The sequence below is a fragment of the Phyllobates terribilis genome, unplaced genomic scaffold (genome assembly GCF_046119375.1).
Source record: "Phyllobates terribilis strain yellow unplaced genomic scaffold, ASM4611937v1 Scaffold_2__4_contigs__length_985480577, whole genome shotgun sequence".
Classification (NCBI taxonomy): Eukaryota; Metazoa; Chordata; class Amphibia; order Anura; family Dendrobatidae; genus Phyllobates; species Phyllobates terribilis.
This window is the reverse complement of record NW_027362762.1, coordinates 1898867-1970955: the sequence shown is the minus strand read 5'-3', so window position 1 is coordinate 1970955 and position 72089 is coordinate 1898867.

Below are 72089 nucleotides of genomic sequence, written 5' to 3'. Positions count from 1 at the left end.
CCCTATGTACAAGAATATAACTACTATAATACTGCTCCTATATACAAGAATATAACTACTATAATACTGCTCTATGTACAAGAATATAACTATTATAATACTGCTCTATGTACAAGAATATAACTATTATAATACTGCCCCTATGTACAAGAATATAACTACTATAATACTGCCCCCTATGTACAAGAATATAACTACTATAAAACTGCCCCCTATGTACAAGAATATAACTACTATAATACTGCTCCCTATGTACAAGAATATAACTACTATAATACTGCTCCCTATGTACAAGAATATAGCTACTATAATACTGCCCCCTATGTACAAGAATATAACTACTATAATACTACTCCCTATGTACAAGAATATAACTACTATAATACTGCTCCCTATGTACAAGAATATAACTACTATAATACTGCCCCTATGTACAAGAATATAACTACTATAATACTGCCCCCTATGTACAAGAATATAACTACTATAATACTGCTCCTATGTACAAGAATATAACTACTACAATACTGCCCCCTATGTACAAGAATATAACTACTATAATACTGCCCATATGTACAAGAATATAACTACTATAATGCTGCTCTATGTACAAAAATATAACTATTATAATACTGCCCCTATGTACAAGAATATAACTACTATAATACTGCTCCTATGTACAAGAATATAACTACTATAATACTGCTCTATGTACAAGAATATAACTACTATAATATTGCCCCCTATGTACAAGAATATAACTACTATAATACTGCCCCCTATGTACAAGAATATAACTACTATAATACTGCCCCCTATGTACAAGAATATAACTACTATAATACTGCTCCTATGTACAAGAATATAACTACTACAATACTGCCCCCTATGTACAAGAATATAACTACTATAATACTACCCATATGTACAAGAATATAACTACTATAATGCTGCTCCTATGTACAAGAATATAACTACTATAATACTGCCCCCTATATACAAGAATATAACTACTATAATACTGCTCCTATGTACAAGAATATAACTACTATAATACTGCTCCCTATGTACAAGAATATAACTACTATAATACTGCTCCCTATGTACAAGAATATAGCTACTATAATACTGCCCCCTATGTACAAGAATATAACTACTATAATACTACTCCCTATGTACAAGAATATAACTACTATAATACTGCCCCTATGTACAAGAATATAACTACTATAATACTACCCCTATGTACAAGAATATAACTACTATAATACTACCCCCTATGTACAAGAATATAACTACTATAATACTGCCCCCTATGTACAAGAATATAACTACTATAATACTGCTCCTATGTACAAGAATATAACTACTATAATACTGCTCCCTATGTGCAAGAATATAACTACTATAATACTGCCCCTGTGTACAAGAATATAACTTCTATAATACTGCCCCCTATGTACAAGAATATAACTACTATAATACTGCTCCTATATACAAGAATATAACTACTATAATACTGCTCTATGTACAAAAATATAACTATTATAATACTGCCCCTATGTACAAGAATATAACTACTATAATACTGCTCCTATGTACAAGAATATAACTACTATAATACTGCTCTATGTACAAGAATATAACTACTATAATATTGCCCCCTATGTACAAGAATATAACTACTATAATACTGCCCCCTATGTACAAGAATATAACTACTATAATACTGCCCCCTATGTACAAGAATATAACTACTATAATACTGCTCCTATGTACAAGAATATAACTACTACAATACTGCCCCCTATGTACAAGAATATAACTACTATAATACTACCCATATGTACAAGAATATAACTACTATAATGCTGCTCCTATGTACAAGAATATAACTACTATAATACTGCCCCCTATATACAAGAATATAACTACTATAATACTTCTCCTATGTACAAGAATATAACTACTATAATACTGCTCCTATGTACAAGAATATAACTACTATAATACTGCTCCTATGTACCAGAATATAACTACTATAATACTGCTCCTATGTACAAGAATAAAACTACTATAATACTGCTCCTATGTACAAGAATATAACTACTATAATACTGCCCCCTATGTACAAGAATATGACTACTTTAATACTGCCCCCTATGTACAAGAATATAACTACTATAATACTGCCCCATATATACAAGAATATGACTACTTAATACTGCCCCCTATGTACAAGAATATAACTACTATAATACTGCCCCCTATGTACAAGAATATAACTACTATAATACTGCCCATATGTACAGGAATATAACTACTATAATGCTGCTTCTATGTACAAGAATATAACTACTATAATACTGCTCCCTATGTACAAGAATATAGCTACTATAATACTGCCCCCTATGTACAAGAATATAACTACTATAATACTGCTCCCTATGTACAAGAATATAACTACTATAATACTGCCCCCTATGTACAAGAATATAACTACTATAATACTGCCCCCTATGTACAAGAATATAACTACTATAATACTGCCCCCTATGTGTAAGAATATAACTACTATAATACTGCCCCTATGTACAAGAATATATCTACTATAATACTGCCCCTATGTACAAGAATATAACTACTATAATACTGCTCCTATGTACAAGAATATAACTACCATAATACTGCTCCTATGTACAAGAGTAGAGCTACTATAATACTGCTCCTATGTACAAGAATATAACTACTATAATACTGCCCCTATGTACAAGAATATAACTACTATAATACTGCCCCTATGTACAAGAATATAGCTACTATAATACTGCCCCCTATGTACAAGAATATAACTACTATAATACTGCTCCTATGTACAAGAGTAGAGCTACTATAATACTGCCTCCTATGTACAAGAATATAACTACTATAATACTGCCCCTATGTACAAGAATATAACTACTATAATACTGCCCCCTATGTACAAGAATATAACTGCTATAATACTACCCCCTATGTACAAGAATATAACTACTATAATACTGCTCCTATGTACAAGAATATAACTACTATAATACTGCTCCTATGTACAAGAATATAACTACTATAATACTGCTCCTATGTACAAGAATATAACTACTATAATACTGCCCCTATGTACAAGAATATAACTACTATAATACTGCCCCACTATGTACAAGAATATAAATACTATAATACTGCCCCTATGTACAAGAATATAACTACTATAATACTGGCCCCTATGTACAAGAATATAACTACTATAATACTGCTCCTATGTACAAGAGTAGAGCTACTATAACACTGCCTCCTATGTACAAGAATATAACTACTATAATACTGTCCCTATGTACAAGAATATAACTACTATAATACTGCCCCCTATGTACAAGAATATAACTACTATAATACTACCCCCTATGTACAAGAATATAACTACTATAATACTGCTCCTATGTACAAGAATATAACTACTATAATACTGCTCCTATGTACAAGAATATAACTACTATAATACTGCTCCTATGTACAAGAATATAACTACTATAATACTGCCCCTATGTACAAGAATATAACTACTATAATACTGCTCCTATGTACAAGAATATAACTACTATAATACTGCCCCTATGTACAAGAATATAACTACTATAAAACTGCCCCTATGTGCAAGAATGTAACTACTATAATACTGCCCCCTATGTACAAGAATATATCTACTATAATACTGCCCCTATGTACAAGAATATAACTACTATAATACTGATCCCTATGTACAAGAATATAACTACTATAATACTGCTCCTATGTACAAGAATATAACTACTATAATACTGCCCCCTATGTACAAGAATATAACTACTATAATACTGCCCCCTATGTACAAGAATATAACTACTATAATACTGCTCCTATGTACAAGAATATAACTACTATAATACTGCCCCCTATGTACAAGAATATAACTACTATAATACTGCTCCTATGTACAAGAATATAACTACTATAATACTGCCCCCTATGTACAAGAATATAACTACTATAATACTGCTCCTATGTACAAGAATATAACTACTATAATACTGCTCCCTATGTGCAAGAATATAACTACTATAATACTGCTCCTATGTACAAGAATATAACTACTATAATACTGATCCTATGTACAAGAATATAACTACTATAATACTGCCCCCTATGTACAAGAATATGACTACTTTAATACTGCCCCCTATGTACAAGAATATAACTACTATAATACTGCCCCCTATGTACAAGAATATGACTACTTTAATACTGCCCCCTATGTACAAGAATATAACTACTATAATACTGCTCCTATGTACAAGAATATAACTACTATAATACTGCCCCCTATGTACAAGAATATGACTACTTTAATACTGCCCCCTATGTACAAGAATATAACTACTATAATACTGCCCCATATATACAAGAATATGATTACTTAATACTGCCCCCTATGTACAAGAATATAACTACTATAATACTGCCCCCTATGTACAAGAATATAACTACTATAATACTGCTCCTATATACAAGAATATAACTACTATAATACTGCTCTATGTACAAGAATATAACTATTATAATACTGCCCCTATGTACAAGAATATAACTACTATAATACTGCTCCTATGTACAAGAATATAACTACTATAATACTGCTCTATGTACAAGAATATAACTACAGTAATACTGCCCCCTATGTACAAGAATATAACTACTATAATACTGCCCCCTATGTACAAGAATATAACTACTATAATACTGCTCCCTATGTACAAGAATATAACTACTATAATGCTGCTCCTATGTACAAGAATATAACTACTATAATACTGCCCCTATGTACAAGAATATAACTACTATAATACTGCTCCCTATGTACAAGAATATAGCTACTATAATACTGCCCCCTATGTACAAGAATATAACTACTATAATACTGCCCCCTATGTACAAGAATATAACTACTATAATACTGCCCCCTATGTACAAGAATATAACTACTATAATACTGCTCCTATGTACAAGAATATAACTACTACAATACTGCCCCCTATGTACAAGAATATAACTACTATAATACTGCTCCCTATGTACAAGAATATAACTACTATAATACTGCCCCCTATGTACAAGAATATAACTACTATAATACTGCCCCCTATGTACAAGAATATAACTACTATAATACTGCTCCTATGTACAAGAATATAACTACTACAATACTGCCCCCTATGTACAAGAATATAACTACTATAATACTGCTCCTATGTACAAGAATATAACTACTATAATACTGCTCCTATGTACAAGAATATAATTACTATAATACTGCTCCTATGTACAAGAATATAACTACTATAATACTGCCCCCTATGTACAAGAATATAACTACTATAATACTGCCCCCTGTGTACAAGAATATAACTACTATAATACTGCTCCTATGTACAAGAATATAACTACTACAATACTGCCCCCTATGTACAAGAATATAACTACTATAATACTGCTCCTATGTACAAGAATATAACTACTATAATGCTGCTCCTATGTACAAGAATATAATTACTATAATACTGCCCCCTATATACAAGAATATAACTACTATAATACTGCTCCTATGTACAAGAATATAACTACTATAATACTGCTCCTATGTACAAGAATATAACTACTATAATACTGCTTCTATGTACCAGAATATAACTACTATAATACTGCTCCTATGTACAAGAATATAACTACTATAATACTGCCCCCTATGCACAAGAATATGACTACTTTAATACTGCCCCCTATGTACAAGAATATAACTACTATAATACTGTCCCATATATACAAGAATATGACTACTTAATACTGCCCCCTATGTACAAGAATATAACTACTATAATACTGCCCCCTATGTACAAGAATATAACTACTATAATACTGCCCATATGTACAGGAATATAACTACTATAATGCTGCTCCTATGTACAAGAATATAACTACTATAATACTGCCCCCTATGTACAAGAATATAACTACTATAATACTGCTCCCTATGTACAAGAATATAGCTACTATAATACTGCCCCCTATGTACAAGAATATAAATACTATAATACTGCTCCCTATGTACAAGAATATAACTACTATAATACTGCCCCCTATGTACAAGAATATAACTACTATAATACTGCCCCCTATCCTATGTACAAGAATATAACTACTATAATACTGCCCCCTATGTGTAAGAATATAACTACTATAATACTGCCCCTATGTACAAGAATATATCTACTATAAAACTGCCCCTATGTGCAAGAATATAACTACTATAATACTGCCCCTATGTACAAGAATGTATCTACTATAATACTGCCCCTATGTACAAGAATATAACTACTATAATACTGCCCCCTATGTACAAGAATATAACTACTATAATACTGCCCCTATGTACAAGAATATAACTACTATAATACTGCCCCCTATGTACAAGAATATAACTACTATAATACTGCCCCCTATGTACAAGAATATAACTACTATAGTACTGCTCCTATGTACAAGAATATAACTACTATAATACTGCCCCCTATGTACAAGAATATATCTACTATAATACTGCCCCTATGTACAAGAATATAACTACTATAATACTGCTCCTATGTACAAGAATATAACTACTATAATACTGCTCCTATGTACAAGAGTAGAGCTACTATAATACTGCCTCCTATGTACAAGAATATAACTACTATAATACTGCCCCTATGTACAAGAATATAACTACTATAATACTGCCCCCTATGTACAAGAATATAACTACTATAATAGTGCTCCTTATGTACAAGAATATAACTACTATAATACTGCCCCCTATGTACAAGAATATAACTACTATAATACTGCTCCTATGTACAAGAATATAACTACTATAATACTGCCCCCTATGTACAAGAATATATCTACTATAATACTGCCCCTATGTACAAGAATATAACTACTATAATACTGCTCCTATGTACAAGAATATAACTACTATAATACTGCTCCTATGTACAAGAGTAGAGCTACTATAATACTGCCTCCTATGTACAAGAATATAACTACTATAATACTGCCCCTATGTACAAGAATATAACTACTATAATACTGCCCCCTATGTACAAGAATATAACTACTATAATACTGCTCCTATGTACAAGAGTAGAGCTAATATAATACTGCCTCCTATGTACAAGAATATAACTACTATAATACTGCCCCTATGTACAAGAATATAACTACTATAATACTGCCCCCTATGTACAAGAATATAACTACTATAATACTACCCCCTATGTACAAGAATATAACTACTATAATACTGCTCCTATGTACAAGAATATAACTACTATAATACTGCTCCTATGTACAAGAATATAACTACTATAATACTGCCCCTATGTACAAGAATATAACTACTATAATACTGCCCCACTATGTACAAGAATATAACTACTATAATACTGCCCCTATGTACAAGAATATAACTACTATAATACTGCCCCCTATGTACAAGAATATAACTACTATAATACTGCTCCTATGTACAAGAGTAGAGCTACTATAATACTGCCTCCTATGTACAAGAATATAACTACTATAATACTGCCCCTATGTACAAGAATATAACTACTATAATACTGCCCCCTATGCACAAGAATATAACTACTATAATACTACCCCCTATGTACAAGAATATAACTACTATAATACTGCTCCTATGTACAAGAATATAACTACTATAATAATGCTCCTATGTACAAGAATATAACTACTATAATACTGCTCCTATGTACAAGAATATAACTACTATAATACTGCACGTATGTACAAGAATATAACTACTATAATACTGCTCCTATGTACAAGAATATAACTACTATAATACTGCCCCTATGTACAAGAATATAACTACTATAATACTGTCCCCTATGTACAAGAATATAACTACTATAATACTGCCCCTATGTACAAGAATATAACTACTATAATACTGCCCCCTATGTACAAGAATATAACTACTATAATACTGCTCCTATGTACAAGAATATAACTACTATAATACTGCCCCCTATGTACAAGAATATAACTACTATAATACTGCTCCTATGTACAAGAATATAACTACTGTAATACTGCCCCCTATGTACAAGAATATAACTACTATAATACTGCTCCTATGTACAAGAATATTACTACTATAATACTGCTCCCTATGTGCAAGAATATAACTACTATAATACTGCCCCTGTGTACAAGAATATAACTACTATAATACTGCCCCCTAAGTACAAGAATATAACTACTATAATACTGCTCCTATGTACAAGAATATAACTACTATAATACTGCTCTATGTACAAGAATATAACTATTATAATACTGCCCCTATGTACACGAATATAACTACTATAATACTGCTCCTATGTACAAGAATATAACTACTATAATACTGCTCTATTTACAAGAATATAACTACTATAATACTGCCCCCTATGTACAAGAATATAACTACTATAATACTGCCCCCTATGTACAAGAATATAACTACTATATTACTGCTCCCTATGTACAAGAATATAACTACTATAATGCTGCTCCTATGTACAAGAATATAACTACTATAATGCTGCCCCCTATGTACAAGAATATAACTACTATAATACTGCTCCCTATGTACAAGAATATAGCTACTATAATACTGCCCCCTATGTACAAGAATATAACTACTATAATACTACTCCCTATGTACAAGAATATAACTACTATAATACTGCTCCCTATGTACAAGAATATAACTACTATAATACTGCCCCCTATGTACAAGAATATAACTACTATAATACTGCCCCCTATGTACAAGAATATAACTACTATAATACTGCTCCTATGTACAAGAATATAACTACTACAATACTGCCCCCTATGTACAAGAATATAACTACTATAATACTGCCCATATGTACAAGAATATAACTACTATAATGCTGCTCCTATGTACAAGAATATAACTACTATAATACTGCCCCCTATATACAAGAATATAACTACTATAATACTGCTCCTATGTACAAGAATATAACTACTATAATAATGTTCCTATGTACAAGAATATAACTACTATAATACTGCTCCTATGTACAAGAATATAACTACTATAATACTGCCCCCTATGTTCAAGAATATAACTACTATAATACTGCTCCTATGTACAAGAATTTAACTACTATAATACTGCTCCTATATACAAGAATATAACTACTATAATACTGCTCCTATGTACAAGAATATAACTACTATAATACTGCTCCTATGTACAAGAATATAACTACTATAATACTGCTCCTATGTACAAGAATATAACTACTATAATACTGCCCCTATGTACAAGAATATAACTACTATAATACTGCTCCTATGTACAAGAATATAACTACTATAATACTGCCCCTATGTATAAGAATATAACTACTATAATACTGCCCCCTATGTACAAGAATATAACTACTATAATACTGCCCCTATGTACAAGAATATAACTACTATAATACTGCCCCCTATGTACAAGAATATAACTACTATAATACTGCCCCCTATGTACAAGAATATAACAACTATAATACTGCTCCTATGTACAAGAATATAACTACTATAATACTGCCCCCTATGTACAAGAATATAACTACTATAATACTGCTCCTATGTACAAGAATATAACTACTATAATACTGCCCCCTATGTACAAGAATATAACTACTATAATACTGCTCCTATGTACAAGAATATAACTACTATAATACTGCTCCCTATGTGCAAGAATATAACTACTATAATACTGCCCCTGTGTACAAGAATATAACTACTATAATACTGCCCCCTATGTACAAGAATATAACTACTATAATACTGCTCCTATGTACAAGAATATAACTACTATAATACTGCCCCTGTGTACAAGAATATAACTACTATAATACTGCCCCCTATGTACAAGAATATAACTACTATAATACTGCCCCCTATGTACAAGAATATAACTACTATAATACTGCCCCCTATGTACAAGAATATAACTACTATAATACTGCTCCTATGTACAAGAATATAACTACTATAATACTGCCCCCTATGTACAAGAATATAACTACTATAATACTGCTCCTATGTACAAGAATATAACTACTATAATACTGCCCCCTATATACAAGAATATAACTACTATAATACTGCTCCTATGTACAAGAATATAACTACTATAATACTGCCCCTATGTACAAGAATATAACTACTATAATACTGCCCCTATGTACAAGAATATAACTACTATAATACTGCCCCCTATGTACAAGAATATAACTACTATAATACTGCTCCTATGTACAAGAGTAGAGCTACTATAATACTGCTCCTATGTACAAGAATATAACTACTATAATACTGCCCCTATGTACAAGAATATAACTACTATAATACTGCCCCTATGTACAAGAATATAACTACTATAATACTGCCCCCTATGTACAAGAATATAACTACTATAATACTGCTCCTATGTACAAGAGTAGAGCTACTATAATACTGCCTCCTATGTACAAGAATATAACTACTATAATACTGCCCCTATGTACAAGAATATAACTACTATAATACTGCCCCCTATGTACAAGAATATAACTACTATAATACTACCCCCTATGTACAAGAATATAACTACTATAATACTGCTCCTATGTACAAGAATATAACTACTATAATACTGCTCCTATGTACAAGAATATAACTACTATAATACTGCTCCTATGTACAAGAATATAACTACTATAATACTGCCCCTATGTACAAAAATATAACTACTATAATACTGCCCCACTATGTACAAGAATATAACTACTATAATACTGCCCCTATGTACAAGAATATAACTACTATAATACTGCCCCCTATGTACAAGAATATAACTACTATAATACTGCTCCTATGTACAAGAGTAGAGCTACTATAATACTGCCTCCTATGTACAAGAATATAACTACTATAATACTGCCCCTATGTACAAGAATATAACTACTATAATACTGCCCCCTATGTACAAGAATATAACTACTATAATACTACCCCCTATGTACAAGAATATAACTACTATAATACTGCCCCTATGTACAAGAATATAACTACTATAATACTGCTCCTATGTACAAGAATATAACTACTATAATACTGCTCCTATGTACAAGAATATAACTACTATAATACTGCCCCTATGTACAAGAATATAACTACTATAATACTGCTCCTATGTAGAAGAATATAACTACTATAATACTGCCCCTATGTATAAGAATATAACTACTATAATACTGCCCCCTATGTACAAGAATATAACTACTATAATACTGCTCCTATGTACAAGAATATAACTACTATAATACTGCCCCCTATGTACAAGAATATAACTACTATAATACTGCTCCTATGTACAAGAATATAACTACTATAATACTGCTCCCTATGTGCAAGAATATAACTACTATAATACTGCCCCTGTGTACAAGAATATAACAACTATAATACTGCTCCTATGTACAAGAATATAACTACTATAATACTGCCCCCTATGTACAAGAATATAACTACTATAATACTGCTCCTATGTACAAGAATATAACTACTATAATACTGCCCCCTATGTACAAGAATATAACTACTATAATACTGCTCCTATGTACAAGAATATAACTACTATAATACTGCTCCCTATGTGCAAGAATATAACTACTATAATACTGCCCCTGTGTACAAGAATATAACTACTATAATACTGCCCCCTATGTACAAGAATATAACTACTATAATACTGCTCCTATGTACAAGAATATAACTACTATAATACTGCCCCTGTGTACAAGAATATAACTACTATAATACTGCCCCCTATGTACAAGAATATAACTACTATAATACTGCCCCCTATGTACAAGAATATAACTACTATAATACTGCCCCCTATGTACAAGAATATAACTACTATAATACTGCTCCTATGTACAAGAATATAACTACTATAATACTGCCCCCTATGTACAAGAATATAACTACTATAATACTGCTCCTATGTACAAGAATATAACTACTATAATACTGCCCCCTATATACAAGAATATAACTACTATAATACTGCTCCTATGTACAAGAATATAACTACTATAATACTGCCCCTATGTACAAGAATATAACTACTATAATACTGCCCCTATGTACAAGAATATAACTACTATAATACTGCCCCCTATGTACAAGAATATAACTACTATAATACTGCTCCTATGTACAAGAGTAGAGCTACTATAATACTGCTCCTATGTACAAGAATATAACTACTATAATACTGCCCCTATGTACAAGAATATAACTACTATAATACTGCCCCTATGTACAAGAATATAACTACTATAATACTGCCCCCTATGTACAAGAATATAACTACTATAATACTGCTCCTATGTACAAGAGTAGAGCTACTATAATACTGCCTCCTATGTACAAGAATATAACTACTATAATACTGCCCCTATGTACAAGAATATAACTACTATAATACTGCCCCCTATGTACAAGAATATAACTACTATAATACTACCCCCTATGTACAAGAATATAACTACTATAATACTGCTCCTATGTACAAGAATATAACTACTATAATACTGCTCCTATGTACAAGAATATAACTACTATAATACTGCTCCTATGTACAAGAATATAACTACTATAATACTGCCCCTATGTACAAAAATATAACTACTATAATACTGCCCCACTATGTACAAGAATATAACTACTATAATACTGCCCCTATGTACAAGAATATAACTACTATAATACTGCCCCCTATGTACAAGAATATAACTACTATAATACTGCTCCTATGTACAAGAGTAGAGCTACTATAATACTGCCTCCTATGTACAAGAATATAACTACTATAATACTGCCCCTATGTACAAGAATATAACTACTATAATACTGCCCCCTATGTACAAGAATATAACTACTATAATACTACCCCCTATGTACAAGAATATAACTACTATAATACTGCCCCTATGTACAAGAATATAACTACTATAATACTGCTCCTATGTACAAGAATATAACTACTATAATACTGCTCCTATGTACAAGAATATAACTACTATAATACTGCCCCTATGTACAAGAATATAACTACTATAATACTGCTCCTATGTAGAAGAATATAACTACTATAATACTGCCCCTATGTATAAGAATATAACTACTATAATACTGCCCCCTATGTACAAGAATATAACTACTATAATACTGCCCCTATGTACAAGAATATAACTACTATAATACTGCCCCCTATGTACAAGAATATAACTACTATAATACTGCCCCCTATGTACAAGAATATAACAACTATAAAACTGCTCCTATGTACAAGAATATAACTACTATAATACTGCCCCCTATGTACAAGAATATAACTACTATAATACTGCTCCTATGTACAAGAATATAACTACTATAATACTGCCCCCTATGTACTAGAATATAACTACTATAATAATGCTCCTATGTACAAGAATATAACTACTATAATACTGCTCCCTATGTGCAAGAATATAACTACTATAATACTGCCCCTGTGTACAAGAATATAACTACTATAATACTGCCCCCTATGTACAAGAATATAACTACTATAATACTGCTCCTATGTACAAGAATATAACTACTATAATACTGCTCCCCATGTACAAGAATATAACTACTATAATACTGCCCCTGTGTACAAGAATATAACTACTATAATACTGCCCCCTATGTACAAGAATATAACTACTATAATACTGCCCCCTATGTACAAGAATATAACTACTATAATACTGCCCCCTATGTACAAGAATATAACTACTATAATACTGCTCCTATGTACAAGAATATAACCACTATAATACTGCCCCCTATGTACAAGAATATAACTACTATAATACTTCTATAATACTGCTCCTATGTACAAGAATATAACTACTATAATACTGCTCCCTATGTGCAAGAATATAACTACTATAATACTGCCCCTGTGTACAAGAATATAACTACTATAATACTTCCCCCTATGTACAAGAATATAACTACTATAATACTGCCCCTATGTACAAGAATATAACTACTATAATACTGCCCCTGTGTACAAGAATATAACTGCTATAATACTGCCCTCTATGTACAAGAATATAACTACTATAATACTGCCCCCTATGTACAAGAATATAACTACTATAATACTGCCCCCTATGTACAAGAATATAACTACTATAATACTGCTCCTATGTACAAGAATATAACTACTATAATACTGCCCCCTATGTACAAGAATATAACTACTATAATACTGCTCCTATGTACAAGAATATAACTACTATAATACTGCCCCCTATATACAACAATATAACTACTATAATACTGCTCCTATGTACAAGAATATAACTACTATAATACTGCCCCTATGTACAAGAATATAACTACTATAATACAACCTCCTATGTGCAAGAATATAACTACTATAATACTGCCCCCTATGTACAAGAATATATCTACTCTAATACTGCCCCTATGTACAAGAATATAACTACTATAATACTGCTCCTATGTACAAGAATATAACTACTATAATACTGCTCCTATGTACAAGAGTAGAACTACTATAATACTGCTCGTATGTACAAGAATATAACTACTATAATACTGCCCCTATGTACAAGAATATAACTACTATAATACTGCCCCTATGTACAAGAATATAACTACTATAATACTGCCCCCTATGTACAAGAATATAACTACTATAATACTGCTCCTACGTACAAGAGTAGAGCTACTATAATACTGCCTCCTGTGTACAAGAATATAACTACTATAATACTGCCCCTATGTACAAGAATATAACTACTATAATACTGCCCCCTATGTACAAGAATATAACTACTATAATACTACCCCCTATGTACAAGAATATAACTACTATAATACTGCTCCTATGTACAAGAATATAACTACTATAATACTGCTCCTATGTACAAGAATATAACTACTATAATACTGCTCCTATGTACAAGAATATAACTACTATAATACTGCCCCTATGTACAAGAATATAACTACTATAATACTGCCCCACTATGTACAAGAATATAACTACTATAATACTGCCCCTATGTACAAGAATATAACTACTATAATACTGCCCCCTATGTACAAGAATATAACTACTATAATACTGCTCCTATGTACAAGAGTAGAGCTACTATAATACTGCCTCCTATGTATAAGAATATAACTACTATAATACTGCCCCTATGTACAAGAATATAACTACTATAATACTGCCCCCTATGTACAAGAATATAACTACTATAATACTACCCCTTATGTACAAGAATATAACTACTATAATACTGCTCCTATGTACAAGAATATAACTACTATAATACTTCTCCTATGTACAAGAATATTTCTACTATAATACTGCTCCTATGTACAAGAATATAACTACTATAATACTGCCCCCTATGTACAAGAATATAACTACTATAATACTTCCCCCTATGTACAAGAATATAACTACTATAATACTGCTCCTATGTACAAGAATATAACTACTATAATACTGCCCCCTATGTACAAGAATATAACTACTATAATACTGCTCCAATGTACAAGAATATAACTACTATAATACTGCCCCCTATGTACAAGAATATAACTACTATAATACTGCTCCCTATGTGCAAGAATATAACTACTATAATACTGCCCCTGTGTACAAGAATATAACTACTATAATACTGCCCCTGTGTACAAGAATATAACTACTATAATACTGCTCCTATGTACAAGAATATAACTACTATAATACTGCTCTATGTACAAGAATATAACTATTATAATACTGCCCCTATGTACAAGAATATAACTACTATAATACTGCTCCTATGTACAAGAATATAACTACTATAATACTGCTCTATGTACAAGAATATAACTACTATAATACTGCCCCCTATGTACAAGAATATAACTACTATAATACTGCTCCCTATGTACAAGAATATAACTACTATAATGCTTCTCCTATGTACAAGAATATAACTACTATAATACTGCCCCCTATGTACAAGAATATAACTACTATAATACTGCTCCCTATGTACAAGAATATAGCTACTATAATACTGCCCCCTATGTACAAGAATATAATTACTATAATTCTACTCCCTATGTACAAGAATATAACTACTATAATACTGCTCCCTATGTACAAGAATATAACTACTATAATACTGCCCCCTATGTACAAGAATATAACTACTATAATACTGCCCCTGTGTACAAGAATATAACTACTATAATACTGCCCCTGTGTACAAGAATATAACTACTATAATACTGCTCCTATGTACAAGAATATAACTACTATAATACTGCTCTATGTACAAGAATATAACTATTATAATACTGCCCCTATGTACAAGAATATAACTACTATAATACTGCTCTTATGTACAAGAATATAACTACTATAATACTGCTCTATGTACAAGAATATAACTACTATAATACTGCCCCCTATGTACAAGAATATAACTACTATAATACTGCTCCCTATGTACAAGAATATAACTACTATAATGCTGCTCCTATGTACAAGAATATAACTACTATAATACTGCCCCCTATGTACAAGAATATAACTACTATAATACTGCTCCCTATGTACAAGAATATAGCTACTATAATACTGCCCCTATGTACAAGAATATAATTACTATAATTCTACTCCCTATGTACAAGAATATAACTACTATAATACTGCTCCCTATGTACAAGAATATAACTACTATAATACTGCCCCCTATGTACAAGAATATAACTACTATAATACTGCCCCCTATGTACAAGAATATAACTACTATAATACTGCTCCTATGTACAAGAATATAACTACTACAATACTGCCCCCTATGTACAAGAATATAACTACTATAATACTGCCCATATGTACAAGAATATAACTACTATAATGCTGCTCCTATGTTCAAGAATATAACCACTATAATACTGCCCCCTATATACAAGAATATAACTACTATAATACTGCTGCTATGTACAAGAATATAACTACTATAATACTGCTCCTATGTACAAGAATATAACTACTATAATACTGCTCCTATGTACAAGAATATAACTACTATAATACTGCCCCCTATGTACAAGAATATAACTACTATAATACTGCCCCCTATGTACAAGAATATAACTACTATAATATTGCTCCTATGTACAAGAATATAACTACTATAATACTGCCCCCAATGTACAAGAATATAACTACTATAATACTGCTCCTATGTACAAGAATATATCTACTATAATACTGCTCCCTATGTGCAAGAATATAACTACTATAATACTGCCCCTGTGTACAAGAATATAACTACTATAATACTGCCCCCTATGTACAAGAATATAACTACTATAATACTGCTCCTATGTACAAGAATATAACTACTATAATACTGCTCTATGTACAAGAATATAACTATTATAATACTGCCCCTATGTACAAGAATATAACTACTATAATACTGCTCTGTGTACAAGAATATAACTACTATAATACTGCTCCTATGTACAAGAATATAATTACTATAATACTGCTCCTATGTACAAGAATATAACTACTATAATACTGCTCCTATGTACAAGAATATAACTACTATAATACTGCCCCTATGTACAAGAATATAACTACTATAATACTGCCCCACTATGTACAAGAATATAACTACTATAATACTGTCCCTATGTACAAGAATATAACTACTATAATACTGCCCCCTATGTACAAGAATATAACTACTATAATACTGCTCCTATGTACAAGAGTAGAGCTACTATAATACTGCCTCCTATGTATAAGAATATAACTACTATAATACTGCCCCTATGTACAAGAATATAACTACTATAATACTGCCCCCTATGTAGAAGGATATAACTACTATAATACTACCCCCTATGTACAAGAATATAACTACTATAATACTGCTCCTATGTACAAGAATATAACTACTATAATACTGCTCCTATGTACAAGAATATAACTACTATAATACTGCTCCTATGTACAAGAATATAACTACTATAATACTGCCCCCTATGTACAAGAATATAACTACTATAATACTGCCCCCTATGTACAAGAATATAACTACTATAATACTGCTCCTATGTACAAGAATATAACTACTATAATACTGCCCCCTATGTACAAGAATATAACTACTATAATACTGCTCCAATGTACAAGAATATAACTACTATAATACTGCCCCCTATGTACAAGAATATAACTACTATAATACTGCTCCCTATGTGCAAGAATATAACTACTATAATACTGCCCCTGTGTACAAGAATATAACTACTATAATACTGCCCCTGTGTACAAGAATATAACTACTATAATACTGCTCCTATGTACAAGAATATAACTACTATAATACTGCTCTATGTACAAGAATATAACTATTATAATACTGCCCCTATGTACAAGAATATAACTACTATAATACTGCTCCTATGTACAAGAATATAACTACTATAATACTGCTCTATGTACAAGAATATAACTACTATAATACTGCCCCCTATGTACAAGAATATAACTACTATAATACTGCTCCTATGTACAAGAATATAACTACTATAATGCTGCTCCTATGTACAAGAATATAACTACTATAATACTGCTCCCTATGTACAAGAATATAACTACTATAATGCTGCTCCTATGTACAAGAATATAACTACTATAATGCTGCTCCTATGTACAAGAATATAACTACTACAATACTGCCCCCTATGTACAAGAATATAACTACTATAATACTGCCCATATGTACAAGAATATAACTACTATAATGCTGCTCCTATGTACAAGAATATAACTACTATAATACTGCCCCCTATGTACAAGAATATAACTACTATAATACTGCTCCTATGTACAAGAATATAACTACTATAATACTGCCCCCTATGTACAAGAATATAACTACTATAATACTGCTCCCTATGTACAAGAATATAGCTACTATAATACTGCCCCCTATGTACAAGAATATAATTACTATAATTCTACTCCCTATGTACAAGAATATAACTACTATAATACTGCTCCCTATGTACAAGAATATAACTACTATAATACTGCCCCCTATGTACAAGAATATAACTACTATAATACTGCCCCCTATGTACAAGAATATAACTACTATAATACTGCTCCTATGTACAAGAATATAACTACTACAATACTGCCCCCTATGTACAAGAATATAACTACTATAATACTGCCCATATGTACAAGAATATAACTACTATAATGCTGCTCCTATGTTCAAGAATATAACCACTATAATACTGCCCCCTATATACAAGAATATAACTACTATAATACTGCTCCTATGTACAAGAATATAACTACTATAATACTGCCCCCTATGTACAAGAATATAACTACTATAATACTGCTCCTATGTACAAGAATATAACTACTATAATACTGCCCCCTATGTACAAGAATATAACTACTATAATACTGCTCCTATGTACAAGAATATAACTACTATAATACTGCTCCCTATGTGCAAGAATATAACTACTATAATACTGCTCCTATGTACAAGAATATAACTACTATAATACTGATCCTATGTACAAGAATATAACTACTATAATACTGCCCCCTATGTACAAGAATATGACTACTTTAATACTGCCCCCTATGTACAAGAATATAACTACTATAATACTGCCCCCTATGTACAAGAATATGACTACTTTAATACTGCCCCCTATGTACAAGAATATAACTACTATAATACTGCTCCTATGTACAAGAATATAACTACTATAATACTGCCCCCTATGTACAAGAATATGACTACTTTAATACTGCCCCCTATGTACAAGAATATAACTACTATAATACTGCCCCATATATACAAGAATATGATTACTTAATACTGCCCCCTATGTACAAGAATATAACTACTATAATACTGCCCCCTATGTACAAGAATATAACTACTATAATACTGCTCCTATATACAAGAATATAACTACTATAATACTGCTCTATGTACAAGAATATAACTATTATAATACTGCCCCTATGTACAAGAATATAACTACTATAATACTGCTCCTATGTACAAGAATATAACTACTATAATACTGCTCTATGTACAAGAATATAACTACAGTAATACTGCCCCCTATGTACAAGAATATAACTACTATAATACTGCCCCCTATGTACAAGAATATAACTACTATAATACTGCTCCCTATGTACAAGAATATAACTACTATAATGCTGCTCCTATGTACAAGAATATAACTACTATAATACTGCCCCTATGTACAAGAATATAACTACTATAATACTGCTCCCTATGTACAAGAATATAGCTACTATAATACTGCCCCCTATGTACAAGAATATAACTACTATAATACTGCCCCCTATGTACAAGAATATAACTACTATAATACTGCCCCCTATGTACAAGAATATAACTACTATAATACTGCTCCTATGTACAAGAATATAACTACTACAATACTGCCCCCTATGTACAAGAATATAACTACTATAATACTGCTCCCTATGTACAAGAATATAACTACTATAATACTGCCCCCTATGTACAAGAATATAACTACTATAATACTGCCCCCTATGTACAAGAATATAACTACTATAATACTGCTCCTATGTACAAGAATATAACTACTACAATACTGCCCCCTATGTACAAGAATATAACTACTATAATACTGCTCCTATGTACAAGAATATAACTACTATAATACTGCTCCTATGTACAAGAATATAATTACTATAATACTGCTCCTATGTACAAGAATATAACTACTATAATACTGCCCCCTATGTACAAGAATATAACTACTATAATACTGCCCCCTGTGTACAAGAATATAACTACTATAATACTGCTCCTATGTACAAGAATATAACTACTACAATACTGCCCCCTATGTACAAGAATATAACTACTATAATACTGCTCCTATGTACAAGAATATAACTACTATAATGCTGCTCCTATGTACAAGAATATAATTACTATAATACTGCCCCCTATATACAAGAATATAACTACTATAATACTGCTCCTATGTACAAGAATATAACTACTATAATACTGCTCCTATGTACAAGAATATAACTACTATAATACTGCTTCTATGTACCAGAATATAACTACTATAATACTGCTCCTATGTACAAGAATATAACTACTATAATACTGCCCCCTATGCACAAGAATATGACTACTTTAATACTGCCCCCTATGTACAAGAATATAACTACTATAATACTGTCCCATATATACAAGAATATGACTACTTAATACTGCCCCCTATGTACAAGAATATAACTACTATAATACTGCCCCCTATGTACAAGAATATAACTACTATAATACTGCCCATATGTACAGGAATATAACTACTATAATGCTGCTCCTATGTACAAGAATATAACTACTATAATACTGCCCCCTATGTACAAGAATATAACTACTATAATACTGCTCCCTATGTACAAGAATATAGCTACTATAATACTGCCCCCTATGTACAAGAATATAAATACTATAATACTGCTCCCTATGTACAAGAATATAACTACTATAATACTGCCCCCTATGTACAAGAATATAACTACTATAATACTGCCCCCTATCCTATGTACAAGAATATAACTACTATAATACTGCCCCCTATGTGTAAGAATATAACTACTATAATACTGCCCCTATGTACAAGAATATATCTACTATAAAACTGCCCCTATGTGCAAGAATATAACTACTATAATACTGCCCCTATGTACAAGAATGTATCTACTATAATACTGCCCCTATGTACAAGAATATAACTACTATAATACTGCCCCCTATGTACAAGAATATAACTACTATAATACTGCCCCTATGTACAAGAATATAACTACTATAATACTGCCCCCTATGTACAAGAATATAACTACTATAATACTGCCCCCTATGTACAAGAATATAACTACTATAGTACTGCTCCTATGTACAAGAATATAACTACTATAATACTGCCCCCTATGTACAAGAATATATCTACTATAATACTGCCCCTATGTACAAGAATATAACTACTATAATACTGCTCCTATGTACAAGAATATAACTACTATAATACTGCTCCTATGTACAAGAGTAGAGCTACTATAATACTGCCTCCTATGTACAAGAATATAACTACTATAATACTGCCCCTATGTACAAGAATATAACTACTATAATACTGCCCCCTATGTACAAGAATATAACTACTATAATAGTGCTCCTTATGTACAAGAATATAACTACTATAATACTGCCCCCTATGTACAAGAATATAACTACTATAATACTGCTCCTATGTACAAGAATATAACTACTATAATACTGCCCCCTATGTACAAGAATATATCTACTATAATACTGCCCCTATGTACAAGAATATAACTACTATAATACTGCTCCTATGTACAAGAATATAACTACTATAATACTGCTCCTATGTACAAGAGTAGAGCTACTATAATACTGCCTCCTATGTACAAGAATATAACTACTATAATACTGCCCCTATGTACAAGAATATAACTACTATAATACTGCCCCCTATGTACAAGAATATAACTACTATAATACTGCTCCTATGTACAAGAGTAGAGCTAATATAATACTGCCTCCTATGTACAAGAATATAACTACTATAATACTGCCCCTATGTACAAGAATATAACTACTATAATACTGCCCCCTATGTACAAGAATATAACTACTATAATACTACCCCCTATGTACAAGAATATAACTACTATAATACTGCTCCTATGTACAAGAATATAACTACTATAATACTGCTCCTATGTACAAGAATATAACTACTATAATACTGCCCCTATGTACAAGAATATAACTACTATAATACTGCCCCACTATGTACAAGAATATAACTACTATAATACTGCCCCTATGTACAAGAATATAACTACTATAATACTGCCCCCTATGTACAAGAATATAACTACTATAATACTGCTCCTATGTACAAGAGTAGAGCTACTATAATACTGCCTCCTATGTACAAGAATATAACTACTATAATACTGCCCCTATGTACAAGAATATAACTACTATAATACTGCCCCCTATGCACAAGAATATAACTACTATAATACTACCCCCTATGTACAAGAATATAACTACTATAATACTGCTCCTATGTACAAGAATATAACTACTATAATAATGCTCCTATGTACAAGAATATAACTACTATAATACTGCTCCTATGTACAAGAATATAACTACTATAATACTGCACGTATGTACAAGAATATAACTACTATAATACTGCTCCTATGTACAAGAATATAACTACTATAATACTGCCCCTATGTACAAGAATATAACTACTATAATACTGTCCCCTATGTACAAGAATATAACTACTATAATACTGCCCCTATGTACAAGAATATAACTACTATAATACTGCCCCCTATGTACAAGAATATAACTACTATAATACTGCTCCTATGTACAAGAATATAACTACTATAATACTGCCCCCTATGTACAAGAATATAACTACTATAATACTGCTCCTATGTACAAGAATATAACTACTGTAATACTGCCCCCTATGTACAAGAATATAACTACTATAATACTGCTCCTATGTACAAGAATATTACTACTATAATACTGCTCCCTATGTGCAAGAATATAACTACTATAATACTGCCCCTGTGTACAAGAATATAACTACTATAATACTGCCCCCTAAGTACAAGAATATAACTACTATAATACTGCTCCTATGTACAAGAATATAACTACTATAATACTGCTCTATGTACAAGAATATAACTAATATAATACTGCCCCTATGTACACGAATATAACTACTATAATACTGCTCCTATGTACAAGAATATAACTACTATAATACTGCTCTATTTACAAGAATATAACTACTATAATACTGCCCCCTATGTACAAGAATATAACTACTATAATACTGCCCCCTATGTACAAGAATATAACTACTATATTACTGCTCCCTATGTACAAGAATATAACTACTATAATGCTGCTCCTATGTACAAGAATATAACTACTATAATGCTGCCCCCTATGTACAAGAATATAACTACTATAATACTGCTCCCTATGTACAAGAATATAGCTACTATAATACTGCCCCCTATGTACAAGAATATAACTACTATAATACTACTCCCTATGTACAAGAATATAACTACTATAATACTGCTCCCTATGTACAAGAATATAACTACTATAATACTGCCCCCTATGTACAAGAATATAACTACTATAATACTGCCCCCTATGTACAAGAATATAACTACTATAATACTGCTCCTATGTACAAGAATATAACTACTACAATACTGCCCCCTATGTACAAGAATATAACTACTATAATACTGCCCATATGTACAAGAATATAACTACTATAATGCTGCTCCTATGTACAAGAATATAACTACTATAATACTGCCCCCTATATACAAGAATATAACTACTATAATACTGCTCCTATGTACAAGAATATAACTACTATAATAATGTTCCTATGTACAAGAATATAACTACTATAATACTGCTCCTATGTACAAGAATATAACTACTATAATACTGCCCCCTATGTTCAAGAATATAACTACTATAATACTGCTCCTATGTACAAGAATTTAACTACTATAATACTGCTCCTATATACAAGAATATAACTACTATAATACTGCTCCTATGTACAAGAATATAACTACTATAATACTGCTCCTATGTACAAGAATATAACTACTATAATACTGCTCCTATGTACAAGAATATAACTACTATAATACTGCCCCTATGTACAAGAATATAACTACTATAATACTGCTCCTATGTACAAGAATATAACTACTATAATACTGCCCCTATGTATAAGAATATAACTACTATAATACTGCCCCCTATGTACAAGAATATAACTACTATAATACTGCCCCTATGTACAAGAATATAACTACTATAATACTGCCCCCTATGTACAAGAATATAACTACTATAATACTGCCCCCTATGTACAAGAATATAACAACTATAATACTGCTCCTATGTACAAGAATATAACTACTATAATACTGCCCCCTATGTACAAGAATATAACTACTATAATACTGCTCCTATGTACAAGAATATAACTACTATAATACTGCCCCCTATGTACAAGAATATAACTACTATAATACTGCTCCTATGTACAAGAATATAACTACTATAATACTGCTCCCTATGTGCAAGAATATAACTACTATAATACTGCCCCTGTGTACAAGAATATAACTACTATAATACTGCCCCCTATGTACAAGAATATAACTACTATAATACTGCTCCTATGTACAAGAATATAACTACTATAATACTGCCCCTGTGTACAAGAATATAACTACTATAATACTGCCCCCTATGTACAAGAATATAACTACTATAATACTGCCCCCTATGTACAAGAATATAACTACTATAATACTGCCCCCTATGTACAAGAATATAACTACTATAATACTGCTCCTATGTACAAGAATATAACTACTATAATACTGCCCCCTATGTACAAGAATATAACTACTATAATACTGCTCCTATGTACAAGAATATAACTACTATAATACTGCCCCCTATATACAAGAATATAACTACTATAATACTGCTCCTATGTACAAGAATATAACTACTATAATACTGCCCCTATGTACAAGAATATAACTACTATAATACTGCCCCTATGTACAAGAATATAACTACTATAATACTGCCCCCTATGTACAAGAATATAACTACTATAATACTGCTCCTATGTACAAGAGTAGAGCTACTATAATACTGCTCCTATGTACAAGAATATAACTACTATAATACTGCCCCTATGTACAAGAATATAACTACTATAATACTGCCCCTATGTACAAGAATATAACTACTATAATACTGCCCCCTATGTACAAGAATATAACTACTATAATACTGCTCCTATGTACAAGAGTAGAGCTACTATAATACTGCCTCCTATGTACAAGAATATAACTACTATAATACTGCCCCTATGTACAAGAATATAACTACTATAATACTGCCCCCTATGTACAAGAATATAACTACTATAATACTACCCCCTATGTACAAGAATATAACTACTATAATACTGCTCCTATGTACAAGAATATAACTACTATAATACTGCTCCTATGTACAAGAATATAACTACTATAATACTGCTCCTATGTACAAGAATATAACTACTATAATACTGCCCCTATGTACAAAAATATAACTACTATAATACTGCCCCACTATGTACAAGAATATAACTACTATAATACTGCCCCTATGTACAAGAATATAACTACTATAATACTGCCCCCTATGTACAAGAATATAACTACTATAATACTGCTCCTATGTACAAGAGTAGAGCTACTATAATACTGCCTCCTATGTACAAGAATATAACTACTATAATACTGCCCCTATGTACAAGAATATAACTACTATAATACTGCCCCCTATGTACAAGAATATAACTACTATAATACTACCCCCTATGTACAAGAATATAACTACTATAATACTGCCCCTATGTACAAGAATATAACTACTATAATACTGCTCCTATGTACAAGAATATAACTACTATAATACTGCTCCTATGTACAAGAATATAACTACTATAATACTGCCCCTATGTACAAGAATATAACTACTATAATACTGCTCCTATGTAGAAGAATATAACTACTATAATACTGCCCCTATGTATAAGAATATAACTACTATAATACTGCCCCCTATGTACAAGAATATAACTACTATAATACTGCCCCTATGTACAAGAATATAACTACTATAATACTGCCCCCTATGTACAAGAATATAACTACTATAATACTGCCCCCTATGTACAAGAATATAACAACTATAAAACTGCTCCTATGTACAAGAATATAACTACTATAATACTGCCCCCTATGTACAAGAATATAACTACTATAATACTGCTCCTATGTACAAGAATATAACTACTATAATACTGCCCCCTATGTACTAGAATATAACTACTATAATAATGCTCCTATGTACAAGAATATAACTACTATAATACTGCTCCCTATGTGCAAGAATATAACTACTATAATACTGCCCCTGTGTACAAGAATATAACTACTATAATACTGCCCCCTATGTACAAGAATATAACTACTATAATACTGCTCCTATGTACAAGAATATAACTACTATAATACTGCTCCCCATGTACAAGAATATAACTACTATAATACTGCCCCTGTGTACAAGAATATAACTACTATAATACTGCCCCCTATGTACAAGAATATAACTACTATAATACTGCCCCCTATGTACAAGAATATAACTACTATAATACTGCCCCCTATGTACAAGAATATAACTACTATAATACTGCTCCTATGTACAAGAATATAACCACTATAATACTGCCCCCTATGTACAAGAATATAACTACTATAATACTTCTATAATACTGCTCCTATGTACAAGAATATAACTACTATAATACTGCTCCCTATGTGCAAGAATATAACTACTATAATACTGCCCCTGTGTACAAGAATATAACTACTATAATACTTCCCCCTATGTACAAGAATATAACTACTATAATACTGCCCCTATGTACAAGAATATAACTACTATAATACTGCCCCTGTGTACAAGAATATAACTGCTATAATACTGCCCTCTATGTACAAGAATATAACTACTATAATACTGCCCCCTATGTACAAGAATATAACTACTATAATACTGCCCCCTATGTACAAGAATATAACTACTATAATACTGCTCCTATGTACAAGAATATAACTACTATAATACTGCCCCCTATGTACAAGAATATAACTACTATAATACTGCTCCTATGTACAAGAATATAACTACTATAATACTGCCCCCTATATACAACAATATAACTACTATAATACTGCTCCTATGTACAAGAATATAACTACTATAATACTGCCCCTATGTACAAGAATATAACTACTATAATACAACCTCCTATGTGCAAGAATATAACTACTATAATACTGCCCCCTATGTACAAGAATATATCTACTCTAATACTGCCCCTATGTACAAGAATATAACTACTATAATACTGCTCCTATGTACAAGAATATAACTACTATAATACTGCTCCTATGTACAAGAGTAGAACTACTATAATACTGCTCGTATGTACAAGAATATAACTACTATAATACTGCCCCTATGTACAAGAATATAACTACTATAATACTGCCCCTATGTACAAGAATATAACTACTATAATACTGCCCCCTATGTACAAGAATATAACTACTATAATACTGCTCCTACGTACAAGAGTAGAGCTACTATAATACTGCCTCCTGTGTACAAGAATATAACTACTATAATACTGCCCCTATGTACAAGAATATAACTACTATAATACTGCCCCCTATGTACAAGAATATAACTACTATAATACTACCCCCTATGTACAAGAATATAACTACTATAATACTGCTCCTATGTACAAGAATATAACTACTATAATACTGCTCCTATGTACAAGAATATAACTACTATAATACTGCTCCTATGTACAAGAATATAACTACTATAATACTGCCCCTATGTACAAGAATATAACTACTATAATACTGCCCCACTATGTACAAGAATATAACTACTATAATACTGCCCCTATGTACAAGAATATAACTACTATAATACTGCCCCCTATGTACAAGAATATAACTACTATAATACTGCTCCTATGTACAAGAGTAGAGCTACTATAATACTGCCTCCTATGTATAAGAATATAACTACTATAATACTGCCCCTATGTACAAGAATATAACTACTATAATACTGCCCCCTATGTACAAGAATATAACTACTATAATACTACCCCTTATGTACAAGAATATAACTACTATAATACTGCTCCTATGTACAAGAATATAACTACTATAATACTTCTCCTATATACAAGAATATTTCTACTATAATACTGCTCCTATGTACAAGAATATAACTACTATAATACTGCCCCCTATGTACAAGAATATAACTACTATAATACTTCCCCCTATGTACAAGAATATAACTACTATAATACTGCTCCTATGTACAAGAATATAACTACTATAATACTGCCCCCTATGTACAAGAATATAACTACTATAATACTGCTCCAATGTACAAGAATATAACTACTATAATACTGCCCCCTGTGTACAAGAATATAACTACTATAATACTGCTCCCTATGTGCAAGAATATAACTACTATAATACTGCCCCTGTGTACAAGAATATAACTACTATAATACTGCCCCTGTGTACAAGAATATAACTACTATAATACTGCTCCTATGTACAAGAATATAACTACTATAATACTGCTCTATGTACAAGAATATAACTATTATAATACTGCCCCTATGTACAAGAATATAACTACTATAATACTGCTCCTATGTACAAGAATATAACTACTATAATACTGCTCTATGTACAAGAATATAACTACTATAATACTGCCCCCTATGTACAAGAATATAACTACTATAATACTGCTCCCTATGTACAAGAATATAACTACTATAATGCTGCTCCTATGTACAAGAATATAACTACTATAATACTGCCCCCTATGTACAAGAATATAACTACTATAATACTGCTCCCTATGTACAAGAATATAGCTACTATAATACTGCCCCCTATGTACAAGAATATAATTACTATAATTCTACTCCCTATGTACAAGAATATAACTACTATAATACTGCTCCCTATGTACAAGAATATAACTACTATAATACTGCCCCCTATGTACAAGAATATAACTACTATAATACTGCCCCTGTGTACAAGAATATAACTACTATAATACTGCCCCTGTGTACAAGAATATAACTACTATAATACTGCTCCTATGTACAAGAATATAACTACTATAATACTGCTCTATGTACAAGAATATAACTATTATAATACTGCCCCTATGTACAAGAATATAACTACTATAATACTGCTCTTATGTACAAGAATATAACTACTATAATACTGCTCTATGTACAAGAATATAACTACTATAATACTGCCCCCTATGTACAAGAATATAACTACTATAATACTGCTCCCTATGTACAAGAATATAACTACTATAATGCTGCTCCTATGTACAAGAATATAACTACTATAATACTGCCCCCTATGTACAAGAATATAACTACTATAATACTGCTCCCTATGTACAAGAATATAGCTACTATAATACTGCCCCTATGTACAAGAATATAATTACTATAATTCTACTCCCTATGTACAAGAATATAACTACTATAATACTGCTCCCTATGTACAAGAATATAACTACTATAATACTGCCCCCTATGTACAAGAATATAACTACTATAATACTGCCCCCTATGTACAAGAATATAACTACTATAATACTGCTCCTATGTACAAGAATATAACTACTACAATACTGCCCCCTATGTACAAGAATATAACTACTATAATACTGCCCATATGTACAAGAATATAACTACTATAATGCTGCTCCTATGTTCAAGAATATAACCACTATAATACTGCCCCCTATATACAAGAATATAACTACTATAATACTGCTGCTATGTACAAGAATATAACTACTATAATACTGCTCCTATGTACAAGAATATAACTACTATAATACTGCTCCTATGTACAAGAATATAACTACTATAATACTGCCCCCTATGTACAAGAATATAACTACTATAATACTGCCCCCTATGTACAAGAATATAACTACTATAATATTGCTCCTATGTACAAGAATATAACTACTATAATACTGCCCCCAATGTACAAGAATATAACTACTATAATACTGCTCCTATGTACAAGAATATATCTACTACAATACTGCTCCCTATGTGCAAGAATATAACTACTATAATACTGCCCCTGTGTACAAGAATATAACTACTATAATACTGCCCCCTATGTACAAGAATATAACTACTATAATACTGCTCCTATGTACAAGAATATAACTACTATAATACTGCTCTATGTACAAGAATATAACTATTATAATACTGCCCCTATGTACAAGAATATAACTACTATAATACTGCTCTGTGTACAAGAATATAACTACTATAATACTGCTCCTATGTACAAGAATATAACTACTATAATACTGCTCCTATGTACAAGAATATAACTACTATAATACTGCTCCTATGTACAAGAATATAACTACTATAATACTGCCCCTATGTACAAGAATATAACTACTATAATACTGCCCCACTATGTACAAGAATATAACTACTATAATACTGTCCCTATGTACAAGAATATAACTACTATAATACTGCCCCCTATGTACAAGAATATAACTACTATAATACTGCTCCTATGTACAAGAGTAGAGCTACTATAATACTGCCTCCTATGTATAAGAATATAACTACTATAATACTGCCCCTATGTACAAGAATATAACTACTATAATACTGCCCCCTATGTAGAAGGATATAACTACTATAATACTACCCCCTATGTACAAGAATATAACTACTATAATACTGCTCCTATGTACAAGAATATAACTACTATAATACTGCTCCTATGTACAAGAATATAACTACTATAATACTGCTCCTATGTACAAGAATATAACTACTATAATACTGCCCCCTATGTACAAGAATATAACTACTATAATACTGCCCCCTATGTACAAGAATATAACTACTATAATACTGCTCCTATGTACAAGAATATAACTACTATAATACTGCCCCCTATGTACAAGAATATAACTACTATAATACTGCTCCAATGTACAAGAATATAACTACTATAATACTGCCCCCTATGTACAAGAATATAACTACTATAATACTGCTCCCTATGTGCAAGAATATAACTACTATAATACTGCCCCTGTGTACAAGAATATAACTACTATAATACTGCCCCTGTGTACAAGAATATAACTACTATAATACTGCTCCTATGTACAAGAATATAACTACTATAATACTGCTCTATGTACAAGAATATAACTATTATAATACTGCCCCTATGTACAAGAATATAACTACTATAATACTGCTCCTATGTACAAGAATATAACTACTATAATACTGCTCTATGTACAAGAATATAACTACTATAATACTGCCCCCTATGTACAAGAATATAACTACTATAATACTGCTCCTATGTACAAGAATATAACTACTATAATGCTGCTCCTATGTACAAGAATATAACTACTATAATACTGCTCCCTATGTACAAGAATATAACTACTATAATGCTGCTCCTATGTACAAGAATATAACTACTATAATGCTGCTCCTATGTACAAGAATATAACTACTACAATACTGCCCCCTATGTACAAGAATATAACTACTATAATACTGCCCATATGTACAAGAATATAACTACTATAATGCTGCTCCTATGTACAAGAATATAACTACTATAATACTGCCCCCTATGTACAAGAATATAACTACTATAATACTGCTCCTATGTACAAGAATATAACTACTATAATACTGCCCCCTATGTACAAGAATATAACTACTATAATACTGCTCCCTATGTACAAGAATATAGCTACTATAATACTGCCCCCTATGTACAAGAATATAATTACTATAATTCTACTCCCTATGTACAAGAATATAACTACTATAATACTGCTCCCTATGTACAAGAATATAACTACTATAATACTGCCCCCTATGTACAAGAATATAACTACTATAATACTGCCCCCTATGTACAAGAATATAACTACTATAATACTGCTCCTATGTACAAGAATATAACTACTACAATACTGCCCCCTATGTACAAGAATATAACTACTATAATACTGCCCATATGTACAAGAATATAACTACTATAATGCTGCTCCTATGTTCAAGAATATAACCACTATAATACTGCCCCCTATATACAAGAATATAACTACTATAATACTGCTCCTATGTACAAGAATATAACTACTATAATACTGCTCCTATGTACAAGAATATAACTACTATAATACTGCTCCTATGTACAAGAATATAACTACTATAATACTGCCCCCTATGTACAAGAATATAACTACTATAATACTGCCCCCTATGTACAAGAATATAACTACTATAATATTGCTCCTATGTACAAGAATATAACTACTATAATACTGCCCCCAATGTACAAGAATATAACTACTATAATACTGCTCCTATGTACAAGAATATATCTACTATAATACTGCTCCCTATGTGCAAGAATATAACTACTATAATACTGCCCCTGTGTACAAGAATATAACTACTATAATACTGCCCCCTATGTACAAGAATATAACTACTATAATACTGCTCCTATGTACAAGAATATAACTACTATAATACTGCTCTATGTACAAGAATATAACTATTATAATACTGCCCCTATGTACAAGAATATAACTACTATAATACTGCCCCTGTGTACAAGAATATAACTACTATAATACTGCTCCCTATGTACAAGAATATAACTACTATAATACTGCCCCCTATGTACAAGAATATAACTACTATAATACTGCCCCCTATGTACAAGAATATAACTACTATAATACTGCTCCTATGTACAAGAATATAACTACTACAATACTGCCCCCTATGTACAAGAATATAACCACTATAATACTGCCCATATGTACAAGAATATAACTACTATAATGCTGCTCCTATGTTCAAGAATATAACCACTATAATACTGCCCCCTATATACAAGAATATAACTACTATAATACTGCTCCTATGTACAAGAATATAACTACTATAATACTGCTCCTATGTACAAGAATATAACTACTATAATACTGCTCCTATGTACAAGAATATAACTACTATAATACTGCCCCCTATGTACAAGAATATAACTACTATAATACTGCCCCCTATGTACAAGAATATAACTACTATAATATTGCTCCTATGTACAAGAATATAACTACTATAATACTGCCCCCAATGTACAAGAATATAACTACTATAATACTGCTCCTATGTACAAGAATATATCTACTATAATACTGCTCCCTATGTGCAAGAATATAACTACTATAATACTGCCCCTGTGTACAACAATATAACTACTATAATACTGCCCCCTATGTACAAGAATATAACTACTATAATACTGCTCCTATGTACAAGAATATAACTACTATAATACTGCTCTATGTACAAGAATATAACTATTATAATACTGCCCCTATGTACAAGAATATAACTACTATAATACTGCCCCTGTGTACAAGAATATAACTACTATAATACTGCCCCCTATGTACAAGAATATAACTACTATAATACTGCTCCTATGTACAAGAATATAACTACTATAATACTGCCCCTGTGTACAAGAATATAACTACTATAATACTGCCCCCTATGTACAAAAATATAACTACTATAATACTGCCCCCTATGTACAAGAATATAACTACTATAATACTGCCCCCTATGTACAAGAATATAACTACTATAATACTGCTCCTATGTACAAGAATATAACTACTATAATACTGCCCCCTATGTACAAGAATATAACTACTATAATACTGCTCCTATGTACAAGAATATAACTACTATAATACTGCCCCCTATATACAAGAATATAACTACTATAATACTGCTCCTATGTACAAGAATATAACTACTATAATACTGCCCCTATGTACAAGAATATAACTACTATAATACTACCTCCTATGTGCAAGAATATAACTACTATAATACTGCCCCCTATGTACAAGAATATATCTACTCTAATACTGCCCCTATGTACAAGAATATAACTACTATAATACTGCTCCTATGTACAAGAATATAACTACTATAATACTGCTCCTATGTACAAGAGTAGAGCTACTATAATACTGCTCCTATGTACAAGAATATAACTACTATAATACAGCCCCTATGTACAAGAATATAACTACTATAATACTGCCCCTATGTACAAGAATATAACTACTATAATACTGCCCCCTATGTACAAGAATATAACTACTATAATACTGCTCCTATGTACAAGAGTAGAGCTACTATAATACTGCCTCCTATGTACAAGAATATAACTACTATAATACTGCCCCTATGTACAAGAATATAACTACTATAATACTGCCCCCTATGTACAAGAATATAACTACTATAATACTACCCCCTATGTACAAGAATATAACTACTATAATACTGCTCCTATGTACAAGAATATAACTACTATAATACTGCTCCTATGTACAAGAATATAACTACTATAATACTGCTCCTATGTACAAGAATATAACTACTATAATACTGCCCCTATGTACAAAAATATAACTACTATAATACTGCCCCACTATGTACAAGAATATAACTACTATAATACTGCCCCTATGTACAAGAATATAACTACTATAATACTGCCCCCTATGTACAAGAATATAACTACTATAATACTGCTCCTATGTACAAGAGTAGAGCTACTATAATACTGCCTCCTATGTACAAGAATATAACTACTATAATACTGCCCCAATGTACAAGAATATAACTACTATAATACTGCCCCCTATGTACAAGAATATAACTACTATAATACTACCCCCTATGTACAAGAATATAACTACTATAATACTGCCCCTATGTACAAGAATATAACTACTATAATACTGCTCCTATGTACAAGAATATAACTACTATAATACTGCTCCTATGTACAAGAATATAACTACTATAATACTGCCCCTATGTACAAGAATATAACTACTATAATACTGCTCCTATGTACAAGAATATAACTACTATAATACTGCCCCTATGTATAAGAATATAACTACTATAATACTGCCCCCTATGTACAAGAATATAACTACTATAATACTGCCCCTATGTACAAGAATATAACTACTATAATACTGCCCCCTATGTATAAGAATATAACTACTATAATACTGCCCCCTATGTACAAGAATATAACAACTATAAAACTGCTCCTATGTACAAGAATATAACTACTATAATACTGCCCCCTATGTACAAGAATAAAACTACTATAATACTGCTCTATGTACAAGAATATAACTATTATAATACTGCCCCTATGTACAAGAATATAACTACTATAATACTGCTCCTATGTACAAGAATATAACTACTATAATACTGCTCTATGTACAAGAATATAACTACTATAATACTGCCCCCTATGTACAAGAATATAACTACTATAATACTGCTCCCTATGTACAAGAATATAACTACTATAATGCTGCTCCTATGTACAAGAATATAACTACTATAATACTGCCCCCTATGTACAAGAATATAACTACTATAATACTGCTCCCTATGTACAAGAATATAGCTACTATAATACTGCCCCCTATGTACAAGAATATAATTACTATAATTCTACTCCCTATGTACAAGAATATAACTACTATAATACTGCTCCCTATGTACAAGAATATAACTACTATAATACTGCCCCCTATGTACAAGAATATAACTACTATAATACTGCCCCCTATGTACAAGAATATAACTACTATAATACTGCTCCTATGTACAAGAATATAACTACTACAATACTGCCCCCTATGTACAAGAATATAACTACTATAATACTGCCCATATGTACAAGAATATAACTACTATAATGCTGCTCCTATGTTCAAGAATATAACCACTATAATACTGCCCCCTATATACAAGAATATAACTACTATAATACTGCTGCTATGTACAAGAATATAACTACTATAATACTGCTCCTATGTACAAGAATATAACTACTATAATACTGCTCCTATGTACAAGAATATAACTACTATAATACTGCCCCCTATGTACAAGAATATAACTACTATAATACTGCCCCCTATGTACAAGAATATAACTACTATAATATTGCTCCTATGTACAAGAATATAACTACTATAATACTGCCCCCAATGTACAAGAATATAACTACTATAATACTGCTCCTATGTACAAGAATATATCTACTATAATACTGCTCCCTATGTGCAAGAATATAACTACTATAATACTGCCCCTGTGTACAAGAATATAACTACTATAATACTGCCCCCTATGTACAAGAATATAACTACTATAATACTGCTCTATGTACAAGAATATAACTATTATAATACTGCCCCTATGTACAAGAATATAACTACTATAATACTGCTCTGTGTACAAGAATATAACTACTATAATACTGCTCCTATGTACAAGAATATAACTACTATAATACTGCTCCTATGTACAAGAATATAACTACTATAATACTGCTCCTATGTACAAGAATATAACTACTATAATACTGCCCCTATGTACAAGAATATAACTACTATAATACTGCCCCACTATGTACAAGAATATAACTACTATAATACTGTCCCTATGTACAAGAATATAACTACTATAATACTGCCCCCTATGTACAAGAATATAACTACTATAATACTGCTCCTATGTACAAGAGTAGAGCTACTATAATACTGCCTCCTATGTATAAGAATATAACTACTATAATACTGCCCCTATGTACAAGAATATAACTACTATAATACTGCCCCCTATGTAGAAGGATATAACTACTATAATACTACCCCCTATGTACAAGAATATAACTACTATAATACTGCTCCTATGTACAAGAATATAACTACTATAATACTGCTCCTATGTACAAGAATATAACTACTATAATACTGCTCCTATGTACAAGAATATAACTACTATAATACTGCCCCCTATGTACAAGAATATAACTACTATAATACTGCCCCCTATGTACAAGAATATAACTACTATAATACTGCTCCTATGTACAAGAATATAACTACTATAATACTGCCCCCTATGTACAAGAATATAACTACTATAATACTGCTCCAATGTACAAGAATATAACTACTATAATACTGCCCCCTATGTACAAGAATATAACTACTATAATACTGCTCCCTATGTGCAAGAATATAACTACTATAATACTGCCCCTGTGTACAAGAATATAACTACTATAATACTGCCCCTGTGTACAAGAATATAACTACTATAATACTGCTCCTATGTACAAGAATATAACTACTATAATACTGCTCTATGTACAAGAATATAACTATTATAATACTGCCCCTATGTACAAGAATATAACTACTATAATACTGCTCCTATGTACTAGAATATAACTACTATAATACTGCTCTATGTACAAGAATATAACTACTATAATACTGCCCCCTATGTACAAGAATATAACTACTATAATACTGCTCCTATGTACAAGAATATAACTACTATAATGCTGCTCCTATGTACAAGAATATAACTACTATAATACTGCTCCGTATGTACAAGAATATAACTACTATAATGCTGCTCCTATGTACAAGAATATAACTACTATAATGCTGCTCCTATGTACAAGAATATAACTACTCCAATACTGCCCCCTATGTACAAGAATATAACTACTATAATACTGCCCATATGTACAAGAATATAACTACTATAATGCTGCTCCTATGTTCAAGAATATAACCACTATAATACTGCCCCCTATATACAAGAATATAACTACTATAATACTGCTGCTATGTACAAGAATATAACTACTATAATACTGCTCCTATGTACAAGAATATAACTACTATAATACTGCTCCTATGTACAAGAATATAACTACTATAATACTGCCCCCTATGTACAAGAATATAACTACTATAATACTGCCCCCTATGTACAAGAATATAACTACTATAATATTGCTCCTATGTACAAGAATATAACTACTATAATACTGCCCCCTATGTACAAGAATATAACTACTATAATACTGCTCCTATGTACAAGAATATAACTACTACAATACTGCCCCCTATGTACAAGAATATAACCACTATAATACTGCCCATATGTACAAGAATATAACTACTATAATGCTGCTCCTATGTTCAAGAATATAACCACTATAATACTGCCCCCTATATACAAGAATATAACTACTATAATACTGCTCCTATGTACAAGAATATAACTACTATAATACTGCTCCTATGTACAAGAATATAACTACTATAATACTGCTCCTATGTACAAGAATATAACTACTATAATACTGCCCCCTATGTACAAGAATATAACTACTATAATACTGCCCCCTATGTACAAGAATATAACTACTATAATATTGCTCCTATGTACAAGAATATAACTACTATAATACTGCCCCCAATGTACAAGAATATAACTACTATAATACTGCTCCTATGTACAAGAATATATCTACTATAATACTGCTCCCTATGTGCAAGAATATAACTACTATAATACTGCCCCTGTGTACAACAATATAACTACTATAATACTGCCCCCTATGTACAAGAATATAACTACTATAATACTGCTCCTATGTACAAGAATATAACTACTATAATACTGCTCTATGTACAAGAATATAACTATTATAATACTGCCCCTATGTACAAGAATATAACTACTATAATACTGCCCCTGTGTACAAGAATATAACTACTATAATACTGCCCCCTATGTACAAGAATATAACTACTATAATACTGCTCCTATGTACAAGAATATAACTACTATAATACTGCCCCTGTGTACAAGAATATAACTACTATAATACTGCCCCCTATGTACAAAAATATAACTACTATAATACTGCCCCCTATGTACAAGAATATAACTACTATAATACTGCCCCCTATGTACAAGAATATAACTACTATAATACTGCTCCTATGTACAAGAATATAACTACTATAATACTGCCCCCTATGTACAAGAATATAACTACTATAATACTGCTCCTATGTACAAGAATATAACTACTATAATACTGCCCCCTATATACAAGAATATAACTACTATAATACTGCTCCTATGTACAAGAATATAACTACTATAATACTGCCCCTATGTACAAGAATATAACTACTATAATACTACCTCCTATGTGCAAGAATATAACTACTATAATACTGCCCCCTATGTACAAGAATATATCTACTCTAATACTGCCCCTATGTACAAGAATATAACTACTATAATACTGCTCCTATGTACAAGAATATAACTACTATAATACTGCTCCTATGTACAAGAGTAGAGCTACTATAATACTGCTCCTATGTACAAGAATATAACTACTATAATACAGCCCCTATGTACAAGAATATAACTACTATAATACTGCCCCTATGTACAAGAATATAACTACTATAATACTGCCCCCTATGTACAAGAATATAACTACTATAATACTGCTCCTATGTACAAGAGTAGAGCTACTATAATACTGCCTCCTATGTACAAGAATATAACTACTATAATACTGCCCCTATGTACAAGAATATAACTACTATAATACTGCCCCCTATGTACAAGAATATAACTACTATAATACTACCCCCTATGTACAAGAATATAACTACTATAATACTGCTCCTATGTACAAGAATATAACTACTATAATACTGCTCCTATGTACAAGAATATAACTACTATAATACTGCTCCTATGTACAAGAATATAACTACTATAATACTGCCCCTATGTACAAAAATATAACTACTATAATACTGCCCCACTATGTACAAGAATATAACTACTATAATACTGCCCCTATGTACAAGAATATAACTACTATAATACTGCCCCCTATGTACAAGAATATAACTACTATAATACTGCTCCTATGTACAAGAGTAGAGCTACTATAATACTGCCTCCTATGTACAAGAATATAACTACTATAATACTGCCCCAATGTACAAGAATATAACTACTATAATACTGCCCCCTATGTACAAGAATATAACTACTATAATACTACCCCCTATGTACAAGAATATAACTACTATAATACTGCCCCTATGTACAAGAATATAACTACTATAATACTGCTCCTATGTACAAGAATATAACTACTATAATACTGCTCCTATGTACAAGAATATAACTACTATAATACTGCCCCTATGTACAAGAATATAACTACTATAATACTGCTCCTATGTACAAGAATATAACTACTATAATACTGCCCCTATGTATAAGAATATAACTACTATAATACTGCCCCCTATGTACAAGAATATAACTACTATAATACTGCCCCTATGTACAAGAATATAACTACTATAATACTGCCCCCTATGTATAAGAATATAACTACTATAATACTGCCCCCTATGTACAAGAATATAACAACTATAAAACTGCTCCTATGTACAAGAATATAACTACTATAATACTGCCCCCTATGTACAAGAATAAAACTACTATAATACTGCTCTATGTACAAGAATATAACTATTATAATACTGCCCCTATGTACAAGAATATAACTACTATAATACTGCTCCTATGTACAAGAATATAACTACTATAATACTGCTCTATGTACAAGAATATAACTACTATAATACTGCCCCCTATGTACAAGAATATAACTACTATAATACTGCTCCCTATGTACAAGAATATAACTACTATAATGCTGCTCCTATGTACAAGAATATAACTACTATAATACTGCCCCCTATGTACAAGAATATAACTACTATAATACTGCTCCCTATGTACAAGAATATAGCTACTATAATACTGCCCCCTATGTACAAGAATATAATTACTATAATTCTACTCCCTATGTACAAGAATATAACTACTATAATACTGCTCCCTATGTACAAGAATATAACTACTATAATACTGCCCCCTATGTACAAGAATATAACTACTATAATACTGCCCCCTATGTACAAGAATATAACTACTATAATACTGCTCCTATGTACAAGAATATAACTACTACAATACTGCCCCCTATGTACAAGAATATAACTACTATAATACTGCCCATATGTACAAGAATATAACTACTATAATGCTGCTCCTATGTTCAAGAATATAACCACTATAATACTGCCCCCTATATACAAGAATATAACTACTATAATACTGCTGCTATGTACAAGAATATAACTACTATAATACTGCTCCTATGTACAAGAATATAACTACTATAATACTGCTCCTATGTACAAGAATATAACTACTATAATACTGCCCCCTATGTACAAGAATATAACTACTATAATACTGCCCCCTATGTACAAGAATATAACTACTATAATATTGCTCCTATGTACAAGAATATAACTACTATAATACTGCCCCCAATGTACAAGAATATAACTACTATAATACTGCTCCTATGTACAAGAATATATCTACTATAATACTGCTCCCTATGTGCAAGAATATAACTACTATAATACTGCCCCTGTGTACAAGAATATAACTACTATAATACTGCCCCCTATGTACAAGAATATAACTACTATAATACTGCTCTATGTACAAGAATATAACTATTATAATACTGCCCCTATGTACAAGAATATAACTACTATAATACTGCTCTGTGTACAAGAATATAACTACTATAATACTGCTCCTATGTACAAGAATATAACTACTATAATACTGCTCCTATGTACAAGAATATAACTACTATAATACTGCTCCTATGTACAAGAATATAACTACTATAATACTGCCCCTATGTACAAGAATATAACTACTATAATACTGCCCCACTATGTACAAGAATATAACTACTATAATACTGTCCCTATGTACAAGAATATAACTACTATAATACTGCCCCCTATGTACAAGAATATAACTACTATAATACTGCTCCTATGTACAAGAGTAGAGCTACTATAATACTGCCTCCTATGTATAAGAATATAACTACTATAATACTGCCCCTATGTACAAGAATATAACTACTATAATACTGCCCCCTATGTAGAAGGATATAACTACTATAATACTACCCCCTATGTACAAGAATATAACTACTATAATACTGCTCCTATGTACAAGAATATAACTACTATAATACTGCTCCTATGTACAAGAATATAACTACTATAATACTGCTCCTATGTACAAGAATATAACTACTATAATACTGCCCCCTATGTACAAGAATATAACTACTATAATACTGCCCCCTATGTACAAGAATATAACTACTATAATACTGCTCCTATGTACAAGAATATAACTACTATAATACTGCCCCCTATGTACAAGAATATAACTACTATAATACTGCTCCAATGTACAAGAATATAACTACTATAATACTGCCCCCTATGTACAAGAATATAACTACTATAATACTGCTCCCTATGTGCAAGAATATAACTACTATAATACTGCCCCTGTGTACAAGAATATAACTACTATAATACTGCCCCTGTGTACAAGAATATAACTACTATAATACTGCTCCTATGTACAAGAATATAACTACTATAATACTGCTCTATGTACAAGAATATAACTATTATAATACTGCCCCTATGTACAAGAATATAACTACTATAATACTGCTCCTATGTACTAGAATATAACTACTATAATACTGCTCTATGTACAAGAATATAGCTACTATAATACTGCCCCCTATGTACAAGAATATAATTACTATAATTCTACTCCCTATGTACAAGAATATAACTACTATAATACTGCTCCCTATGTACAAGAATATAACTACTATAATACTGCCCCCTATGTACAAGAATATAACTACTATAATACTGCCCCCTATGTACAAGAATATAACTACTATAATACTGCTCCTATGTACAAGAATATAACTACTACAATACTGCCCCCTATGTACAAGAATATAACTACTATAATACTGCCCATATGTACAAGAATATAACTACTATAATGCTGCTCCTATGTTCAAGAATATAACCACTATAATACTGCCCCCTATATACAAGAATATAACTACTATAATACTGCTGCTATGTACAAGAATATAACTACTATAATACTGCTCCTATGTACAAGAATATAACTACTATAATACTGCTCCTATGTACAAGAATATAACTACTATAATACTGCCCCCTATGTACAAGAATATAACTACTATAATACTGCCCCCTATGTACAAGAATATAACTACTATAATATTGCTCCTATGTACAAGAATATAACTACTATAATACTGCCCCCAATGTACAAGAATATAACTACTATAATACTGCTCCTATGTACAAGAATATATCTACTATAATACTGCTCCCTATGTGCAAGAATATAACTACTATAATACTGCCCCTGTGTACAAGAATATAACTACTATAATACTGCCCCCTATGTACAAGAATATAACTACTATAATACTGCTCTATGTACAAGAATATAACTATTATAATACTGCCCCTATGTACAAGAATATAACTACTATAATACTGCTCTGTGTACAAGAATATAACTACTATAATACTGCTCCTATGTACAAGAATATAACTACTATAATACTGCTCCTATGTACAAGAATATAACTACTATAATACTGCTCCTATGTACAAGAATATAACTACTATAATACTGCCCCTATGTACAAGAATATAACTACTATAATACTGCCCCACTATGTACAAGAATATAACTACTATAATACTGTCCCTATGTACAAGAATATAACTACTATAATACTGCCCCCTATGTACAAGAATATAACTACTATAATCCTGCTCCTATGTACAAGAGTAGAGCTACTATAATACTGCCTCCTATGTATAAGAATATAACTACTATAATACTGCCCCTATGTACAAGAATATAACTACTATAATACTGCCCCCTATGTAGAAGGATATAACTACTATAATACTACCCCCTATGTACAAGAATATAACTACTATAATACTGCTCCTATGTACAAGAATATAACTACTATAATACTGCTCCTATGTACAAGAATATAACTACTATAATACTGCTCCTATGTACAAGAATATAACTACTATAATACTGCCCCCTATGTACAAGAATATAACTACTATAATACTGCCCCCTATGTACAAGAATATAACTACTATAATACTGCTCCTATGTACAAGAATATAACTACTATAATACTGCCCCCTATGTACAAGAATATAACTACTATAATACTGCTCCAATGTACAAGAATATAACTACTATAATACTGCCCCCTATGTACAAGAATATAACTACTATAATACTGCTCCCTATGTGCAAGAATATAACTACTATAATACTGCCCCTGTGTACAAGAATATAACTACTATAATACTGCCCCTGTGTACAAGAATATAACTACTATAATACTGCTCCTATGTACAAGAATATAACTACTATAATACTGCTCTATGTACAAGAATATAACTATTATAATACTGCCCCTATGTACAAGAATATAACTACTATAATACTGCTCCTATGTACTAGAATATAACTACTATAATACTGCTCTATGTACAAGAATATAACTACTATAATACTGCCCCCTATGTACAAGAATATAACTACTATAATACTGCTCCTATGTACAAGAATATAACTACTATAATGCTGCTCCTATGTACAAGAATATAACTACTATAATACTGCTCCGTATGTACAAGAATATAACTACTATAATGCTGCTCCTATGTACAAGAATATAACTACTATAATGCTGCTCCTATGTACAAGAATATAACTACTCCAATACTGCCCCCTATGTACAAGAATATAACTACTATAATACTGCCCATATGTACAAGAATATAACTACTATAATGCTGCTCCTATGTTCAAGAATATAACCACTATAATACTGCCCCCTATATACAAGAATATAACTACTATAATACTGCTGCTATGTACAAGAATATAACTACTATAATACTGCTCCTATGTACAAGAATATAACTACTATAATACTGCTCCTATGTACAAGAATATAACTACTATAATACTGCCCCCTATGTACAAGAATATAACTACTATAATACTGCCCCCTATGTACAAGAATATAACTACTATAATATTGCTCCTATGTACAAGAATATAACTACTATAATACTGCCCCCAATGTACAAGAATATAACTACTATAATACTGCTCCTATGTACAAGAATATATCTACTATAATACTGCTCCCTATGTGCAAGAATATAACTACTATAATACTGCCACTGTGTACAAGAATATAACTACTATAATACTGCCCCCTATGTACAAGAATATAACTACTATAATACTGCTCCTATGTACAAGAATATAACTACTATAATACTGCTCTATGTACAAGAATATAACTATTATAATACTGCCCCTATGTACAAGAATATAACTACTATAATACTGCTCTGTGTACAAGAATATAACTACTATAATACTGCTCCTATGTACAAGAATATAACTACTATAATACTGCTCCTATGTACAAGAATATAACTACTATAATACTGCTCCTATGTACAAGAATATAACTACTATAATACTGCCCCTATGTACAAGAATATAACTACTATAATACTGCCCCACTATGTACAAGAATATAACTACTATAATACTGTCCCTATGTACAAGAATATAACTACTATAATACTGCCCCCTATGTACAAGAATATAACTACTATAATACTGCTCCTATGTACAAGAGTAGAGCTACTATAATACTGCCTCCTATGTATAAGAATATAACTACTATAATACTGCCCCTATGTACAAGAATATAACTACTATAATACTGCCACCTATGTAGAAGAATATAACTACTATAATACTACCCCCTATGTACAAGAATATAACTACTATAATACTGCTCCTATGTACAAGAATATAACTACTATAATACTGCTCCTATGTACAAGAATATAACTACTATAATACTGCTCCTATGTACAAGAATATAACTACTATAATACTGCCCCCTATGTACAAGAATATAACTACTATAATACTGCCCCCTATGTACAAGAATATAACTACTATAATACTGCTCCTATGTACAAGAATATAACTACTATAATACTGCCCCCTATGTACAAGAATATAACTACTATAATACTGCTCCAATGTACAAGAATATAACTACTATAATACTGCCCCCTATGTACAAGAATATAACTACTATAATACTGCTCCCTATGTGCAAGAATATAACTACTATAATACTGCCCCTGTGTACAAGAATATAACTACTATAATACTGCCCCTGTGTACAAGAATATAACTACTATAATACTGCTCCTATGTACAAGAATATAACTACTATAATACTGCTCTATGTACAAGAATATAACTATTATAATACTGCCCCTATGTACAAGAATATAACTACTATAATACTGCTCCTATGTACAAGAATATAACTACTATAATACTGCTCTATGTACAAGAATATAACTACTATAATACTGCCCCCTATGTACAAGAATATAACTACTATAATACTGCTCCCTATGTACAAGAATATAACTACTATAATGCTGCTCCTATGTACAAGAATATAACTACTATAATACTGCCCCCTATGTACAAGAATATAACTACTATAATACTGCTCCCTATGTACAAGAATATAACTACTATAATACTGCCCCCTATGTACAAGAATATAATTACTATAATTCTACTCCCTATGTACAAGAATATAACTACTATAATACTGCTCCCTATGTACAAGAATATAACTACTATAATACTGCCCCCTATGTACAAGAATATAACTACTATAATACTGCCCCTGTGTACAAGAATATAACTACTATAATACTGCCCCTGTGTACAAGAATATGACTACTATAATACTGCTCCTATGTACAAGAATATAACTACTATAATACTGCTCTATGTACAAGAATATAACTATTATAATACTGCCCCTATGTACAAGAATATAACTACTATAATACTGCTCCTATGTACAAGAATATAACTACTATAATACTGCTCTATGTACAAGAATATAACTACTATAATACTGCCCCCTATGTACAAGAATATAACTACTATAATACTGCTCCCTATGTACAAGAATATAACTACTATAATGCTGCTCCTATGTACAAGAATATAACTACTATAATACTGCCCCCTATGTACAAGAATATAACTACTATAATACTGCTCCCTATGTACAAGAATATAACTACTATAATGCTGCTCCTATGTACAAGAATATAACTACTATAATACTGCCCCCTATGTACAAGAATATAACTACTATAATACTGCTCCTATGTACAAGAATATAACTACTATAATACTGCCCCCTATGTACAAGAATATAACTACTATAATACTGCTCCCTATGTACAAGAATATAGCTACTATAATACTGCCCCCTATGTACAAGAATATAATTACTATAATTCTACTCCCTATGTACAAGAATATAACTACTATAATACTGCCCCCTATGTACAAGAATATAACTACTATAATACTGCCCCCTATGTACAAGAATATAACTACTATAATACTGCCCCCTATGTACAAGAATATAACTACTATAATACTGCTCCTATGTACAAGAATATAACTACTACAATACTGCCCCCTATGTACAAGAATATAACTACTATAATACTGCCCATATGTACAAGAATATAACTACTATAATGCTGCTCCTATGTTCAAGAATATAACCACTATAATACTGCCCCCTATATACAAGAATATAACTACTATAATACTGCTCCTATGTACAAGAATATAACTACTATAATACTGCTCCTATGTACAAGAATATAACTACTATAATACTGCTCCTATGTACAAGAATATAACTACTATAATACTGCCCCCTATGTACAAGAATATAACTACTATAATACTGCCCCCTATATACAAGAATATAACTACTATAATATTGCTCCTATGTACAAGAATATAACTACTATAATACTGCCCCCAATGTACAAGAATATAACTACTATAATACTGCTCCTATGTACAAGAATATATCTACTATAATACTGCTCCCTATGTGCAAGAATATAACTACTATAATACTGCCCCTGTGTACAAGAATATAACTACTATAATACTGCCCCCTATGTACAAGAATATAACTACTATAATACTGCTCCTATGTACAAGAATATAACTACTATAATACTGCTCTATGTACAAGAATATAACTATTATAATACTGCCCCTATGTACAAGAATATAACTACTATAATACTGCCCCTGTGTACAAGAATATAACTACTATAATACTGCTCCCTATGTACAAGAATATAACTACTATAATACTGCCCCCTATGTACAAGAATATAACTACTATAATACTGCCCCCTATGTACAAGAATATAACTACTATAATACTGCTCCTATGTACAAGAATATAACTACTACAATACTGCCCCCTATGTACAAGAATATAACCACTATAATACTGCCCATATGTACAAGAATATAACTACTATAATGCTGCTCCTATGTTCAAGAATATAACCACTATAATACTGCCCCTATGTACAAGAATATAACTACTATAATACTGCTCCTATGTACAAGAATATAACTACTATAATACTGCTCTATGTACAAGAATAAAACTACTATAATACTGCCCCCTATGTACAAGAATATAACTACTATAATACTGCTCCTATGTACAAGAATATAACTACTATAATGCTGCTCCTATGTACAAGAATATAACTACTATAATACTGCTCCCTATGTACAAGAATATAACTACTATAATGCTGCTCCTATGTACAAGAATATAACTACTATAATGCTGCTCCTATGTACAAGAATATAACTACTACAATACTGCCCCCTATGTACAAGAATATAACTACTATAATACTGCCCATATGTACAAGAATATAACTACTATAATGCTGCTCCTATGTTCAAGAATATAACCACTATAATACTGCCCCCTATATACAAGAATATAACTACTATAATACTGCTGCTATGTACAAGAATATAACTACTATAATACTGCTCCTATGTACAAGAATATAACTACTATAATACTGCTCCTATGTACAAGAATATAACTACTATAATACTGCCCCCTATGTACAAGAATATAACTACTATAATACTGCCCCCTATGTACAAGAATATAACTACTATAATATTGCTCCTATGTACAAGAATATAACTACTATAATACTGCCCCCAATGTACAAGAATATAACTACTATAATACTGCTCCTATGTACAAGAATATATCTACTATAATACTGCTCCCTATGTGCAAGAATATAACTACTATAATACTGCCACTGTGTACAAGAATATAACTACTATAATACTGCCCCCTATGTACAAGAATATAACTACTATAATACTGCTCCTATGTACAAGAATATAACTACTATAATACTGCTCTATGTACAAGAATATAACTATTATAATACTGCCCCTATGTACAAGAATATAACTACTATAATACTGCTCTGTGTACAAGAATATAACTACTATAATACTGCTCCTATGTACAAGAATATAACTACTATAATACTGCTCCTATGTACAAGAATATAACTACTATAATACTGCTCCTATGTACAAGAATATAACTACTATAATACTGCCCCTATGTACAAGAATATAACTACTATAATACTGCCCCACTATGTACAAGAATATAACTACTATAATACTGTCCCTATGTACAAGAATATAACTACTATAATACTGCCCCCTATGTACAAGAATATAACTACTATAATACTGCTCCTATGTACAAGAGTAGAGCTACTATAATACTGCCTCCTATGTATAAGAATATAACTACTATAATACTGCCCCTATGTACAAGAATATAACTACTATAATACTGCCCCCTATGTAGAAGAATATAACTACTATAATACTACCCCCTATGTACAAGAATATAACTACTATAATACTGCTCCTATGTACAAGAATATAACTACTATAATACTGCTCCTATGTACAAGAATATAACTACTATAATACTGCTCCTATGTACAAGAATATAACTACTATAATACTGCCCCCTATGTACAAGAATATAACTACTATAATACTGCCCCCTATGTACAAGAATATAACTACTATAATACTGCTCCTATGTACAAGAATATAACTACTATAATACTGCCCCCTATGTACAAGAATATAACTACTATAATACTGCTCCAATGTACAAGAATATAACTACTATAATACTGCCCCCTATGTACAAGAATATAACTACTATAATACTGCTCCCTATGTGCAAGAATATAACTACTATAATACTGCCCCTGTGTACAAGAATATAACTACTATAATACTGCCCCTGTGTACAAGAATATAACTACTATAATACTGCTCCTATGTACAAGAATATAACTACTATAATACTGCTCTATGTACAAGAATATAACTATTATAATACTGCCCCTATGTACAAGAATATAACTACTATAATACTGCTCCTATGTACAAGAATATAACTACTATAATACTGCTCTATGTACAAGAATATAACTACTATAATACTGCCCCCTATGTACAAGAATATAACTACTATAATACTGCTCCCTATGTACAAGAATATAACTACTATAATGCTGCTCCTATGTACAAGAATATAACTACTATAATACTGCCCCCTATGTACAAGAATATAACTACTATAATACTGCTCCCTATGTACAAGAATATAACTACTATAATACTGCCCCCTATGTACAAGAATATAATTACTATAATTCTACTCCCTATGTACAAGAATATAACTACTATAATACTGCTCCCTATGTACAAGAATATAACTACTATAATACTGCACCCTATGTACAAGAATATAACTACTATAATACTGCCCCTGTGTACAAGAATATAACTACTATAATACTGCCCCTGTGTACAAGAATATAACTACTATAATACTGCTCCTATGTACAAGAATATAACTACTATAATACTGCTCTATGTACAAGAATATAACTATTATAATACTGCCCCTATGTACAAGAATATAACTACTATAATACTGCTCCTATGTACAAGAATATAACTACTATAATACTGCTCTATGTACAAGAATATAACTACTATAATACTGCCCCCTATGTACAAGAATATAACTACTATAATACTGCTCCCTATGTACAAGAATATAACTACTATAATGCTGCTCCTATGTACAAGTATATAACTACTATAATACTGCCCCCTATGTACAAGAATATAACTACTATAATACTGCTCCCTATGTACAAGAATATAACTACTATAATGCTGCTCCTATGTACAAGAATATAACTACTATAATACTGCCCCCTATGTACAAGAATATAACTACTATAATACTGCTCCTATGTACAAGAATATAACTACTATAATACTGCCCCCTATGTACAAGAATATAACTACTATAATACTGCTCCCTATGTACAAGAATATAGCTACTATAATACTGCCCCCTATGTACAAGAATATAATTACTATAATTCTACTCCCTATGTACAAGAATATAACTACTATAATACTGCCCCCTATGTACAAGAATATAACTACTATAATACTGCCCCCTATGTACAAGAATATAACTACTATAATACTGCCCCCTATGTACAAGAATATAACTACTATAATACTGCTCCTATGTACAAGAATATAACTACTACAATACTGCCCCCTATGTACAAGAATATAACTACTATAATACTGCCCATATGTACAAGAATATAACTACTATAATGCTGCTCCTATGTTCAAGAATATAACCACTATAATACTGCCCCCTATATACAAGAATATAACTACTATAATACTGCTCCTATGTACAAGAATATAACTACTATAATACTGCTCCTATGTACAAGAATATAACTACTATAATACTGCTCCTATGTACAAGAATATAACTACTATAATACTGCCCCCTATGTACAAGAATATAACTACTATAATACTGCCCCCTATATACAAGAATATAACTACTATAATATTGCTCCTATGTACAAGAATATAACTACTATAATACTGCCCCCAATGTACAAGAATATAACTACTATAATACTGCTCCTATGTACAAGAATATATCTACTATAATACTGCTCCCTATGTGCAAGAATATAACTACTATAATACTGCCCCTGTGTACAAGAATATAACTACTATAATACTGCCCCCTATGTACAAGAATATAACTACTATAATACTGCTCCTATGTACAAGAATATAACTACTATAATACTGCTCTATGTACAAGAATATAACTATTATAATACTGCCCCTATGTACAAGAATATAACTACTATAATACTGCCCCTGTGTACAAGAATATAACTACTATAATACTGCTCCCTATGTACAAGAATATAACTACTATAATACTGCCCCCTATGTACAAGAATATAACTACTATAATACTGCCCCCTATGTACAAGAATATAACTACTATAATACTGCTCCTATGTACAAGAATATAACTACTACAATACTGCCCCCTATGTACAAGAATATAACCACTATAATACTGCCCATATGTACAAGAATATAACTACTATAATGCTGCTCCTATGTTCAAGAATATAACCACTATAATACTGCCCCCTATATACAAGAATATAACTACTATAATACTGCTCCTATGTACAAGAATATAACTACTATAATACTGCTCCTATGTACAAGAATATAACTACTATAATACTGCTCCTATGTACAAGAATATAACTACTATAATACTGCCCCCTATGTACAAGAATATAACTACTATAATACTGCCCCCTATGTACAAGAATATAACTACTATAATATTGCTCCTATGTACAAGAATATAACTACTATAATACTGCCCCCAATGTACAAGAATATAACTACTATAATACTGCTCCTATGTACAAGAATATATCTACTATAATACTGCTCCCTATGTGCAAGAATATAACTACTATAATACTGCCCCTGTGTACAAGAATATAACTACTATAATACTGCCCCCTATGTACAAGAATATAACTACTATAATACTGCTCCTATGTACAAGAATATAACTACTATAATACTGCTCTATGTACAAGAATATAACTATTATAATACTGCCCCTATGTACAAGAATATAACTACTATAATACTGCCCCTGTGTACAAGAATATAACTACTATAATACTGCCCCCTATGTACAAGAATATAACTACTATAATACTGCTCCTATGTACAAGAATATAACTACTATAATACTGCCCCTGTGTACAAGAATATAACTACTATAATACTGCCCCCTATGTACAAAAATATAACTACTATAATACTGCCCCCTATGTACAAGAATATAACTACTATAATACTGCCCCCTATGTACAAGAATATAACTACTATAATACTGCTCCTATGTACAAGAATATAACTACTATAATACTGCCCCCTATGTACAAGAATATAACTACTATAATACTGCTCCTATGTGCAAGAATATAACTACTATAATACTGCCCCCTATATACAAGAATATAACTACTATAATACTGCTCCTATGTACAAGAATATAACTACTATAATACTGCCCCTATGTACAAGAATATAACTACTATAATACTACCTCCTATGTGCAAGAATATAACTACTATAATACTGCCCCCTATGTGCAAGAATATATCTACTCTAATACTGCCCCTATGTACAAGAATATAACTACTATAATACTGCTCCTATGTACAAGAATATAACTACTATAATACTGCTCCTATGTACAAGAGTAGAGCTACTATAATACTGCTCCTATGTACAAGAATATAACTACTATAATACTGCCCCTATGTACAAGAATATAACTACTATAATACTGCCCCTATGTACAAGAATATAACTACTATAATACTGCCCCCTATGTACAAGAATATAACTACTATAATACTGCTCCTATGTACAAGAGTAGAGCTACTATAATACTGCCTCCTATGTACAAGAATATAACTACTATAATACTGCCCCTATGTACAAGAATATAACTACTATAATACTGCCCCCTATGTACAAGAATATAACTACTATAATACTACCCCCTATGTACAAGAATATAACTACTATAATACTGCTCCTATGTACAAGAATATAACTACTATAATACTGCTCCTATGTACAAGAATATAACTACTATAATACTGCTCCTATGTACAAGAATATAACTACTATAATACTGCCCCTATGTACAAAAATATAACTACTATAATACTGCCCCACTATGTACAAGAATATAACTACTATAATACTGCCCCTATGTACAAGAATATAACTACTATAATACTGCCCCCTATGTACAAGAATATAACTACTATAATACTGCTCCTATGTACAAGAGTAGAGCTACTATAATACTGCCTCCTATGTACAAGAATATAACTACTATAATACTGCCCCAATGTACAAGAATATAACTACTATAATACTGCCCCCTATGTACAAGAATATAACTACTATAATACTACCCCCTATGTACAAGAATATAACTACTATAATACTGCCCCTATGTACAAGAATATAACTACTATAATACTGCTCCTATGTACAAGAATATAACTACTATAATACTGCTCCTATGTACAAGAATATAACTACTATAATACTGCCCCTATGTACAAGAATATAACTACTATAATACTGCTCCTATGTACAAGAATATAACTACTATAATACTGCCCCTATGTATAAGAATATAACTACTATAATACTGCCCCCTATGTACAAGAATATAACTACTATAATACTGCCCCTATGTACAAGAATATAACTACTATAATACTGCCCCCTATGTACAAGAATATAACTACTATAATACTGCCCCCTATGTACAAGAATATAACAACTATAAAACTGCTCCTATGTACAAGAATATAACTACTATAATACTGCCCCCTATGTACAAGAATAAAACTACTATAATACTGCTCCTATGTACAAGAATATAACTACTATAATACTGCCCCCTATGTACAAGAATATAACTACTATAATACTGCTCCTATGTACAAGAATATAACTACTATAATACTGCTCCCTATGTGCAAGAATATAACTACTATAATACTGCCCCTGTGTACAAGAATATAACTACTATAATACTGCCCCCTATGTACAAGAATATAACTACTATAATACTGCTCCTATGTACAAGAATATAACTACTATAATACTGCTCCCCATGTACAAGAATATAACTACTATAATACTGCCCCTGTGTACAAGAATATAACTACTATAATACTGCCCCCTATGTACAAGAATATAACTACTATAATACTGCTCCTATGTACAAGAATATAACTACTATAATACTGCCCCCTATATACAAGAATATAACTACTATAATACTGCTCCTATGTACAAGAATATAACTACTATAATACTACCTCCTATGTGCAAGAATATAACTACTATAATACTGCCCCCTATGTACAAGAATATATCTACTCTAATACTGCCCCTATGTACAAGAATATAACTACTATAATACTGCTCCTATGTACAAGAATATAACTACTATAATACTGCTCCTATGTACAAGAGTAGAGCTACTATAATACTGCTCCTATGTACAAGAATATAACTACTATAATACTGCCCCTATGTACAAGAATATAACTACTATAATACTGCCCCTATGTACAAGAATATAACTACTATAATACTGCCCCCTATGTACAAGAATATAACTACTATAATACTGCTCCTATGTACAAGAGTAGAGCTACTATAATACTGCCTCCTATGTACAAGAATATAACTACTATAATACTGCCCCTATGTACAAGAATATAACTACTATAATACTGCCCCCTATGTACAAGAATATAACTACTATAATACTACCCCCTATGTACAAGAATATAACTACTATAATACTGCTCCTATGTACAAGAATATAACTACTATAATACTGCTCCTATGTACAAGAATATAACTACTATAATACTGCTCCTATGTACAAGAATATAACTACTATAATACTGCCCCTATGTACAAAAATATAACTACTATAATACTGCCCCACTATGTACAAGAATATAACTACTATAATACTGCCCCTATGTACAAGAATATAACTACTATAATACTGCCCCCTATGTACAAGAATATAACTACTATAATACTGCTCCTATGTACAAGAGTAGAGCTACTATAATACTGCCTCCTATGTACAAGAATATAACTACTATAATACTGCCCCAATGTACAAGAATATAACTACTATAATACTGCCCCCTATGTACAAGAATATAACTACTATAATACTACCCCCTATGTACAAGAATATAACTACTATAATACTGCCCCTATGTACAAGAATATAACTACTATAATACTGCTCCTATGTACAAGAATATAACTACTATAATACTGCTCCTATGTACAAGAATATAACTACTATAATACTGCTCCTATGTACAAGAATATAACTACTATAATACTGCTCCTATGTACAAGAATATAACTACTATAATACTGCCCCTATGTATAAGAATATAACTACTATAATACTGCCCCCTATGTACAAGAATATAACTACTATAATACTGCCCCTATGTACAAGAATATAACTACTATAATACTGCCCCCTATGTACAAGAATATAACTACTATAATACTGCCCCCTATGTACAAGAATATAACAACTATAAAACTGCTCCTATGTACAAGAATATAACTACTATAATACTGCCCCCTATGTACAAGAATAAAACTACTATAATACTGCTCCTATGTACAAGAATATAACTACTATAATACTGCCCCCTATGTACAAGAATATAACTACTATAATACTGCTCCTATGTACAAGAATATAACTACTATAATACTGCTCCCTATGTGCAAGAATATAACTACTATAATACTGCCCCTGTGTACAAGAATATAACTACTATAATACTGCCCCCTATGTACAAGAATATAACTACTATAATACTGCTCCTATGTACAAGAATATAACTACTATAATACTGCTCCCCATGTACAAGAATATAACTACTATAATACTGCCCCTGTGTACAAGAATATAACTACTATAATACTGCCCCCTATGTACAAGAATATAACTACTATAATACTGCCCCCTATGTACAAGAATATAACTACTATAATACTGCCCCCTATGTACAAGAATATAACTACTATAATACTGCTCCTATGTACAAGAATATAACTACTATAATACTGCTCCCTATGTGCAAGAATATAACTACTATAATACTGCCCCTGTGTACAAGAATATAACTACTATAATACTTCCCCCTATGTACAAGAATATAACTACTATAATACTGCCCCTATGTACAAGAATATAACTACTATAATACTGCCCCTGTGTACAAGAATATAACTGCTATAATACTGCCCTCTATGTACAAGAATATAACTACTATAATACTGCCCCCTATGTACAAGAATATAACTACTATAATACTGCCCCCTATGTACAAGAATATAACTACTATAATACTGCTCCTATGTACAAGAATATAACTACTATAATACTGCCCCCTATGTACAAGAATATAACTACTATAATACTGCTCCTATGTACAAGAATATAACTACTATAATACTGCCCCCTATATACAACAATATAACTACTATAATACTGCTCCTATGTACAAGAATATAACTACTATAATACTGCCCCTATGTACAAGAATATAACTACTATAATACTACCTCCTATGTGCAAGAATATAACTACTATAATACTGCCCCCTATGTACAAGAATATATCTACTCTAATACTGCCCCTATGTACAAGAATATAACTACTATAATACTGCTCCTATGTACAGGAAAATAACTACTATAATACTGCTCCTATGTACAAGAGTAGAACTACTATAATACTGCTCGTATGTACAAGAATATAACTACTATAATACTGCCCCTATGTACAAGAATATAACTACTATAATACTGCCCCTATGTACAAGAATATAACTACTATAATACTGCCCCCTATGTACAAGAATATAACTACTATAATACTGCTCCTACGTACAAGAGTAGAGCTACTATAATACTGCCTCCTGTGTACAAGAATATAACTACTATAATACTGCCCCTATGTACAAGAATATAACTACTATAATACTGCCCCCTATGTACAAGAATATAACTACTATAATACTGCTCCTACGTACAAGAGTAGAGCTACTATAATACTGCCTCCTGTGTACAAGAATATAACTACTATAATACTGCTCCTATGTACAAGAATATAACTACTATAATACTGCTCCTATGTACAAGAATATAACTACTATAATACTGCTCCTATGTACAAGAATATAACTACTATAATACTGCCCCTATGTACAAGAATATAACTACTATAATACTGCCCCACTATGTACAAGAATATAACTACTATAATACTGCCCCTATGTACAAGAATATAACTACTATAATACTGCCCCCTATGTACAAGAATATAACTACTATAATACTGCTCCTATGTACAAGAGTAGAGCTACTATAATACTGCCTCCTATGTATAAGAATATAACTACTATAATACTGCCCCTATGTACAAGAATATAACTACTATAATACTGCCCCCTATGTACAAAAATATAACTACTATAATACTACCCCTTATGTACAAGAATATAACTACTATAATACTGCTCCTATGTACAAGAATATAACTACTATAATACTGCTCCTATGTACAAGAATATAACTACTATAATACTGCTCCTATGTACAAGAATATAACTACTATAATACTGCCCCCTATGTACAAGAATATAACTACTATAATACTTCCCCCTATGTACAAGAATATAACTACTATAATACTGCTCCTATGTACAAGAATATAACTACTATAATACTGCCCCCTATGTACAAGAAAATAACTGCTATAATACTACCCCCTATGTACAAGAATATAACTACTATAATACTGCTCCTATGTACAAGAATATAACTACTATAATACTGCTCCTATGTACAAGAATATAACTACTATAATACTGCTCCTATGTACAAGAATATAACTACTATAATACTGCCCCTATGTACAAAAATATAACTACTATAATACTGCCCCACTATGTACAAGAATATAACTACTATAATACTGCCCCTATGTACAAGAATATAACTACTATAATACTGCCCCCTATGTACAAGAATATAACTACTATAATACTGCTCCTATGTACAAGAGTAGAGCTACTATAATACTGCCTCCTATGTACAAGAATATAACTACTATAATACTGCCCCAATGTACAAGAATATAACTACTATAATACTGCCCCCTATGTACAAGAATATAACTACTATAATACTACCCCCTATGTACAAGAATATAACTACTATAATACTGCCCCTATGTACAAGAATATAACTACTATAATACTGCTCCTATGTACAAGAATATAACTACTATAATACTGCTCCTATGTACAAGAATATAACTACTATAATACTGCCCCTATGTACAAGAATATAACTACTATAATACTGCTCCTATGTACAAGAATATAACTACTATAATACTGCCCCTATGTATAAGAATATAACTACTATAATACTGCCCCCTATGTACAAGAATATAACTACTATAATACTGCCCCTATGTACAAGAATATAACTACTATAATACTGCCCCCTATGTACAAGAATATAACTACTATAATACTGCCCCCTATGTACAAGAATATAACAACTATAAAACTGCTCCTATGTACAAGAATATAACTACTATAATACTGCCCCCTATGTACAAGAATAAAACTACTATAATACTGCTCCTATGTACAAGAATATAACTACTATAATACTGCCCCCTATGTACAAGAATATAACTACTATAATACTGCTCCTATGTACAAGAATATAACTACTATAATACTGCTCCCTATGTGCAAGAATATAACTACTATAATACTGCACCTGTGTACAAGAATATAACTACTATAATACTGCCCCCTATGTACAAGAATATAACTACTATAATACTGCTCCTATGTACAAGAATATAACTACTATAATACTGCTCCCCATGTACAAGAATATAACTACTATAATACTGCCCCTGTGTACAAGAATATAACTACTATAATACTGCCCCCTATGTACAAGAATATAACTACTATAATACTGCCCCCTATGTACAAGAATATAACTACTATAATACTGCCCCCTATGTACAAGAATATAACTACTATAATACTGCTCCTATGTACAAGAATATAACTACTATAATACTGCTCCCTATGTGCAAGAATATAACTACTATAATACTGCCCCTGTGTACAAGAATATAACTACTATAATACTTCCCCCTATGTACAAGAATATAACTACTATAATACTGCCCCTATGTACAAGAATATAACTACTATAATACTGCCCCTGTGTACAAGAATATAACTGCTATAATACTGCCCTCTATGTACAAGAATATAACTACTATAATACTGCCCCCTATGTACAAGAATATAACTACTATAATACTGCCCCCTATGTACAAGAATATAACTACTATAATACTGCTCCTATGTACAAGAATATAACTACTATAATACTGCCCCCTATGTACAAGAATATAACTACTATAATACTGCTCCTATGTACAAGAATATAACTACTATAATACTGCCCCCTATATACAACAATATAACTACTATAATACTGCTCCTATGTACAAGAATATAACTACTATAATACTGCCCCTATGTACAAGAATATAACTACTATAATACTACCTCCTATGTGCAAGAATATAACTACTATAATACTGCCCCCTATGTACAAGAATATATCTACTCTAATACTGCCCCTATGTACAAGAATATAACTACTATAATACTGCTCCTATGTACAGGAAAATAACTACTATAATACTGCTCCTATGTACAAGAGTAGAACTACTATAATACTGCTCGTATGTACAAGAATATAACTACTATAATACTGCCCCTATGTACAAGAATATAACTACTATAATACTGCCCCTATGTACAAGAATATAACTACTATAATACTGCCCCCTATGTACAAGAATATAACTACTATAATACTGCTCCTACGTACAAGAGTAGAGCTACTATAATACTGCCTCCTGTGTACAAGAATATAACTACTATAATACTGCCCCTATGTACAAGAATATAACTACTATAATACTGCCCCCTATGTACAAGAATATAACTACTATAATACTGCTCCTACGTACAAGAGTAGAGCTACTATAATACTGCCTCCTGTGTACAAGAATATAACTACTATAATACTGCTCCTATGTACAAGAATATAACTACTATAATACTGCTCCTATGTACAAGAATATAACTACTATAATACTGCTCCTATGTACAAGAATATAACTACTATAATACTGCCCCTATGTACAAGAATATAACTACTATAATACTGCCCCACTATGTACAAGAATATAACTACTATAATACTGCCCCTATGTACAAGAATATAACTACTATAATACTGCCCCCTATGTACAAGAATATAACTACTATAATACTGCTCCTATGTACAAGAGTAGAGCTACTATAATACTGCCTCCTATGTATAAGAATATAACTACTATAATACTGCCCCTATGTACAAGAATATAACTACTATAATACTGCCCCCTATGTACAAAAATATAACTACTATAATACTACCCCTTATGTACAAGAATATAACTACTATAATACTGCTCCTATGTACAAGAATATAACTACTATAATACTGCTCCTATGTACAAGAATATAACTACTATAATACTGCTCCTATGTACAAGAATATAACTACTATAATACTGCCCCCTATGTACAAGAATATAACTACTATAATACTTCCCCCTATGTACAAGAATATAACTACTATAATACTGCTCCTATGTACAAGAATATAACTACTATAATACTGCCCCCTATGTACAAGAATATAACTACTATAATACTGCTCCAATGTACAAGAATATAACTACTATAATACTGCCCCCTATGTACAAGAATATAACTACTATAATACTGCTCCCTATGTGCAAGAATATAACTACTATAATACTGCCCCTGTGTACAAGAATATAACTACTATAATACTGCCCCTGTGTACAAGAATATAACTACTATAATACTGCTCCTATGTACAAGAATATAACTACTATAATACTGCTCTATGTACAAGAATATAACTATTATAATACTGCCCCTATGTACAAGAATATAACTACTATAATACTGCTCCTATGTACAAGAATATAACTACTATAATACTGCTCTATGTACAAGAATATAACTACTATAATACTGCCCCCTATGTACAAGAATATAACTACTATAATACTGCTCCCTATGTACAAGAATATAACTACTATAATGCTGCTCCTATGTACAAGAATATAACTACTATAATACTGCCCCCTATGTACAAGAATATAACTACTATAATACTGCTCCCTATGTACAAGAATATATCTACTATAATACTGCCCCCTATGTACAAGAATATAATTACTATAATTCTACTCCCTATGTACAAGAATATAACTACTATAATACTGCTCCCTATGTACAAGAATATAACTACTATAATACTGCCCCCTATGTACAAGAATATAACTACTATAATACTGCCCCTGTGTACAAGAATATAACTACTATAATATTGCCCCTGTGTACAAGAATATAACTACTATAATACTGCTCCTATGTACAAGAATATAACTACTATAATACTGCTCTATGTACAAGAATATAACTATTATAATACTGCCCCTATGTACAAGAATATAACTACTATAATACTGCTCCTATGTACAAGAATATAACTACTATAATACTGCTCTATGTACAAGAATATAACTACTATAATACTGCCCCCTATGTACAAGAATATAACTACTATAATACTGCTCCCTATGTACAAGAATATAACTACTATAATGCTGCTCCTATGTACAAGAATATAACTACTATAATACTGCCCCCTATGTACAAGAATATAACTACTATAATACTGCTCCCTATGTACAAGAATATAACTACTATAATGCTGCTCCTATGTACAAGAATATAACTACTATAATACTGCCCCCTATGTACAAGAATATAACTACTATAATACTGCTCCCTATGTACAAGAATATAGCTACTATAATACTGCCCCCTATGTACAAGAATATAATTACTATAATTCTACTCCCTATGTACAAGAATATAACTACTATAATACTGCTCCCTATGTACAAGAATATAACTACTATAATACTGCCCCCTATGTACAAGAATATAACTACTATAATACTGCCCCCTATGTACAAGAATATAACTACTATAATACTGCTCCTATGTACAAGAATATAACTACTACAATACTGCCCATATGTACAAGAATATAACTACTATAATGCTGCTCCTATGTTCAAGAATATAACCACTATAATACTGCCCCCTATATACAAGAATATAACTACTATAATACTGCTGCTATGTACAAGAATATAACTACTATAATACTGCTCCTATGTACAAGAATATAACTACTATAATACTGCTCCTATGTACAAGAATATAACTACTATAATACTGCCCCCTATGTACAAGAATATAACTACTATAATACTGCCCCCTATGTACAAGAATATAACTACTATAATATTGCTCCTATGTACAAGAATATAACTACTATAATACTGCCCCCAATGTACAAGAATATAACTACTATAATACTGCTCCTATGTACAAGAATATATCTACTATAATACTGCTCCCTATGTGCAAGAATATAACTACTATAATACTGCCCCTGTGTACAAGAATATAACTACTATAATACTGCCCCCTATGTACAAGAATATAACTACTATAATACTGCTCCTATGTACAAGAATATAACTACTATAATACTGTTCTAGGTACAAGAATATAACTATTATAATACTGCCCCTATGTACAAGAATATAACTACTATAATACTGCTCTGCGTACAAGAATATAACTACTATAATACTGCTCCTATGTACAAGAATATAACTACTATAATACTGCTCCTATGTACAAGAATATAACTACTATAATACTGCTCCTATGTACAAGAATATAACTACTATAATACTGCCCCTATGTACAAGAATATAACTACTATAATACTGCCCCACTATGTACAAGAATATAACTACTATAATACTGTCCCTATGTACAAGAATATAACTACTATAATACTGCCCCCTATGTACAAGAATATAACTACTATAATACTGCTCCTATGTACAAGAGTAGAGCTACTATAATACTGCCTCCTATGTATAAGAATATAACTACTATAATACTGCCCCTATGTACAAGAATATAACTACTATAATACTGCCCCCTATGTAGAAGAATATAACTACTATAATACTACCCCCTATGTACAAGAATATAACTACTATAATACTGCTCCTATGTACAAGAATATAACTACTATAATACTGCTCCTATGTACAAGAATATAACTACTATAATACTGCTCCTATGTACAAGAATATAACTACTATAATACTGCCCCCTATGTACAAGAATATAACTACTATAATACTGCCCCCTATGTACAAGAATATAACTACTATAATACTGCTCCTATGTACAAGAATATAACTACTATAATACTGCCCCCTATGTACAAGAATATAACTACTATAATACTGCTCCAATGTACAAGAATATAACTACTATAATACTGCCCCCTATGTACAAGAATATAACTACTATAATACTGCTCCCTATGTGCAAGAATATAACTACTATAATACTGCCCCTGTGTACAAGAATATAACTACTATAATACTGCCCCTGTGTACAAGAATATAACTACTATAATACTGCTCCTATGTACAAGAATATAACTACTATAATACTGCTCTATGTACAAGAATATAACTATTATAATACTGCCCCTATGTACAAGAATATAACTACTATAATACTGCTCCTATGTACAAGAATATAACTACTATAATACTGCTCTATGTACAAGAATATAACTACTATAATACTGCCCCCTATGTACAAGAATATAACTACTATAATACTGCTCCCTATGTACAAGAATATAACTACTATAATGCTGCTCCTATGTACAAGAATATAACTACTATAATACTGCCCCCTATGTACAAGAATATAACTACTATAATACTGCTCCCTATGTACAAGAATATAGCTACTATAATACTGCCCCCTATGTACAAGAATATAATTACTATAATTCTACTCCCTATGTACAAGAATATAACTACTATAATACTGCTCCCTATGTACAAGAATATAACTACTATAATACTGCCCCCTATGTACAAGAATATAACTACTATAATACTGCCCCTGTGTACAAGAATATAACTACTATAATACTACCCCTGTGTACAAGAATATAACTACTATAATACTGCTCCTATGTACAAGAATATAACTACTATAATACTGCTCTATGTACAAGAATATAACTATTATAATACTGCCCCTATGTACAAGAATATAACTACTATAATACTGCTCCTATGTACAAGAATATAACTACTATAATACTGCTCTATGTACAAGAATATAACTACTATAATACTGCCCCCTATGTACAAGAATATAACTACTATAATACTGCTCCCTATGTACAAGAATATAACTACTATAATGCTGCTCCTATGTACAAGAATATAACTACTATAATACTGCCCCCTATGTACAAGAATATAACTACTATAATACTGCTCCCTATGTACAAGAATATAGCTACTATAATACTGCCCCCTATGTACAAGAATATAATTACTATAATTCTACTCCCTATGTACAAGAATATAACTACTATAATACTGCTCCCTATGTACAAGAATATAACTACTATAATACTGCCCCCTATGTACAAGAATATAACTACTATAATACTGCCCCCTATGTACAAGAATATAACTACTATAATACTGCTCCTATGTACAAGAATATAACTACTACAATACTGCCCCCTATGTACAAGAATATAACTACTATAATACTGCCCATATGTACAAGAATATAACTACTATAATGCTGCTCCTATGTTCAAGAATATAACCACTATAATACTGCCCCCTATATACAAGAATATAACTACTATAATACTGCTCCTATGTACAAGAATATAACTACTATAATACTGCTCCTATGTACAAGAATATAACTACTATAATACTGCTCCTATGTACAAGAATATAACTACTATAATACTGCCCCCTATGTACAAGAATATAACTACTATAATACTGCCCCCTATGTACAAGAATATAACTACTATAATATTGCTCCTATGTACAAGAATATAACTACTATAATACTGCCCCCAATGTACAAGAATATAACTACTATAATACTGCTCCTATGTACAAGAATATATCTACTATAATACTGCTCCCTATGTGCAAGAATATAACTACTATAATACTGCCCCTGTGTACAAGAATATAACTACTATAATACTGCCCCCTATGTACAAGAATATAACTACTATAATACTGCTCCTATGTACAAGAATATAACTACTATAATACTGCTCTATGTACAAGAATATAACTATTATAATACTGCCCCTATGTACAAGAATATAACTACTATAATACTGCTCTGTGTACAAGAATATAACTACTATAATACTGCTCTATGTACAAGAATATAACTACTATAATACTGCCCCCTATGTACAAGAATATAACTACTATAATACTGCCCCCTATGTACAAGAATATAACTACTATAATACTGCTCCCTATGTACAAGAATATAACTACTATAATGCTGCTCCTATGTACAAGAATATAACTACTATAATACTGCACCCTATGTACAAGAATATAACTACTATAATACTGCTCCCTATGTACAAGAATATAGCTACTATAATACTGCCCCCTATGTACAAGAATATAACTACTAAAATACTACTCCCTATGTACAAGAATATAACTACTATAATACTGCTCCCTATGTACAAGAATATAACTACTATAATACTGCCCCCTATGTACAAGAATATAACTACTATAATACTGCCCCCTATGTACAAGAATATAACTACTATAATACTGCCCCTATGTACAAGAATATAACTACTATAATACTGCTCCTATGTACAAGAATATAACTACTACAATACTGCCCCCTATGTACAAGAATATAACTACTATAATACTGCTCCTATGTACAAGAATATAACTACTATAATACTGCCCCTATGTACAAGAATATACTTACTATAATACTGATCCTATGTACAAGAATATAACTACTACAATACTGCCCCCTATATACAAGTATATAACTACTATAATACTGCTCCTATGTATAAGAATATAACTACTATAATACTGCTCCTATGTACAAAAATATAACTACTATAATACTGCTCCTATGTACCAGAATATAACTACTATAGTACTGCTCCTATGTACAAGAATATAACTACTATAATACTGCTCCTATGTACAAGAGTAGAGCTACTATAATACTGCTCCTATGTACAAGAATATAACTACTATAATACTGCCCCTATGTACAAGAATATAACTACTATAATACTCCAACTATGTACAAGAATATAACTACTATAATACTGCCCCCTATGTACAAGAATATAACTACTATAATACTGCTCCTATGTACAAGAGTAGAGCTACTATAATACTGCCTCCTATGTACAAGAATATAACTACTATAATACTGCCCCTATGTACAAGAATATAACTACTATAATACTGCCCCCTATGTACAAGAATATAACTACTATAATACTGCTCCTATGTACAAGAATATAACTACTATAATACTGCTCCTATGTACAAGAATATAACTACTATAATACTGCCCCTATGTACAAGAATATAACTACTATAATACTGCCCCATTATGTACAAGAATATAACTACTATAATACTGCCCCTATGTACAAGAATATAACTACTATAATACTGCCCCCTATGTACAAGAATATAACTACTATAATACTGCTCCTATGTACAAGAGTAGAGCTACTATAATACTGCCTCCTATGTACAAGAATATAACTACTATAATACTGCTCCTATGTACAAGAATATAACTACTATAATACTGCCCCTATGTACAAGAATATAACTACTATAATACTGCCCCATTATGTACAAGAATATAACTACTATAATACTGCCCCTATGTACAAGAATATAACTACTATAATACTGCCCCCTATGTACAAGAATATAACTACTATAATACTGCTCCTATGTACAAGAGTAGAGCTACTATAATACTGCCTCCTATGTACAAGAATATAACTACTATAATACTGCCCCCTATGTACAAGAATATAACTACTATAATACTACCCCCTATGTACAAGAATATAACTACTATAATACTGCCCCTATGTACAAGAATATAACTACTATAATACTGCTCCTATGTACAAGAATATAACTACTATAATACTGCTCCTATGTACAAGAATATAACTACTATAATACTGCTCCTATGTACAAGAATATAACTACTATAATACTGCCCCTATGTACAAGAATATAACTACTATAATACTGCCCCCTATGTACAAGAATATAACTACTATAATACTGCCCCTATGTATAAGAATATAACTACTATAATACTGCCCCTATGTACAAGAATATAACTACTATAATACTGCCCCTATGTACAAGAATATAACTACTATAATACTGCCCCCTATGTACAAGAATATAACTACTATAATACTGCCCCCTATGTACAAGAATATAACAACTATAAAACTGCTCCTATGTACAAGAATACAACTACTATAATACTGCCCCCTATGTACAAGAATATAACTACTATAATACTGCCCCCTATGTACAAGAATATAACTACTATAATACTGCTCCTATGTACAAGAATATAACTACTATAATACTGCTCCCTATGTGCAAGAATATAACTACTATAATACTGCCCCTGTGTACAAGAATATAACTACTATAATACTGCCCCCTATGTACAAGAATATAACTACTATAATACTGCTCCTATGTACAAGAATATAACTACTATAATACTGCTCCCCATGTACAAGAATATAACTACTATAATACTGCCCCTGTGTACAAGAATATAACTACTATAATACTGCCCCCTATGTACAAGAATATAACTACTATAATACTGCCCCCTATGTACAAGAATATAACTACTATAATACTGCCCCCTATGTACAAGAATATAACTACTATAATACTGCTCCTATGTACAAGAATATAACTACTATAATACTGCCCCCTATGTACAAGAATATAACTACTATAATACTTCTATAATACTGCTCCTATGTACAAGAATATAACTACTATAATACTGCTCCCTATGTGCAAGAATATAACTACTATAATACTGCCCCTGTGTACAAGAATATAACTACTATAATACTTCCCCCTATGTACAAGAATATAACTACTATAATACTGCTCCTATGTACAAGAATATAGCTACTATAATACTGCTCCCTATGTGCAAGAATATAACTACTATAATACTGCCCCTGTGTACAAGAATATAACTGCTATAATACTGCCCTCTATGTATAAGAATATAACTACTATAATACTGCCCCCTATGTACAAGAATATAACTACTATAATACTGCCCCCTATGTACAAGAATATAACTACTATAATACTGCTCCTATGTACAAGAATATAACTACTATAATACTGCCCCCTATGTACAAGAATATAACTACTATAATACTGCTCCTATGTACAAGAATATAACTACTATAATACTGCCCCCTATATACAACAATATAACTACTATAATACTGCTCCTATGTACAAGAATATAACTACTATAATACTGCCCCTATGTACAAGAATATAACTACTATAATACTACCTCCTATGTGCAAGAATATAACTACTATAATACTGCCCCCTATGTACAAGAATATATCTACTCTAATACTGCCCCTATGTACAAGAATATAACTACTATAATACTGCTCCTATGTACAAGAATATAACTACTATAATACTGCTCCTATGTACAAGAGTAGAGCTACTATAATACTGCTCCTATGTACAAGAATATAACTACTATAATACTGACCCTATGTACAAGAATATAACTACTATAATACTGCCCCTATGTACAAGAATATAACTACTATAATACTGCCCCCTATGTACAAGAATATAACTACTATAATACTGCTCCTACGTACAAGAGTAGAGCTACTATAATACTGCCTCCTATGTACAAGAATATAACTACTATAATACTGCCCCTATGTACAAGAATATAACTACTATAATACTGCCCCCTATGTACAAGAATATAACTACTATAATACTACCCCCTATGTACAAGAATATAACTACTATAATACTGCTCCTATGTACAAGAATATAACTACTATAATACTGCTCCTATGTACAAGAATATCACTACTATAATACTGCTCCTATGTACAAGAATATAACTACTATAATACTGCCCCTATGTACAAGAATATAACTACTATAATACTGCCCCACTATGTACAAGAATATAACTACTATAATACTGCCCCTATGTACAAGAATATAACTACTATAATACTGCCCCCTATGTACAAGAATATAACTACTATAATACTGCTCCTATGTACAAGAGTAGAGCTACTATAATACTGCCTCCTATGTATAAGAATATAACTACTATAATACTGCCCCTATGTACAAGAATATAACTACTATAATACTGCCCCCTATGTACAAGAATATAACTACTATAATACTACCCCCT